The sequence below is a fragment of the Rousettus aegyptiacus genome, unplaced genomic scaffold (genome assembly GCF_014176215.1).
Source record: "Rousettus aegyptiacus isolate mRouAeg1 unplaced genomic scaffold, mRouAeg1.p scaffold_m13_p_12, whole genome shotgun sequence".
NCBI classification, from domain to species: Eukaryota; Metazoa; Chordata; class Mammalia; order Chiroptera; family Pteropodidae; genus Rousettus; species Rousettus aegyptiacus.
The window spans coordinates 5,411,906-5,472,853 of NW_023416287.1; the positions used below are offsets into that span (position 1 = coordinate 5,411,906).

Sequence of the window (60,948 nt, forward strand, 5' to 3'; positions counted from 1 at the left end):
TCGCCGACGCCTTACTCACCTTTGTTAGCAAGTGTGAGTCAGAGCTGGCTCCGGACCTGGGGGATCAAGGCTGTGTGTCAGACCAAGTGCTGGGAAAGGCAAGGCCCAGAGGCTGCGACTTGCCACCCGAGTTGTTCCAAGATGCTCAATAACTCGAAACGTTGGCTCATGCCACTGGCTGCAGATGCGCCCGCGCTGGGTTTGTCCTAACTACTCCGCTTGCTTTCCCTACCCAACATAGAGACATGTGTTTTAAACGAGGTCATGCTCCCAGCTTGGTCCAGGTGGAGAAGGTAGTAGACAGGCGGAGGGGAGGCAAGGCAGCCGTCATCATGTGACCATTCGGCACGTTTTTATTGAGCACCTACGGTAAGCTAAGCACACTGGTACGCAACCAAGGACAATCTCTGCGCTTCTAGAACTTACACGGTAGTCCCTGGAGACGGCTGATAAACGGACTGACATCTAAGATATAGGGTGATAACCCTTATGAGAAAAATAAAGAGAAGTGGAGGACTGGAGAGGGACAGAAGTGGGACTCTTTTAAACAGAGGGGACAGGAAAGACCTTCAGGAGAAAGGAGGTTTTAAGATGTACCAGAACACATACCCTCAAAGTTCGGGGTGAGAATGGAGCCCAGGACTCCCACTTTGAAAAGGGGAGGTAGCTCAGACAGATATCAGTCCGTGTAACAGAGTGATAAATACTCGGGCCTCCCAGACTCCTCCCTGTCGTCCAAGCCTGCTCCGTTCTTGCTGCGTAGACATACTAATCAGAGGAATTCTGCTTTGTGGCTGGAGTTTTTACAAAAAAAAAACAGCCCCTTGCTGTAAGGTGTCTCTCTCTAGGAGAGGAAATGGAGGAAATGTGTACAAAAATAATGATTGTTTATCAAAGTTTTGAGTCTCAAGACCAGACTCAGATCAGCTGGAATCCACAGAGGGGGAACAAAGACATTGAGAGATCACAGAGGGCGTCCTCAGCCCCCTGCTGGCATCCAGGTGTCTGCAGGTGATCAATCACCTCTTGCCCCTCCCACTTCCCCTTCCCTTGACATAAAAAAAAGCCTGAACTCTGTACTTTCAGAAGATGGACTTGAGAAACTGCTAGGGCTTCCTTCTTCTCCATCAGTAAACCTTTTCTTACTCCAAACTCTGACATTTTGAATTTCGGCCTTTTGAAGCATTAGGCAAACACCATGTTCCCAGGAGAATTATCCATGTAGCCAAAAGGCATAAAAAACCCAAAAGTCCATCAAGAGATGGACGATAAAATGTGGTACGCACACACAGTAGAACGTTATCCAGCCTTAAAAAAGAATAAAGTTCTGACCCATACTACGTAGAGGAAACTTGAAAACATACTAAGTGAAGTAAACCAGGCATGAAAGGACAAGCATTGCATGGTTTTCCTTGTGTGAGGCGCCTAGAATAATCACATTCGCAGCGACGCATAGAATGGCAATCGCCGAGGGCTGCAGGGAGGATGGGAGTTCGTGTCTAGCGGGTGCGGAGTTTAATTTTAGGAGATGAAGAAGCTCCGGATACGGGTGATGGTGGCGGCTCACACCCGTGTCGATGTTCTTCCTGGCGCTGAACTGCACACGCGAAACGGCTAACAGGGTGAGTTTTACGTTATGTGATTCTTCCACGATTCAAAAAAAAAAAATTAGCTTAAAAAAAAAAAAAAGGTAGGTGGAGGAGTAAAGAGAAAGAAGGGCGGAGGCAGACTCACTTTTATTAAGTGACGCTCACTCCGGATCATTATTAGCCTGTGAAAGCTCCTACATATATTATCAAATATAATATGTACGACATCTTCAAATGTTAGCTACGGTCCCAATTTACAGATGAACAAACCAACACTGAGAACTAGGACGCGCCTTTCTCAGTGGTGACAAAACTGTGATTCAACCCTACATTCCTCCCTCTCTGCCCACATTTTTTTTTTTTTGCCCACACTGTTAACCTACCACCTTAACCCACACGACAGTTCATTTGCTTAAGCCATTTAAAGAAACCACCAACTCTTATGCAACTTTCAACAGAGTCAATTGCTAAATAAATCCGTAATGATAGTCGTCGGCACAATGGTGCAGGACGATGAACTCGTGAGAAAAGATGAGTCCGTTCGAATTTTGAAAGCCCAAGGGTGACCATTTCGGCTTTGAAAATAAGTCACCTCACTCATTCCGGAAACAAATCCAGGTGCTTTTCTAGGCATTGTAGACTGTTAAAGAGATAAGAAGCCAGCTACTTGTTAAAAGGCCCCACCAAATAGAATAATAAGGACAGAAATGAATACCACCAATTCTGTGTTGAAAACGCTGCATAAATGTTGCACAGAGGTTTGCCCAGAATGCCGCAAAAGCCCAGAGAACCCCAGAGGACAGGTCTTTTGTTTTTATTTTTGTTTCGTTTTGCTTTGCCCTAAGAAATCAGAAAGCTCTTTCTTAAACTCAAACTAGAAGAGTGAACAAGACCTTAACTTTCAGTTTCTGACACGCTCACTTCCCCACCCACCTTCCTTCCCAAATTGGTCAGTGTTTTTGGGGAAACATTCACATTTTGAGAAGAAAAACACCAATGACATGTCATTGGAATGACATCAACATGACAAGAACATTTTGTTAAAATAACTCCTAGTCCAAAAGGACATGTGACAATTATTTTTAAATGCGATTAATTCCACAGCAGGGAGGCACTAATAAGGCACTTTTCCGTTGACATGAAAAATGTCTGATTTCTCGGGATGCCGATCCAAATCAGAACAGGGGTTGGGCTTTAATATTAACTTTGGAACAATCTGAGTAAATTCTGTTACTCAGGCAGAGTTAGCGGAGCCTCTGGGATTTTGTGATAGACACGAAGATAATGGGTATAGTAAAAACTCATTTTTAACTTCCTCCGAGAAAGAAGAATGGGATGTTCCTGCCCCCGGAGATTTAGGTTCTCATGTCTTGAGTCAAAAAAGAGTTTGAGGGTTTGGTGTCCTGGACCCCTGTGTCCTGGCTCTGAAAAGCTGATCTGCACACACGTCCCAATTCTACCTTCGCGATTTCACATTGGAACTCAGAAACCAGGCATGGTGGGCATATTTACAGCACGGAAAACTGGCAAACACAAGTAAGGGCTCCCCCGCGCCAACCCCCAGAGCCATCTACCAGCCAGCCTCTGGGCTGACAGCTAAATGGATGTTCTAGTAGCAAGCTTCTGTTTATCCCTGAGATCTTGAACTCGACTGTTTCAACTCCTATGAACTGCACGCCCGTGGTCAGAAACATTACTGTAATTTATAATACAAGGTGGAGCCCTTTTCTCCAATTTGAAAGTACATGGATAGGGTGCTACTGTCCCCAGATAGCTGGCTGTGGAAGGGGAATTTACAAAAGCAGCAATTTCTAGTTCTGGCAAGCAACCCTGTCTGGGCTCCCAGTAAAAGATTAAATATCACGCAAGCACATTCTTGGAGCAGACCGGTTCAACTGGGAAGAAAGTCTCACCACAGCTGAGGGGTTTAGAGGAAAATCCAAAATTGCTTCTCAGAACTGGGAGAGGGTGTGCTTTCAGTTTGAGAACACACCTACAGCAGAATGAGTGCAGAGGCAGGGTGGACGTTTTTCTTTTTCAAGGAATTGTGCTTACCACACGCTCTGGTTGCACGGACTGAGAAAACGTTTTACCTTATCTGTAAATAGAATATTTAAGATTCCTGGAATATTTCAGATTTCCTAAAGAATTTTATCCTCAGCTAATTACGTCTCGGTGGCTGAGTTTCAATCTTAGGAAAGTCACACATGTGGTGAAATCAAATGTTGCGTATTTAAGATAGTCAAGGCCTTACTTACTTATAGAGTGAGGTCTCGTGAGGAAAATTGACTTACTAATGGTGACCTGGCCAGGAAGTTTGAAATTCAAGGAAACACATCCTTGAGGAAAGAGATGTATCAATGAGGCTTGCCTAATGTTAATCTAGGTACAATTACGTGCAATTATTCATATATGTTTCCCCAAACATTAAAACAAAGATATACTTGGGAAAAACAAACAAATAAACAGAAACAAACAAAAAAATTTTTTTGCTTGAGTATCTAGCGTGGTTTAAAAATACCATTTCCAGTTCTAGAAAAATTGTATTTTATCAGGACTTCTGAAGAAAAGACATTTCTTAAAAGAAAACCCATAGCTGTATTATTTAAGTCCCTCTTTCTGAGTGCTAACTAGTAGAATTGCAGATAGAATGCTTGACAGGAAGTGGGATATTATGGCCAGTGTAAAACGCCTCTGCCGAGCTGGACTGTGAGCGTCGGGCGCAGTTTCCCTGTCTTCGTCTATTCCTTCTCTTCCTTACTGGAAAAATTCTTTTCTGACATGAATCGAGCGGTTCCTCAAACAGTTAAACAGAGAATTACCATATGACCCAGCAATTTCACTGCCAAGCGGAACCCCCAAAATGAGCTCAAACAGGAACTCAAGCAGAAGCTTATACACCCATGTTCTTCGCAGGGCTACTCACAATAGCCAGGAAAAGGTGAAAATAACCCATTTCCACTAACGCGCAGGTCCGGATCAGCACAATGTAATCTATACATACAATGGAATGTTATTCGGCCTTAAAAAGGAATGAAGTGGAGAGGTTAAGGGGGGACAGGTGGAAAAGGGGAAGGAATTAAGAAGTACAAATTGGTAGTTGTGAAATAGTTATGGGGATGTAAAGTATAGCATAAGGAATATAGCCAATAATATTATAATAACTACGTATAGTATCTAGCAGATGGACTCTAGATTTATTGAAGGATCACTCTGTAAGTTATATAAATGTATCATTGTTGTACACCTGAAATAATATAATATCTCATGCCAACTGTAATCGAAAAAGAAAAATATATATTAAAAATGTAATCTAAGTTATTTCATACACGCAAGAAAAGCAATGAAGTATCGATACCTGCTATGACATGGGTGAACCTTGAAGGCATTATATTATGTTAAAGAAACAAGACATAAAAGGACAAATATGGTATCATTCCACTTATAGGAAATACTGTGAAATTCCCAGAAACAGATGCAGAATAGAGGTTCATGGGAGCTGTGGGAATGAGGAGTCATTGCTTAATAGGAAGTTTGTTCGGGGTGATGAAAAATTTTGGAAATAGATTAGTGGCATGGTTACACAACATTATGAATGGAATTAATGTAACTAGTTTGTACATTTAAAAATGGTTAAAATGTCTAATTTTATGTTATACATATTTTACCATAATAAAAAATGGATTTTTTTCAGAAGGCGCTATAAAAAGAATCAAATCTGCTATAATTCTATGTAAAAACACAGGTGGTACCCATCAGATGGACATATTTCATCTTGCTCCCACTCACCTTTGGTTCTGTGAATTTCAAACTCTAACGAAAATGTTATTATTTAGTGTCTGCTGTGCCCTCCACGGACATGCGCTTTAGCCAAGACACTAAGCCTGAGGAATCTGACTCCCAGGGCTGAGTTCGACTGTGTTGAATCACATCCGCTTAGAAAGTCGTGGCCCTAGTGGTCCCCCGGAAGAGCCAGTCCCGCGGGGCGTGCTCGGGGGACATGGGAGTGACGTTGCAGGTGTACGGCGGGGCAGGTGGTTAGGGGTTGTGGTTGAGAACCTGGTCTCTGGGCCAGACTGTCTGGCTCTGTGACCGTAGACAAATGTCTTAGCCTCACTCTCCTAATCTATAAAAGGAGATAGATAAATAATAGCCACCGGCCCACAGAGCGATTTTGAGGATCGAATGAGCAGTACGTGAACACAGCCTGGTACTCAGGTGGCTTTTTTGATAACATATTCTAGCCATAATTCACCTTTACCTTAGAATGTTTGGGAGGATGATTTAAATAATATAATGATAATATAATATCTATACCATGTATTGTATTTATATAATAATAGCATGTGGAATACTACTCAGCAATGAAAAGGGATAACCTATTGATCCGCAAAACGACTTGGGTGGATCTCGAGAACATTATGTTGAGTGAAAAAAGCCAGTCTCCAAAGATCTCACATGGTATGTTTTCATTTACACAACTTTCTCGAAACGACGAAATTATCAAGAGGGAGACTAGCTTAGTGGTGGCCAGGGGGTCGGGCTGGCGATGAGTGGGTATGACAGAGATCTTCGTGGCGATGGCCACTCCCGTGCCGTGATTGCGGTGGCGGTCGCACGAGAGACAGAGGGGCACAGAACTCCACACACACGCGGCCTGGCTTCGATGTATGCTGTCCTATAGTCACAGAAGGTGTTACTACTGGGGAGAAATGGGAAAAGGGTACAGGGGACCTCGCTCTGCCAACCCCCTGCGAAACTACAGTTATTTCAAAATAAAAAGTTTTTTTTTTAAAAAAAAGCAGTATTATGGATGCAGCAAGAACGACCGAGTCCATTAAAAGGAGGACTCATATAAACGCGCTTACTCGAGAGTTGCTTTTTAAACGATTACATTTTCAGCGTTTGAAAGAGCCACACCATAAGGAGAAGAAATCTGGAAGGAAACACAACAAATTCTTGGGGGGCTGGTTTTTTTTTTTTTTTACTTGGGGTCATAATGGGAAAATATTCTGAAGAACAGTTTCTACATAGGCTTTAATGCCCATTTCTTGTGATTCTCAACGTTTAAGGAAGGGGATCTACAATTTATCAGGTGTTTATTTACTAGATGCCAGGAGTTTGCATATATGATATCTTTTAATTACCGCCACTGATGACATAAGAACACAGAAGCTTGAGGAGTTTGTTTGTTACCCAGAAACTACTGGGAAGTCGAGTGCCTGCTGAATTTCAAAGCTCACTTCTCCCCACTCCCTTCTTTTTACCACGTAAAAGTGGCTGTTACCATGATCTTCATCATGGACCTAAAGTCTAAAGTTTGAGAAGCTCGGTTCCCCAAACTTAAGTGTACGTTAAAACTCCCTGGGGAGAATGCAAATTCTTGGGCCATGTCCCAGAAAATTCCTCATTGTCAGTCTGAAAGGGGACCAGATAGCCTCACCCGCAATAGGTCCTTTGGGTCCTCCGATGTAGTGCATTCTGAGCCCACCCTTGAGGACTGCTGGCCCAGACTCTCCGACGCTACCACCAGAATGTCCTGGAATTCCCGAACACTGAGGGCAATCTGCTAAGGTGACCAACCATCCGAGGTTGCTCAGGACTGAGGGATTTCCCGGGACCTGGAAATGTCAGTGCTAAAACTGGGAAAGTCCCGGTTTTATTAGAAGAAGCAGAACCCCACTCTAGCTAGCTTAGAGAAGAGGCGGATTTGCCCCGCCTGGGTCACGTCTCGCTCCTGCTTGATTCAGTGGTAGTTGGAAGAGCAGAGTTTCTAGTTCCAGCCGGGTGGCTGGGGACCCCTCCGTGGAAGGAGGAGGGGCCAAGGCAGTTAAGCAGTCATTGTGAGCTGTGGCATTTCACTCACAGATATATCGTTAACCCTGGGCTTTCCAAATCTGTCACTCACATTGCCACCTTCTTAACAAGAGGGGCTGTGCTAACTGCCTAGGTACATGTCACAGTTCTGCTAACTTCCTCCCTGTGTGACCCTGAGCAAGTTACTTAGCCTTTCTGCGCCTCAATTTCCTCATCTGTAGAATGAGTGTAGTGAGTCCTGAACAAAGTTAGTATAAAAGTCTTAAAACTATGATTGTCACATAATGAAGGGATCAAAAACCACTTAGCTATTATTCTGCTATGAGCCTGTTGTTTTTAAATTCCCTTAGGGACCACATAAGATTATTAGCATTGCTTATTTTAAAAATATTTTTTCATTTTAAATAAAAATGGTAAAGGAAACTCATAAACAGAAAGTAACCATTTTAAAAAGTATAGCCAAAAAAAAAAAAAAAAATGCTAGACTGTAGCCATACAGCACTGCCTGCTGAAGGCTCTGAGGAGCCGCTGGGTGACCTGGGAAGGGAGATTTGCAAGTATTAGAGAGATCTTAAAGACATATTAGCGTCACGCTGAGACCTTCTTTTTTGAGTAAACGTAAGTATGGACCGGACAATGAAAAGGGTATTCATTATGTTCTCACTTTAGGATTCTCTATGATCAGCGCCTTGTCCCTGGACCACTAAAATCCTCTCCCAGACCCCAAACAGGGAAACACTTTGTTATATCATCAAATATCCATTCACATCACAACAATCAGGGTTTTGTCTGGGAGGGATCACCATTTCCTTTACCGGCCCTCGCCAGCCTTCTCTCCCAGCCTGGTGTCTCTCTGCCTCTTGGACATGCATGCTGCGTTCCTGGCAGAGCTGACCGCCTCTCGAGAGCTAAGGCACCGCTGTAAAACGCTGCAGCTACTTTGGAAAGCAGTCTGGCAATTTCTCAAAAGGATAGACACAGAGTCACCCTCTGACCGAGCAATTCCACTCCTGGATATATATATACCCATGATAATTGAAAGCAAATATTCATAATCGCCAAAAAAAGAAAAGAAAAGAATCTTAGTGTTCTTCGGTGGATGACTGGATAAACGAAATGGAATATTTGACAATTAAAAAAGATAGAGTATGCATACATGCTCCAATTAGGATGAATGAACTCGGAGGACACTATGCTAAGTAAAAGAAGCCAGTCACAAAGGAACACATATTATATAATTTGTCTACGTGAAATGTGCGGCATAGGTAAATCCATAGAGACAGAGACTAGGTTAGGGTTTCCTGGGATTGGAGGGAGCTGAGATTCAGGAGAATGAGGGCTAACGAGTAAGGGGTTTATTTGGGGGATGATGAAAATGTTCTGGAAAGTGGTGATGGTCGCATAACTCTGTGGGGAAACTAAAAACCACCGAACTGGGTACTTGAAGGAGGTGAGTGGAAAGGTATGTGAATTATACCTCAGTAAAGCTGTTTCAAAAGCAGCTCTCTCTCGCCTTGGGAGGAGCAGGCTGGCCAGCACTGTGCCTCACTAGGATGAGTAATTGCTCCCTGCCAAGCCCCTTGACTCACGACCAGGTTGCCAGTGACCACGTGGTTGTTTGTATTGCGTGGATTCTGCCTGTAGCAACAAATTTGAATACATTAAAAGATTGCTAGGAGAGTGACCAGGAGGGTGCCCTCGAACTAGCCTGCAGCAGTCGGAGTGGCTCACGCCAACCCCTGCAGCAAATGCCTTTCCAACAGACAGTGCCAAGCAGTGTCCTAGACTCTGGAGGGCCAGCGGTGAACGGGCCTTCCCGTGGAGGTGGCGCCCGAGTGAGAGTGACAACAAAAATGGGGGAACTCATACAGCTGTTCAGACAATTTCAGAAGAAGACGAAACCGTTGCTATGACGAGAAAATGGCATCAAGGGGGAGAAGGCCCGAGAAACAGGGCAAAGGTGTCAGAGGAGATTTCCTCGGACCCTAGACTTGAGTGAGGAGACGCCGTGGCAAACTCGAGGGAAAGCATTTTTCTGGCAGAGGGAACAGCAATTGCAAAGGTCCCGTGGCAGGGACAGGCTTGACGTGGGAAAGGTCTAGAGCCGGAGCTGGTGGGGTTTGACCAGGAGCCAGGGAGAGAGAGAGGAGGCCGGCGGGGCCGCTGCATCGCGCCAGATTGCGAAGCCGCCGCGTAGAGGGTTTGAGGACACAGTGGCGGAATCTGCTTTACTTTCCTAAGGGTCTCCGACCGCCGCCGGCCGGAGAGCGGGTTGTCAGAGGCTACAGTGGGGCAGAGAGATCGCGTAGGAGATGATCACAGTCGCCTGTCCTGTCCTGTGTTGTCCTCTCAGCTCCAAGACAGAGCGAAGGGCCTGTATTTGCTGTTAAAATCATCCGGCTACTTACAAGCCCGGGTTGTTTGGGTAATCATGGAGACGGGCCAGTTGAAACGCAATGGGCCTCTATGCTCGAATTCACCTGTGCATGTAAGTAGGTTCTTAATCTTGGCCGCGTTGAATGCTTTTGTGGGCGGGTGGTGTCATTCACTAGACCGTAATGTCCTACAGTATGACCAATCTGCTCGCGGATGCCCAACGGGTTGAATAATTACTAAAGAGTTGAAGACTACAAATTAAGGATGTAGGTATACATATTTACCTCTATTACATCTTTATCTATAAATACGTTAACATATAAATTAAAATTCTATTGTGTTCCCTATTTTTAAGTTAAAATAAATTTATAAATTAATGTAATGTATTTATAATATTATATATTCTCCTTAACTTTTTTGTATGTTATATAGCATAATAATTGTATGTTATATTAGATATTGATATATTACATATTAAATATATATACTTGTGTATAAATACTCCGTGATCCCCTACGTATAGAAACATATCCAGTTCACGATTGCTGCAAATGGGTCCTCCTAAATCAATATCGTTTACTTCCATTCAACGCCATTTGGACTAACAGTTCCAACGTGAGAGTTGGCCCAGCCCCATTCAAGCAGGAATGTGGTTTCCCATCATGTTACTCATCCAGGTCTGTTTCTATGGCTGCACTAAATCCCAAAGCGTATCTAACGGGTTCATTAAAACAGTATTTTTTCCCCTTTGGCTTTAATAGCAGCGCCTTGTTCATGTCGAACAGCTCTGTTATTTTCTCCTTGTGCTACTCACCTCCGGCCAGTCACAAACGAGCTCGTTTCTGTAGAAATGGACAGATTCGAGGGTGTATCATGTGATACGTAGTCACCGTCGCACTCAACGTAGTCAAGACAGAGGCAGCAGAAACGCTTGGGACCGATGTCCTTCTAAATTCCTTCTTGTCCCCGAAGGCCTTCGCGCAGCCAGTCAACTACCGCATCCTGTCGATTTTTTTCTGCAGTGCCCCGGAGGTTCCCCTGCCGGTCCCATACTGCACATCGTTGACCTGGCAGCTTCATGACCTCTTACCCAGATAACTGAACAGCTTCTTCTCTTCCAGTCTCCCCTGCTTCCCCAGCTGATAACGTTATGAGTCAGTCTTGACACCTCCTTCCTCCTCGCCCTCCTCGTCACACCATCAACAAGTGTCACCAATTTTGGCTCTCAGGAATCCCTAGGGACTGTCCCCAAGCCTTCGCTTCCCCAATGACACCCGTTCCATCTACCTTCTTAGACTGGATACTTGTAGGAGCCTCCGAACCGGTCCCCTGCTTCCATTCTCCCCATCCCACGGCCCGAGTAGGCTTTGAAACCTGAGTCTCTGAGTGTGCCGCCTCCCTGCAAGCACCCTTCTCATGGGGCTGAGACTAAAGACCGAAGTCTTCAGCATGGCCTGCGACATGTTCTGGGACCTGGCTCCCTGCCACTCCAGACTCACTTGTGCGTCCTCCTTTTGTGACCTTCGCACACGCTGTTCCTGCCAGAAATGCTTTTCCCATCCCAGATTACCGCATTAATGCGATATGCTCTTCAGACCCCAGTTTAACCATCATTTATCATAAAAGCCTGGCCCCTCAGATGCGAAATCGAGCTACCCCATGGTGTGGTGTGTTAGTTTCACACCTGTCTTCCCCTCTGCACCTGGCACAGCTGTAATGTCACGGCAATTGGTATCATATTTAATTAACGTCTTTCACCCTCACTAAGCTATAAGTTCCACGAGGACAAAGACTGTATTCATTATCCATTGCTGAGTAACAGGTTATTTCCAAACATAGCTTAAAACCACAAACGGTTATTATCGAGGTTAGCACGGCAGGAGGTTGGGGACCTGGCTGTGCTGTAAGTGGACGCCTCGAGGTCAGGGTGCAATGGCAGCATTGGCCGGGGCTGTAGCCTCATCTGCAGGCACAACTGGGGAAGGGTCCACTCCCAGCTCACTCTCGTGCTTAGTTGACAGGGCTCGGTCCTTTGCGGGCTGTTGGGCTGAGAGGCATGGCTCTCCCCCGACTGCAGGCTGCAGGCTTTGCTCAGTTCCTGCCAAGCGAGCCAGCCGCTCCACAGGGCATCTCACAACACGGCGTCGGTGCCCCTGTGGTCCAGCGAGCCCGTGAGAAAAAGCCACAGGGGGGACGAGCAAGACGAAAGTCACAGTCTTTGTGTGTCCTAACCTTCGAAATGACACCCCCCCCCCCATTTTTGTCGTGTTCCAGTCTTTAGAACTGAGTCACTGGGTTCAGCTCACACCCAAGGCTATGACTACCAGGAGGCGAAGGTCACTGGAGCCCTGTTAGAGGCTGCCTACCGCAGACACCATGTCTGCTTTGACTCATCATTATTTCCCCAAATTATTTTACAGCGCGGCCAGCACAGAATAAATAGGTAAACAGTAATAGTAAATTGCTAAGTGATTCTGCTTAAAATCCCAATCGAATCCACCACATCTGTATTTAAAACCTACAATGGATTTCTACTTCCCAAGCCGCAGTATTGATTTAAGCTCGTCCACAACCTGTTTATAAACTACCTTTTCATTTCAGGAGCTGCTTGCCACTATGCGAAGACGTCTCCCCAAGCGCATCTCCGTGACTTTCCTCGTCTACTTTTCACTCACGTTCACCTCTTCCACCTTATCTAGTCCCTCCAAATTTCGCATTCCAATTACTTCTTTTTCTTCTTCAATTTATTTTTTATGGTGACATTGGTTAATGAAATCCAATAAGTTTCAGCTGTATACTTTAACAGTAAGGGATATGTGTGTGTGTGTGTGTGTGTGTGTGTGTGTGTGTGTGTGTAACAGTATATGTATATGCCATATATCTGTATATATACCTATACATACACACATATATATTTATACTGCGCGTTCACCTCCTATAGTTAGATTTCTGTCTGTCACAACATATTTGACCCCCTTTACCCTGTCTACCTCTGGTGACCACTAGTCCATTGTCCATGTCCACGAGTCTCCGTCTGTGTGTCCTTTTCATTTGTTGCTTTTTTGTTTATCTCCTACATATAAGTGATAACATGTGATTTTCAACTTTTTCCAATTACTTCTTGAAAGTCCATATCTGTGTCTCAATTTCAGTGAGTATAATATTTTAGAACCCAGAAACTAGGGATTTTATTTTGATCTATTTTTTTTTTCTAAGTAGATGTAATATGGAGGGAGAGGGATGAATCAGCAGAGCATAGAGAATTTTTAGGGCAGTGAACATACTCCGCATGACCCTTATCATGGTGAATCTATGTCATGATACGTTTGTCCAAACCCACGGCAAAAATGAACCCAAATGTACAACGCCAAGCGTGAATCCTAATGTCGGCTATGGATGTTGGGTAGAAAAATGATGTGTTCACGTAGGTTCATCAGTTGTGACGCATTTACCCCTCTGGTGAAGAATGCTCACAGCAAGGGAGGCTATGCGTGCATGTACCTGGATGGGAGTCGGTAACGGAGAGTAGGGGTTGTGTAGGAGCTCTCTGTACCTTCCACTCAATTTGGCTGTGGACCTGAAACTTCTCTAAAAAAAAAAACATTTTTTTTAAAGTAAAAGATCAATAAAAGCGACTTCCTAATTATCGTTTGTCAACTTCTAAAAGGTATTTCAATCAAGCAGGGCGCGTGAGCTTCATGAGGCAGCCTCAGTGTCTACCTGTGTTTTCCATGGGTCTTCTCAGTGAACCCTGATAGGATCGTTAAGGAGGTCACTAGCATTATTCCCATTTTCAGGATCAGGTTACTGGGCCTCAGGAAAGTGAAGTGACCTATACACACCACGTGGTTTGTCATGGGTAGGGCTGAAACCCAAATGATTTAACGCCTGGGCTTAAATGCTTATGAGCAAGTGAAGCTTCTTTCTTTGGAGACCAAAAGAAACAAAATCAAATCAAAAGACGTCACACTTTTAGTTTTATTTTCAAGGAAGGAAGAGAGAGAAGTCTGCTAAGACACTAGGCCCTGTCAAGGACTTAACCCGTTTAGTTTTCCTTCTCAACGGCACTCCTAGAATGCAAGTTAAGCTACAAGTGATCTTCTTTGCAGACAGATAGACCTGGTTTTTTATCTAGCGCTGTCATTTAATAGCTGTGTGTCCTCATGCAAGTTATTTAATTTCTCTGGGCTTTCGTCATGGCTAAAACAAGGATAATAATATTATCTCCTTAAACAGCTGTGAGAACTTAAATGAAACTATCCATTTAAAGTTCTTAGCACAGGACCTCAACAAGTGTTAAGAATCAAGCAATAATTTTCAAATTGGGTTTTCATCAGCTCAATGTTTGCGGTGCCTGTCACAGAGCCTAGCACTTGGATGTTTAAAAACACACACGTGGGAATTTATTTCAGTTTCCAGGCTACAAGTTATATTTAACGCAATCAAGCTCAATTATAATATTTAGATATATATTTTTAAATGCGGTGTGTTACTATTATTAATAATTACTCATGAGAGGATGTCGGCTCGTACTCAAAACCATGTAGTAAACAACACAATATCATACAAAAATAAGAAACCAGTTGATTGTTTTTAGAAGGATAGAAAGGAGGGAGGGACGGAGGAAGAGAGAGGGAGGGAGGGAGGAAGGAAGGAAGGAAGGAAGGAAGGAAGGAAGGAAGGAAGGAAGGAAGGACCACAAGGTTTTCCCACAGAAAATAAAAAAACCTCACAAACCGATATAATGAGAAAGGTCAAAAGCTCCACAGGTAATGGTATAAAATGACAGATATAATTTCAGTTCTAATATTACAATACTATGATTTTCAAAAGCTTTCCTTTTTAATCAAATAATTATGGAAACAATATACCATTTGGCACAGAGAACTATAAAACGTATTTTATTAGAGGAGACTAGTTAGGAAATGTAGTGTCTCTTTTAACATTTCAAGGTACCACAGATTTTTTTTTTTCAGTACAAAAATAGAAAACTTTCGGTTCTCTTTTGAGCTAACGATCCATATTGTTTTTAAATAAACACAATTCAGCAATGCACGAATATCCAGGCAGTGAACTGACTTGGGATAAACAGCTTGTAAAGGTGAAATCTGAATTTCTAAATTCTGGCCTGATAGGCCAGCTTCCTCACAGAACTTGTCATGAATACGCGGTGTCCCCAAATGCTATTAAACTGACAGCCTCCTCACGTACGGGCCACCTGCTTCCAGCTGTGAGGAGCCACAGGCCACACTGTACCAGATACACCAGAGCCATTTTTAGTCGCTGAGAGAACAGCATCCAGACACAGTCTGGCTCAATTTGGGGAGTTCTAGTCACATTCATTATTATTGGGAGCTGGATTCCGATGCGATCAGTAGGTGAGTCAAAATCGAAATGACTCCTGAATTAGCACAGGACATTTAAGATAACAACTCAGTGCTTTCAGAATAAAAATATCTGCACAGCTGGGCAAGGTCCCCAGAGGTTCAACTTTTTTTTTTTTTTTTTATGTTTAAAATAGATGGGGAATTTATACAAACAGGCAAAATTCTAGACTCATTACTCACTAATAAAGCTCACTAATCACTACACACTAGATATTTCAAGGATTGACTGTGTTTGCAAAATGCTTTCCTTATTTGTAAGATGGGGGTAAAACTAGAACCGATCACTGGGTCATCACGAGGGTGAAGGGAATTAATAGCTGCCCAGTTAACTAAAACATTTTCAAATGTTCAGTCCTCTCAGGGTCTCTCTCGGGTGACACGATGTCTAATAAGCACCAGCTACATAATTTAGATAGACCATGCAAAATGAAAACAGGAAGCCCCTTGTTCAGAGATTATTAAGAATTTCAAGATGGCGAGGGCAGAGCCAAGTGTGGGCTCATTCTGAGGGCAAGGCTCTGTAGGACTAACCAGGATGCACACCCATGAAGCTAGCCCTGTGTCTAATGATTCCAGATATTAGAAATTAGAATACTGGGGTCGAGATGGTCACTCGAATAGTATAAGACACTAAACAAATAATGTAAGACTCATGCACAAGTCATGAGCCCAAGGGATATGTAATTTGGAGCCTTGTTACACGATCGAGTGTCCTTCCCTAGCTTTCGAGGCTAGAAGATTCATGAATAAACTTGGGGAAGGTCTACGAAACCTCTGAAATTGCGCATCTAATGTCTTGTTCGTGTGCCTTCTCCTGGTAAAAGGGTCCACAGAGGATGCATGACCACAAAACCAGGGGTTTGGAACCACTCTCAGGCTTTACATCCCTGAGATCTTCACATTCCCCAGTGCTTAGCACTGGTGTCTGGCATCTAATGGACCATCAGTAAATGCAACCATAGCTAGACGGAGGGAGGGAGGGAGGGAGGGAGTAGGTAGGGGAGCAAATAGCATTATTATGACGGCTGCTCACGTTCAAATCTTAGCTCCACTGTTACTCGCTATGCAGCCTTAGGTGAGTCACCTAACATTCCTCAGCCTCTATTTCATCGTCCGTAAAAGGAGAATAACTAGCCCCTCCCACTCGGAGCTGCTCGGGGGATTAAATGAGCTAATCACCGAGCATCAGGTGAGCCGTCAGTGTGTGTCAGTCTCCCCGGCTCTGCATGCATTTCCTCTGTCTCATTTGTGATTACTTCAAACCAATCCAGAAAAGAAAACTGCAACGTCACAGTTCTTAAATCCTACGGTATGGTCTTTATCACATCAGTTTATGAAAAACAAACGATGATTTTTGTAATTAACTTTCCCCCTCTCCTAATTCTTCTTAAATGGTAGAAATAAAACTATTGACTATAATTACCTAGTAGGAAAACTATAGATTTTCACTTTTTTTAAATACCTTTGTGCATTGTCTGCATTTTATTTTAAGGTAAGCAAATATAACTTTTACAAATAAAGCCAAATAAACATGTATGTATATATACACATATGTATGTATATATATGTGTGGGTGTACATATATGTATATATTTATAGATATACACAAAGCAAATATTAGTTTTGCAAATAAAGCCAAATAAAATTTTTTTTTCTTTTTCTTCCTATACAGGTTCCTGGCTCTCAACGCGTGGACCCCAGACCAGGAGTATCAGCATCACCGGGAGACTCAATAGAAATGCAAATATCAGTCCCGCCCCTCCGCCCCCGCCCTCTTCAGCCTATAGCCCCACCCCCACCCCATCCCCGGCACCCTGCACGTTAACGAGCCCTCCGGGGAATTCTGACACATACTAGAGTTTGAAGACCATTGCTCTGAGTCCTACAAGACACTGAAGAGGAATCCCCAGGTCGCCCCAAAATGTGTTTCTAGTAATGCCAGAAATTCCACCATTGGCATCCTCTGTGTTAACACAATCACCTTAAATGCACTTATTATGAAAAGAGGTTAACCCAAGAGTCTCAGACTCAAATGCAAAAAGAATCAGGGAAGGTCCAGAAGGACAGAGGGATTCCAGCGAGCGAAGTTCATGCCCATTGAGTAAAGTCATCGTTACTTAGCTATTGTTGCCACGTGAGGGAATGTGGACTCAAAGTTGCCTGATTTTCCTATTTTTCTAGGGCATTTCCGAATGTGCACGTGAATAATCTACCTCAATGCAAAAGTGTTTAAATGCTCAGTGAACCAAGCACAACGTGTCTGCAAAAGCGACTCGGCCTCCTGACTCGCCAGTTTGCAGCCTTCCATTCTAAGATGGCAACGTCGATATTCTTCCCGCTCTACCCAATCCATTCTTCAAAACTGTCAAGTAACAACAATACTATAAGTAACGGTGGCCTTTCCTCGATGGTACTATGCCCTGATTTTCTCATTTAATTCTCGTGGCACCTATTAGGCAGATCCCATTATCTTTCCGTCTCACGGATCAGAAAGCCGAGGCTTCCAAACCCTAACTAGTGGGCTTACGGTCACACAGCTTGCAAATCACGGTGGTCAGGACTCCTTCTTAGGGCTGGTGACTAACGCTCACACCCTGGGCTGCGACACTGGCTGATAACATCATTGGTCAGTTCTTCTGGCGCTTAGGATCTTTCAAGTCTCCTTTCACAATCAGCCCTGTGCCTTAACAGTCCCAGCTAGGCCTTACCTGTCCCTCTCAGCGCGGCAGGCACCCTTTCGTACCATCTGACATTTCAGTTGCTTCGAGTACAGTTGGCTGCTTGTGCAGAGATGAGCACACAGTACGGAAAGGGACACATTGCCACTTCCACCCTCAAATGACACTGAAGTGCACCAGCAAGCAGATAAGTAGATGTTCAGGAAACTCATTAGTCGGTTGGTTACAACCAACGGCTAAAAAATATTGACACTTCTGGGTAGAAGATTATGGAGAATTTTTCCTGTTCTTCTTTACATTGTCAGTTATAGAACTTTTCCAGTTTTCAACGCTAAACACCTCTGGTCGAAAAAAAGAAGGCAAAAAGTCATGGCTGAAATTAAACTTGGAATATTTTCATTATCTCACAGAGTTCTTTTCTCCTTCTCAGCGTCCCAAGAGCATTAATGGTAGAAACTTAGTTGAAATGGTAAAATTGACAAAATTTGCAGAACTTCCCCTCCAGAAGCATCAGAGAAGGGAGTTAGGAACCTGCACATGTTGTTCGTGCTTTTAATACTGTTACCTGGTGTCTATTTTTAAACAAATTTTCTTTTTCTTCTTACACACACAAAAATCAGCAACTACTCATTTTATCAATACATCTCTGTTCTTCCAAGCCCACGCCTATTATGCTTTTTTATAAAATATTTTTCCACAAGGAAAGAACATAACCTCCATGTAACTATCAAGGTGTTTATCTTGGTAAGAATAAGCCCATCTTCCAACTGCTATGTTTTCTAAAGCACGTGAATATTTTCCAGGTAATCCGCTTTTAAAAGGATTTACAAGCAAGCAATTCTATTTTAACTTATTACCAAACACAGGAAAACCAACTCATCAAAATGGGAGCTATAGAAATAATTTTAAGCATAACCGTGACTCCATACTAGACAACTCCTGATACCTGCCTTGAGCCAGACGTCAGCTGAATGCTCTATGGATATCGTCTCTTTTAATCCTTGACCGACTAAATGCGATGAAATAGTATTAAATTCATTTTACAACTGGGCGGATAGAGGTGCACGGGAAGTGCTTAATTAATTTGCCCTGGATGTTAACAGTACAGCGGGTCGGCCCAACAATTAAATAGCTCACTTGTCAGTCCAGAAGTATTATCTTGCATGAAATCATAGTAGCTTTTTGTCATAAACAATTCCTGGAAATACGGCGATAAGCAAAAGTTAACTCTCTTCCCACGTTCCCAATTTTTTTTTTTGTTTGCCCTTTATAATATGTATTTTTTTGTTTAAAGGAAACAGTCTCAATTATCAAAGTCATGAAATTCACATTGATACGGTACCATTATTTAGTCTACGAACCTGATTCAAACTTTGCCTGTTGTCCAATTAATGTCCTTAACAGGGACATTTTAAAAGTCCGATCCAGGGTCCGCTTCACCTGTCGGCTCATTTTTTTAAAGCATCATTTATTATCTGTGCGGCTGTTTTCGACACATTAAACGAGAAAGCCGCCCTGGGCGCTGTGATTCTCGTGTCTTTTCTTTCCTTCCCCCAGAGGTACTGCCATTCGTCTATGTGTATAGTCACACAGAACCTGAGCGATAGGTGATTTATAGAGAAAAATTCCACACACATTCCATAAATAAGCCACCGCTTGGGTTCAGCATTCCACCACTTTCAAGTCGGAATGGCGTTCTTTCTTTTTTAACGTCGTCCTCCTATTTTTTCTGCTTTCTGCATTATCATGTGCTAAATATATTAGCTCACGGCGCCAAAACCCTCATACACCCCTCTGCTCCCACCTCAGGAATTGACGTGAAGGGCCAGCCAATCCCTAGAATGTGGAAAGAAGTCACCTACGAAAACATTTGCTTCCATGTGCCCTGTTTTCTCTTCCCATCCTAATCCCATAATTTTCTCCTTATGGGAAGCACACAGCACTTAAGGAAAGCACCTGGTGAAACCCCGGTTTATTTTGGGGTAGGAGTTAGCTCTCGGACGTTCTCAGGATTGCTCTGTTCCTGGCCGGTAGTCAGCCTTACCTCAGCCAGCCTTTTCCTCAAAGATCCTCCTTCCCCCTCTTCAAAACCCTCTCTCCCTATTTCATCGAGGAAGCCTTCAGCCAGAAAGGGCCCTCGTTTGTGGGCAGGAAGGTCTCAGCTGCTCCTTCCCTTTCTGAGAAGACATTAAAAGCAGCAGCGTGCAGATCGGTGGGATATGACAGCTACAGCCCCCAGGACTGCTGACGCATCCCGTACACATGCTATGTGTATGGAAGCATGGCCGGTATTTAAGAATCTCAAAGTAAACAATTCTTTGAAGTTCAGTCTTCATATTGGCCTTCAGGGAGCGAGTCGGAGTGACTGTACCGTTTTTTGAGCTTGGCATCTGATTTTTTTGTTCCTTCTTCGAAATGACTATTTAAATCACCTCCTCTGCCATTGTATTGTAAGCACTATAATTAGCACTATCTAAACAATGTAACCATAACTAAACCAGATTATTTATCTGGACTTAATCTAGTGAGAACAAAGAAATCCATTCGGTTGGCCCTGAAATCAGATTTAATATATAAACATGAAGAGGTAAAGTCAACATTTTGGGTAACTTTAACGCAATCATATGATTTTTAAAATGTAACGTGCCAGAGAAAAGGAAATGTCTTAAAGGAAAAAAAAATAATAATGAAAAGGCCGTAAACGCGCACTCACACCCTTATTTCTCACTGAGGGGCCTTCCTAATTCAGGACTAGCCATTCAAGCTTCCCGGTGGAAGGTATTCAGCGGAAAGGAAATCGCTTTGTGTGTGTCACGGCTGCTTGTGTATTCACACACCCTCCCAGAAGCAATCCCCTCTTCACGGGTTCCTTCAGTCACGATATAATATAAAGCTGTGTTCGATCGAAGTACAGCCTGGCACTCAAAACACCAAACTTCTGATAGCCAAGGCATGTTAGAAGCAAAATCAGAGGGCATGGTGAGAAAGGACATCATGAGTGTTCATAGCTCTTAAAGACACCAGCAACGAGACTCCAAGAAAGCCAGTCTGTTCAAAAGACACACACTTCTCTCTCTTCTCCCATCTTTTTTGTTTTGTTTGGATAAGGCCAGGCATGTACTTTTCCTTTAAAAAAAAAAAAAAAAACAAAAAGAAAACAAAAAACATTGCATCGCAAACTGTAGATTTGTTTTAGTATTTTCAATGTCCAAGATGTTGGAACTTTCTGTGGAACCCTGGCTTGCTGTTCCATGCTATGATTGTGGTCTTGTTCAGTCTGCTATAAGCTGCCCCTATCGGCAGAGATGCAAGGGAGATGAGAAAAAAAACGAGCATATTTATCAAAGGAGAAAAAAAAAAAATGAAGAAAATAAAGACAGCACGAGCGCTATTGGATACATAAACTGTTCTTTCTAAAAAGATAAACGATTTGGTAATGAATAGATCCTTTAGGCCATAAAAAATCCATTTATTTTCGTTTGAATTTGAATGGAAGAGATTTGCATTTTTTCTTGAACAGTTACACTTAAATTAAAATGCAGAGCGTGAGGCTAGCATACAATCAAACTAAATAATAACCAGGGCACACTGTATTATTCATAAAAATAGAATTAATAGTTTGGGGAAAGGAAGCATTGTGGCAGGAAAAAAAAAAAGTACATTGACACCAAACACCTACTGTCGGAAGAGAAAATAAAGGCGATTAGACTAGTGAAGAATTGGTAAGAGAAGTTTGGCATTTATTCTTGTCACTCCGGGAGGAGGGGGGAATGGCCGTGTGTGATCTTCATGTAATCTGCAGCGTCTGAAATGTCTGCGTTTCTGATAGCAGGTTGCTCGGGACGTTTCTCTGTGTTTTGAAGTCTAATTATACGTACAAAGAGAGTCAACAGTTATTTTCTCAAAGCAAAGTAGAATCAAGATCCCTCCCCCTTCCAAAATATGAAATACATATACATACATATATATATGCATTTCAGGTAAATGTCTTGCTGGGGTTCGTCTGACAGCCAGGAATGGCCGAGAAGAGGAAGGTTGGGCAATGACCCCCGTCGGCTTTGTTTCTCCCCACCTCCCCTCCCCCAGCCCACATGCATGGGGGGGCGGGGGAGCAGAACAATGTCTGTGCCATCGACCTACGGCAGAGTTTGCTGAGAGACCGTCTCTGGGATGTTGTCCCCGCCAGTCTGGTGAAGACACAGAACAAAATACAGGCCCTCGAGAAAGGTCTGAAGAAAAGGGAAGAGAGAGAGCAAACGCGCTTTGAATGGGAGAAATAAGCTAAGATGAGCAGATCTCCAAGACAGGTATTCCAAACGTAAGAAAATAATAATAAAAAAAAAAGGTGTGGCAAATCCAGATGCCTACAGGAGCTGGGCAGGTAGGCTGGTGAGCCAAGCAGGAGGTAGGGGCGATGGCAGCCGGGGGGAAGAGCTCGTCTGTCCCTCACCCTCAGCCCTCTATTGTTCTGTGGCCGGGAGCTGGTCAGAGCTTGGCGTGTGACTTGGTGTGGTCAAGAAAAGCCAAAAATCCAGATTTTTATGTAAAAGCTAAGTTTTCACAGAAATGTAGAAATGTTGGTGACTGGTCCAAAATGTGTTAAAAAAGGAAAGACCGGGAGGGGAGAGGGACTGTGGGTTGACGTGACCCTGTCCTGCCCACCGGTGTGCGGTGACTACTTCGGAAAACGAACGTCCAGGAAACAGTTGTTCAGAGCGTATACTTACACCCACTGGTGACCTATTAGTCGTGCCTGAATAGCTTCAGCTGATTAGATAGTCTCTCACTGATATGACGAACGCTTTATTTTTTAACTTTGTCAGATGTTATTCATTCAGGTATTTCATATTGAGTACCTACTGTGTGCCAGGAACTGGGCATTTTCTGGAGTGCTCTTGTCTAGAAGGAAACCCAGCATTATAAACCCATTCTTTTGGACACACACATTCAATAATTCCAAGAGAGTTATATGAAGTAGGTTAGGAAGACAGTATTCTCTCCTAAATTAACAAGTTGTTTATTATACGTTAAGTAAATAAACCTTCAATTTCATAGATTCATATCTACTTAAAGAGACCCACTATGTATTGTATTTCCCAAGTGTTGGAAAAGGTAAAACTTTTTCTCATGTGTGTTTGTTACAGTGTTGAGCCCAAATTTTATCTCTATGCTGCTTAAAACATGAATAAACCCCTGAAAGGCACATTCACGGTTATCTTTTGGCATTATCTGGACATAATGGAAAAGTAACTATTTTCTGTACTGTTGGCTTTGTTTCCCCCTCCCCCTTAGAAGTGATCTGCTTCACAACAGAACTCATCTTTTTTTCCTAGAGAATACACTAGAGATTGAGAGTGGTCTTAAAAGTGGCTTTAAAAATGCAGGTATCGGAAGAAGCAACCTCTTACATATTTGGAATGAAGGTAATTTGGCATCATCCTCTAGAAAGCATTTGGGCAACACGAGGCCCAGGTAAGACACACGCAGGTAAGCTTTGATGCAGACTCTCACCTTCCAGGATCTACCTTCAGGAGAACATCTCTTCAGTGTGCAAAGCTAGACACACAAGGGTGTTCGCACAAAGCCCGACTTGGAATAATTATAAACTGCAAACAAACGGAAGATCCCTCGAAAGCTTCAAAAGGTGGCATGAACTTTGACACGGCCACATAATGGAATTATTTTTAGTCATTAACAAAGATAATGTTGACCTATGTTTATTACTGTAGATAAAGGTCTGCATAACGTGCAGCACAGAATTTAGGTAAAATTACTGTGTGTGTACAAGGAGTTGAGAATGATGTCCGCTGAGATGTTAAACATGCCCTTTTCTCATTTGTTTCGATTTTTAAAAAAATTCCACATGTAAGTGAAACCACGGGGTATTTGTCTCCTCCATCAGACTTATTTCACTTAGCATAATACCCTCTGGGTCCATCTATGTTGTCACAAATGGCAGGATTTCATTCTTTTTAATGGCTGAGTAATATTCCATTGTATATGTACACCACATTTTTTTATCTATTGGCATTCATACTATAAGATATATAAATGTCAAATTGAGACATTGTACACTTGAAACTAATACAATATAGTAGGCCGATATTGTATTTTAAATAAAAATTGTGCTTGCTTTGGCAGCACATACACTACAAAAAAGCAAAAAATAAAATAAAATAAAACAAAACAAAACAAAGAGAGCCCTTTTCTATGTTGTAGAGGCTTAATAATTTTTATTCTTTTTGTATTTTTCTGTAAAGCCAAGCACAGGTGGTTTCAACAACAATAAAAATCTTTTTTTCCAAAGAACTAGGAATGCTTGAAGCAGAGAAACAACTTGGGTGCAGAATAGGAAAAAAAAAAAAAAAGCAAAAACGCATAAATAAAGAAGCTGAAAAAAATAACTTTCTCATTTAAATAATAGTGTTGACCCCAAATTGAATAATGGCCACTGTTGTGATTTTCTGAGGTTAGAACAGCTCTCACTATAAACAGGCACCACGTGGTACCCGGTAGCTTGCCCTCTGCACCTCATCCTGGTGCCACATCCTGAACGGGGCACCCCTAAAAGGACGAAGACCCAACACCGCTTTTTTCACATTGTATAAGCAACAAACAGCACCTTTTTCCCCTTCCTAGCTCTAGCTTCTATCCACCAGGTCTTCTGCCATTCGTGATTCAGCCTTAGATTCTGCACACAACCACAAGCATTAGTTGAAAAATGAATGAGCTGCTCATCCGCCCGCCTTGCCTCCTGGATGCTAACCAACGGCTCCCATGAAGTCGCAGTCTGTTTCCGATGGACACAGCCAATGTTTGCTTGGGTTTCCCACCGACACAGCGATCCGCCAGAGGTTTCCAGACGATGTCCCACATCTTAGTGATAAAATGCACTACGACGACAAAAAAGATGTGAGCGGTCGCATCAGCAGAGGAGATGCTGGCCTACGGAAAAGCAGACCATTTTCTTAGTGCCTTTAATATGAAAACGTGTGCTGTGGATTTTCAAAGGAAGGAGATATTTCCTGAATTCACTGACTATGGAGCTAATCTCTCCCCAGCAACTAAGTTCTTCAAAAGGATAATAATGTGCGAGTCATCCTTGCTTTAAAAAAAATCATAATTTTTTTTGTATTCTGATACTGTTTCCTAGAGATTCACAGCTATTCTTTTATTCCTTCATCTCACTGTCCTCTAGGCCAGGGGGTGTGCAAAGATTTTTGCATAACGGACAATTTAGAAAAAATGAAAATGTTTTATATATATATATAAAATTCAAAATGAAAAGTGAAATACTTTTACTGAATTGGGTGATTGGGTGGGATATGTTTTTATGACTTAATTTACCTACCTTAATGGATGGATTCTAAGTGTGGTGATTAGGAGTGAAAAAATGACAGGTATTAAGTGCCAATAAATATTATCCAAATATAACTATTCTTGGAATTGTATGAACTCAGAGAGATAGGTTCTCTGGGCTCACTCAGTTCACGGATGACGATATCCGTGGACACGTTAAGACGCTTACAGAAAGTTACGCAGTCTACACGGTGGGTCAAAATCATCCCGCCCAAGAGTTCAAACTCGACCAGCGCAGCTTTCAATGACTATAGCCCTGGGCCAAGCAGAAAGCAAAAGCTCATCTGGCAGCTATTATCATGCCTCTGCTGTGCTCAATGTTTCATTTCAGGGAGTGGCTCTCTGGGCTAGATTGGACTTCGGTCCCAAGACAAAGGGCACCGAAGAACCAGCTCTGAATCGAGCGCAGGGCTAAGACAACCTGCCGCAGTGAAATGAGACCCATGACCATGGACAGGATCTTGTCCGACATAAAATACACCCGCTTCCTCCGGACGTCCCAAAGCAGTCTTGAATTCATTCATTGACTCGTTCATTCGTTTCCTTCTCTCAGCGACAGCTATATCTGGAGAGCCTGTCAGATGTTAGCTATTGCGTCCATCACGTGATCGCTACATTCAGCTCACAAAGGCAAGTTTCCAGGTCCCTCACTCAAACACTGACTATTATCGAAATGTTGTGAATTTTTAAAGGTTGGAATTTAAGAGTAAGTAAGGTGTTTGATTTTTTCAATCGTAAACTTGAAAATCATTTCAATGTATCATTGTGGGGGTATAAACGTGGATTTATACTATTCGGCCACAAACGAAGCAAGTGCTTCTTAGGTTTAATAATCAATAGTATGTGCATAGCACGTTGGAGCCTAAAATAATGTGCTTGCTCATCCAGTGTTCATGTAAGCGTCTTAAGTGTTGGAGATAAGGTGTGAAAACCAAGGCTTAGGAGGTCACACAGTCCACTATCTTGACCCAGGTCTCGGTATGATGTTATCGTCATTACCATACGCCAGTCCCCGATACCTCGAGTTAGCAGAGCTGTAGCTCTTCCTTCCAAACTTAAAGGGTCTAATACACATCTGAAGACAATGGAAGGCGTGTGCAGAAGCGTATATACATTAAAGTGCTTTAAGGTCTCCGCTTTACTGTTGAATTTGAAATGTACGTGAAGTCCTACTGTCTTGAGAATACCAAATCTACGTACTTCGGGTTGTATTAGATCTCCTTTTTAAAAAGATATCCGGAGTGTCAAAATAATTTTTAAATTCCTTTTTTAAAAACGAGTTAGCTTTTCCTGTAGTTGAATTTGACCAACTATGATTGCCAATAACATCGAGAACAATAATAGTAATACTAATAATAAAGCTGACATGCAATGAGGGCCTACTATGTGTTTGACATTGCACTAAGCATTTTACACATACTATACATAGGATCCTCACGTGGCTTTATGAAGTGGGCACTGTTATTAGTTTCATTTCACAGACGAGGAGACTGAGAGACGATTTTAAACTTTTGCTCTTAATCTGTAAGGAACTCGTAATTAGCCGGTAAGAAGGGATCTCTGCCTTCAGGGGCTCGGAGGGTAGTGTCTTCCGAAGTGGACAGGGCAATCCACTGGGCGGCAAGAGAAAATATTAAAACTTCTATATCGTTCTGCTTCTTATATAAAACTGATAAGGGAGACCTTAAGCTTTACTATCATTGCATGTGCAGTCGACCCTGATGGCCCCACTCTGTCTGTAGTTCATTCGGTCACTTGTCACGTGGCAAGTTCTAGGTATCTTGATAAAACGGGAGAGATGGACAACGTGGTGGGGGAGGGGGACAGTAAGGTTGCCGGAAGAAAGATACAGGACGCCCAGTGAAACCTGACTTGCGGATCAACAACGAGTAAATTTTTAGTACAAGTCCGTACCAACTACTGCATGCAGACGCTGGTTGGCCAAACCTGGCAGCCTTCGCGGTGACTCTCATGCCTGTGTTGACATCCAGTGGTTTGTGTCTGACAGAGCCGTTTCACTGATTACATTACTTAATTTTGCCTGACTCAGTTTTCCGCTCTGGTAGTGCTTTATTAGCATTATGGGCCTGGGCCCAGGCCTCAAAGCACTTTGCGGATTTCACTTATTGTCCTGTGGGGCCCTGAGACCATCAGGTGAAGAAGTTCGGGCTGCTCTGTTGGAGGATAAGTGACCACACAGAACAGAGACAAGCTGTCCCAGCTGAGGACTCCTGGACTATCCAGCTGACCGCCAGCAGACATGGCTGGGGGCCATTCTCCATCATCTAGCACCCGGCCACAAACCTGTGAGAAAACCCAACAGTCACCAGCCTATCTGGCTCAAGCTAGGAGAATATGACCTAGAAAAAAAACTGTTGGGGGCAGGCCGTGTGTGTGTGGAAGAGGAGGGGTGTATGGAAAGCCTCTATACCTTTCTCTCAATTTTGCTGTGAATCTAAAATTGCTCTAAAAAAAAAAATTAGGCCTTAAAATAATTTTTTTAGCAATTGGTTGCTTTAAGCCACTCCATTTGTTTTTTTGCACAGCAAAAAGCTAACCAATACACTGAGGAAACGTATTTAGCTGGCCGGACCTTGCCTTGACCTTGATTTGGTTTTTCTTTTTGCCAGGGCCTGGATCTGCCTTCAGAGGCCTTGTGCTCTTAAGAAGGGGGGTGGGGGTGGGGGGTAAAAAAAAAAGAACATTATCTCATAGCTTTCATTTTTTCTGTTGTTTTTCACTCCTAGAATTCCTTCGATGCTCACCTCTCTTTCACAGGTGTATACACACACACACACACACACACATTCCCTTGTTTCTTCCATTACAAAAAAACCTAGTGCATTTTACACACGTGGTTAATTGCAGGAGTGACACTCACACAAGCAAAACTGTGGTTGGAAACTTTTAATTGGGCATAGAAATGGCCACCTAAATGTTCAAATTACATGGTTAGCCATCCGACCGCGACATTGTAAACGCAGGGGAGATTTCTCCCACAACGTTTCATGGTCTCAGATGGCGCCTAGAGTTCAAGCGACATGACAGTAGCCGAGCTAGACACTACTCATTCATTCATCCTTCCATCCCTCCATCCCTCCATCCATCCATCCAACACAGTTCTTGATCGCCCACTGAGTCCAGGTGCTCTGCCAAGGACCGTGGAATACAGCAGGGAACAGAATCTTGCTGGTCCCTGGCATGAGGGAGCGTGTGCTCTACGCACCAAATGTTGTGACTTTTTAAATTTCCTTGGCTACGGTCAAGTCAAACAAGTTCTGTGAAGTACCTATCCCTTGAAAGAGTCCTACAGGAAAGGTGAGCAAAAGATGTATGTTAGAACTTTGTTTCGGCCATTCTTCGTGACACCAAAGAATGCATCTTTCTCATCATTTTTTCATGGGAATCGCCCGATGATTTGAACGGATAAAGAATGTATATTGTTTTGAGCATCGGAGAAGCTTCGACCACATGATAAATGATTTGGATCCAACGCTAAGCCTGTCACATTCAATGCAGCCGAAGCATCGCAACCTCCACCCACGTAACTGAGCCCTGAGGCCCCACGAATGCTGATAACGCAAAAGGCCGTGGTCCTCCTCGGTTTGAATTATTCGAATGACTGTCTCAGTTTTCTCTCATCGGCAGCTCTGGAAGGTGGGAAAATAGTGCCTAGATTGCTTTGTTCATTCAACAAATAATTTTTAAGCGACTGCCCTGTCTTTGGCGTTTTCGTGAATGCCGGGGGTACGGCAGTGAAGAAAACGAGATAAAAAAATCCCGCTCTCACGGAGAGGACATTTTAAGCTAAAGAGACAGATCAATTAACGCAGTAACTGAGAAAAACGCACCTCTCTGGAGATCATCATAAGCACTGTGTAGGAGGATCCACATAGCCTATCGTTTACTGTGTGACTGCCAGGTACTCCCAGTATGACCGTCATCATCGTTCTCACAGCGAAGCCAGTACGGAGAACATTTCTGTCTTTGTTCAGTTCATAGCGACACATAGATGTTGAACTCCAACGAGCTCGGGGAGAAGGACAGAGGCAAAGATCACGTTCCCTGCCCCAAAGACTGAGAGCAAGCAGGGCCACCACATTAACACGGAATGTCAGTTACCACGTGGGAGCCCTTGACAGAGGTAACTATGGGTTTGCTATGGGAACACGAATGCTTTCTGGAAGCTTCTGGGTTTCCTTTTGAAGTATAGGGAGGGGTTTGTCCCACAAGGAGGCATGGAAAGGACATTTCAGGTGGGCAGGACAGCCTGAGCAGAGGCCAGCATCTCTATAGTAAAGACGGGAGTGGGGACAGATTTGGAAGAACTACTGGCTCTTGGATATCCCCAGGTCACAAATGTGTAGTGGATGTTTCCAGAATATGTCTATCTAGCTAAGACTGCAAAAAGTCCTTCCACAGTGAATCCAAAGTCTAGAATGCCAAATTATTACTTCCACAAAACTCTTTGACAGATAAATGCAACGCGAAAATAAAAACATCTCTTCTTCATTCCCACTGAAATCTTTTCCCCTTTTCAAAAGCTTTCAAATAAAATGCCTCTTTACTGTGGAATCCAGTCTATTGATTTGTTTTAAGAAGAGCTCTCCCTTAAAGAGAGAAAAATCCATCTTTGATCTGACTTGACCAAAAAAAAAAAAAAAAAAGATCTAATCAGACAATAAAATCTGTGAAGGGGGAAAAAAAAAGGCAAGCTTCTTTGAGCCACATCAAATATATGAAAGAGAAAATGCTTCATTTAAATGCTGAAAACTAACACAAAACAGCTTGAAATGTAATAACCTCTGCTGAATAAGTGAAACCACATGGTGATCTGACAGGAGTTTCTAAGACACAATTAAAGGTCAGTTCGTGTACAAACATCTCATTCCTCACTGAGAGGCTGGGATTGTTGTCGGCACTCTGGGCTGCCGTGGGGCAGGTGCTCCAACCTGTCACAGACCTCGGAGGTGCTTTAAGAGAGGGTTAAGGAATACTCCCCTAACCAAAAGCTTGAAATCAAAACACCCCAGGACATGGACAACCCTGAATTTTACGTATTCCTGCCTTGTTGAAGTCGTAGGAGTCAGGATGAAATGTTTTAGAATCCTTGCTAATTCAAAGCCGATATTCCCGCCCCCGCCCCTCACCCCCCCCACACACACGGAAGCAGCGTTACTCAGAAACAAAAACACAGTTTCTTTTTTCTGTTCTTCCCATCCCGACCTCACCAAGCCCCCTCTGGAGTCCAAAGAGAGAAGCTGGGGTGCTTCTCCTGGAAGCAAGGGTGTTCCAGCCACAGATGCAGTTGCAAATGCCTTTGGAGCAGCTGGGAGATTTCAGTTGGAGACTCTGAGTAAGAAGACAGGGCATTTGGAAAATGGACTTTTAAACTGTTCTCAGCCCCGAGGCCTGTCTCCTTTGCCCACATCCCTTCAAGAAAGGATGTGCTGGAGAACGACTTCATCGAAAGGGAAATCACATCTAGAAAGCTTTTCTCAGAATGAGAAGCGACTTATTTGATTTGCAAGAGAAGTAAATCTCAAGAGCAATGAGGGAGGATCAAAGAATAAGTTCATGTGAACTTAAGAAGAGACCCTTTCCAGGGGAACGTGACCTCACTCTCTCCGATTAAGGTGACACATTTTGGAGATGTAGTATAGTTTACTTGAGAAGCAAAATACAGAAGCAGCCGGCGTTCCCGAAAATCACGTGATCTCTCTCTCTCTCTCTCTCTCTCTCTCTCTCTCTCTCTCTCTCGACTTATAACTCTCCCCTGCCAAACTGCATGCACCAACTTTCACACTGTCATCGTGGGCTGGCCCTTGCACACTTTGGGGAAATCCGTGGGTGGGGGAGACAGAAAAGGGCTGAGAACGAGGCGACCCAAGGAAACAGCCTGAGTCGCCCCCATTTCTTCCTGCCCGGTCCGCCCCCTTACACACCCTCCCCGCCCACTCGTCTCCACTTCCTGTCCTTTGGGCCTGGCAGGTGAGCCTAGTGGGCAGCAGATTAAGGAATCTTGGGGTGTTGTCTTTGTACTTTTAGTTATTCGAGTAGTATCTGAATACATTCTACTTGTAAAAAAAAAAAAAAGTTATAATCTCAGAGCAAAACAAGACAAAAAAGCCGTGTCTGTGAGGGGGTGACATCAATCTGTACATGCATTTTCCCATCCTAGCTGCCTGGCTTCCGGGCCGGCACGCCAGGTGCTTGTCTCAAGCTGGCATGTACCTTCCAGACCACAGAGATGTGGACATGATCTATAAATATAACTAGAAGAACGGGATTAGTAAACTTAAAAGCAGAAAATGGTGACATGAATCAAAAAAACAACTAATACGCAAAGTCCAGTAAAATGAAGACAGATCGTTGGTAAAAATGAGTAAGAAAAACAAGGAACGCACTTAAAAACACCAAGAATAAAAACATACGTGATTACGCCGAGAGATGAAACTCTTAAGATTTTTAGGCACCATTATACCATTTGACCTGAAAATCTACTTTTCTCTAGTGAGAGAAAAAAAAAAAAAGAATTACTGAAATTAGCCCATGCAGGTGTTCTATTAACACCTGACAGTATTACTTTTCCTTACCTGATCGCTTAGTACGGTACAAATGCCCACTGTAGAAAATTGTGGGGGGATTCCGTTCCTTTCCTCATGGAATTACTATGTTCTTAAGAAACAAATTGGGCTCAAGGGTCTGGAATTTCGTATCTAAAAATGGGCTCATTTAAAGTTAATTTAGCTTTTAGAAGTTTCCATAGTGGGTAAGTCATGTCGGTGAGATAAATTTTTTCAAGAATCACTGATTTTTAATATTTTCTTTAGATGCTTATCAGTCCAATTTCAGGCTGAAAAAAGTCATGGCATCTTCACCATTAGTAGCTTGTTAACGGACAATCCCTGAAAAAAACGACCACGAAAACAGTGGCCAGCCTTATCTGAAGCTTCCTCTGGGCCAGACAGACACATCGGCATGCTTGGTCCTCATAATGATGCTTAGCGGGCAATGACATTATTTTATACCCATTTTACAGGTGGCAAAACTGAGGTATGGAGCGGTCGCCCAAGGTCCTCCGGCTCCAAGGGAGGAAGGGTATGTGCGAATGTGTGGGGCATCAAAGTTGATACCTTACACCATAGGAGAACCCTTCCCTTATTACATGATAACTGAAAAACGTCATAATTTCACCCTGAATGGTGTATCTTTCTTGCGTAGATGGCCCTTAGCAAGAGTGGGAGTGTAAGGTAGGAAAAACAAAGATGCCCTCGGGACAGATGACGAAAGGATTTTAGGAAACCGAGGTGTGTCTGTCAGCTAGGGTGAGGTTTACCCAACCAGAGGTTCAGGGAATAAGAACCGAAAGCCCTTAGCCCAAACCTAGTATTTCAGAAACATCCATCCAAATCGGCTATCCTAATTATCACCGTGATTGTTATTATTACTGTCTCTCCCTCTTTTTAATTAAAAAAAAAAAACAATTCCTTTTCTTCTTCTTCCTTCTCCTCAGCCCCTACCTTACCCCACCCCCCAATCAAAACGACTGAATGACTAAATGCAAATCCACTCAGTAGACCTGATTGGCTGTGAATGCCATATTTGCATTTCAAAGGAGAAGAATTATATGCAACAGCTATTAAGGGTATTTGGGGAGAAATGTGCTTCAAAACTTTCCCCTCCCAAACCCTCTTCACCCTCCCATCCAGAGAAACCTGACAAGGAAGAAATGTGGAGAGTCCTGGGCCCACAGTCACTGAGGTCTACTTCAGTGAATATTCTAGAAGGACAAAACTGTGGCTCTCCAAGTGTTCTATGCGGTTGTAAACCCCTCCAGCGCTGTGAGCGGGGCTCAGCCTTCTTTTGAATAAAGACATTCACTAGATAAATACCCATTTCTTCATGGAGACATTTAAAAAATACCCTAGTAACAGAAAACAGAAAATAAACTTTGAGAAAGTCATTTTAGGTTTAATTTACACAAGAATTGGATTAACTTTTGTTTTTCTTTTTTTGTTCTAGAAAGTTCCAGGTGAGTGTTTATCACCTGGCTCAGGTCCCACCGCCATTAACTGCAGGGAGATCCTTTGAATGACCTCTTACTGCTTTCTGTCAAAGGGTGTGTGTGTGTGTGTGTGTGTGTGTGTGTGTGTGTGTCCCTTTCAATGCGATAAGAAAAACACAAACCATTTTCCCTTCTTGAAACCATATCTCCAGTACTTTTTTAAATAGCTAAACTCTTCTGTGTTCAGAAGACAAAATTTTACCTGCATTTATTTCATAAGCTTTATGTAGAGTTTCAGAGCCAGATGTATTATAACATCTCAGAGAAGTTTTTCTCTTTATCTGTTTGTTTGAAGTGAATTTGGTGCTTTCAGCTGACCTTTCTTGATCCTTTATAATAATGAGAACTTTGTTGTAAATGTGAAATCAGTCAAGAGCAGAAATACAACAGTATACTGCCTGTGTTTTATCGTTTCTCTGTCTCAGCCTTGTTATTTTCAGAGGACATTCATTGAGCAACTTGTTTCTGAATTAAAGTATTGCTCAATCTGCTTGCTTTCTTAAGAAGAGTTACATTAAACCTCTAAACTAGGTATCTCTGAGATCCTGCTTTTGAACAAGGAATGATCTTAAGAAGTTAAGCCTGCGGAGATGTATCAACATGATGGATTTATTAATTAGTAAAAGCCATCCTCTGAAATTACCTAGCATTAATCACAATTCATGCAAAATATATCCAATTAGTCTGGAGATGTAGGTTTGACAAACTATCCTTTCTTCGGAGACCACAGTCAATTTTAATAACTTTTGCTGGATAAATCATTAATGCTCAGCCTGAAATTATGAGTAGTTGAGGAAATTCTGGCAAAGCTGAAAACTATGTGTAATGGAGACAGGAAGGCTGGGCGAAGCAGGAAACGAGATTCTGACAATTCTGGATATTCTAGTATCTGCTGCTACTTGCACTAAAGGAGTCAGTCGACTCTAATTGGATTCTTCTGAGTCAAAGGCTGGTGAAAACGCACAGACCCAAATGGGCAGGAACCCCCAGCTGCCAGAGCCCAAGTTTTCCTTAAGGATGGCTAATGCCTCTCCAGAGCCAAAGTAAACCAACCAGTTGATGGACAGGTGGGGCTGACCAGTCACCCGGAGTCTTGGATGTCCTCCTCTGCATGATCCAAATCCAATGCTTCCCGAATCACAGACATTCAAATAACTTAAAATCATGTCTCCCAATGGACCCATTTTACAGATGAGGAAACAGAAACCAGCACCATTAACCAAAGACCCAGCTTTTCTCAGCCTAAATTTACTTTTATTTAATCAAAGACCTGCAATAAACAAAATTATATGATTTTCAATTCTCAGCTGCTGTAGTTTTAAGATCTTGATTCCAGGCCTACTTTCTCAATAAGTTCACTGAGCCTAAGTATTTATGTGCATAAAAACATGTAAATATACATATAGGTGTGAAAATATTATATACTTCGGTGAAAATTCTACAGGACCAAAGTTTTGAGGAGTCAAGTTTAAGTGATTTGTACATGACAGAATTTTAAAAACATATTTAATGTGTTCATTTCCTGTTACTACATGTGGGTTTTTTGACCTACGGACTATATAAGAAAAAAAAAAAAAAAAGGGAAGCCGGATATTTCTGGAGATCTTAAATTCTCTCTTCTTGAGATGAAATGAAAATGATTAGGGAATTATGGGAAAATAGTGTTGTTGTTGTTGTTGTTTTTGTTGTTTTTTAATCCAACTCATTCTTTTATTGTAATGATTGGACTTTGTCTAGATTTTCTTAGAAAAGGAAAATTCTGCATCATGGGCCAACTCAAGTCATAAAACACAGTGAATTTTAATGAATTTGTCTCCCAAAGAAAGCTCACTGCCGGTGGAGTGTAGTTCCCGAATAACCTTGTGAGCCAAGTAAGTAATCAATCAGAAAAGAAGCCAGGAATAAGACTCAGGATGGTTTTGAAAAGAGGCAGAAAATGTCCGTAGATCCTGCTGTTAGAGGAAGTCTTCCTTCTTACCACGCTCACCACTGTACAAAGTAAACTACAAAACCCATTTGAGTATTAATGAATGCTCAAGTACTTTGGATTATTAAAAGAGGGCAGGGAAGAGAATGAGGGAGCGTCCTGCCGTAGGAAAACGCTCTGTGCACAGGCTCTGAAACACAAAGGAAGCTTCCATTTTTAGAAGCAGGGGTAATTTGGTAGGCGACTCTTGGAAATGAGTTTACTGCTTCCTTAACTTTGAAACTCTCAACTCTTGATCACTCAACACGTAGCAGCCCTTCAGTTCTGCCGTTAACAAAGTTAAACCTGAGGCTGGGGCAGTCGAGTCGAGCTGAGTTTTCTCTGGTTTCCTTCTGAGCCCGAGTCCTCACTCAGCATCAAAAAGGAAAGCCTGTTTACACAGCTAATTGTTTAAATCCCGCACGGTGAACAAAATACAGAGCAGGGAATACTATTACCTTTTAGGATGAATTTGCAGAGCCTTTGAACGTAGCTGAATGTTTTTCTTTTGTTCTGGAGGCCTCTGGGGAAGTTGATAAAGCTATGATTTATCGTTTTGCTAGGGACATTCCACCAAAGCAGTTTGTTTAATTTTTAATTTTTTAAAAACAAGTAAAGGTCATAGAGACCAACTCAACGTTTAATCTAACTTCTCAAGGGTTGTTTTGAAAAGAGGAATATTGAAAGACACTTGGAGTCTTTTGTTTTGTCAAGAATACATCATTTAAAAAAATTGTTTTATTATTTTTTCAAGTGCCCAACAATAGATTATTTATTTATTTTTTTATTATGGTGACATTGGTTAACGAAATCCAGTAAGTTTCAGGTGTACAGTTTAGCAATAAGGTATACCCACACACAAATACACATTGCATTGTGTAAAGGTATAGAGATATATATATATATGGCATTGTGTAAAAAATAATTTTAACTATACCATAATATCGAAATGCATGCCAGTTATTTTTTAAAAGTCACTATGTAGGAAAAGGTTTATGAAAAACATGGATTTCATAAGGAACATCAGAAACTAATCAATGGGTATTATTATTGAATATATTTAAGAGGACCAATGTGATAAGTTTCCAGGTAAAAACACCAGAATCCTAAAACCAAATTCTCCATTCTGGTCCACAACTTGCTATATGTCTGAGCTACATTTTTTTTTTTTTAATTGAATTTTTAGAAACCAGCTGAGGCTTCTACTTCCTTCAAGTGTGGGACAATCCTAGCTACTTCCTCCTAACCCTTCCCTCCCTTGAGCCCGGAGGCAAATACGTAAAAATTTCCCCTTTGATAGCTGATAAATGCTGATAGCAGTGTGAGAACCACTGCTTTTTCCCAAAGCTGGGTAGGCTTTCTCTCAATTTTAATGTCTATTGTTCCCCTATTCACCGCCCCCCTCCCCACGCTAAAGCAAGTCTTCAGCTCCTAACCTCGGCTTGCTTTTGCAAACTCTTGCTTAAGGGCTAAAAAAAAATTTACCTCCTGCAAAATAAAAAGGGCATTTAAAAGTTTTTAGTTTGCAGATACACATACCTAAATGAAGTGATAGCTCTTAATCTTCTCATTCCCAACTTAATCTTTAAGTGAAAGTTCCAGAAAAGCAGTAAACCTGAAATGCTCTTTAAAAAGAAAAATAAGAAGGAAAACCCTAAAGGTTTTAAGGATATATGTCCAAATTACCCTATAAAGAGTTCTTTAAAAATAAAACAAACGAAACACCACAGTCAGAGATGAATTACAAGAGATCTAAATTGAGAATGTATGATGTTGGCATGAATGGTCATGATAACTGACAAAATTGAATTAGCCTCAGTGTGAGGCCTCACAGTTAAAGAAGAAAACGGAAAAAAAAAAAAAAAAAAAAAAAAAAAAAAAAAAAAACCCTACCGTGTGAAGTGTTTAAATATCGGCTGCTGTGAAAGGGGTATAAAAATAAAACCCAAGAGATGGAAGAACTGTTTTCTGTGTGCAGTGGGAAAGTTTACCCAAATGACAAACTGTCACGTGGGGACGGCCCAACAACATTTGAAAGTTTATTTCCTTAGATCAAAAAGAACAGACAGAAGCCCAACATTTATATCTGTGCTGGTTGGTCATGCTCCCTTTTTCCTAGAGTAATTACATGCTACGTCCATGAAGCAATGTGTCTAATACCTTAAAGCTGTGACTACAAAGACGATGGGGTCATATGACATTGCTATATTTAGAAAAGGGCTCTGTTTTCTGTTTTGCTCAACCTTACAATTTTCTGCCCTGAAGAAAAAGGAGTTTCAAATGTACATTGATCTTTCTCATATCGTGAATGAACTGAATTAGCACCTGTTTTCAACTGTCAAAATACATTTTTAAAAAAAGGGGGGAGGAGAAAGAGAAGCCTGCGTACTCCGAATTCAACATGGGAGGTATACTTTTGTCCCTGCTTTCTTTAAAGGAATATAACCTAAAAGGTACAGTAATAATATTTACCAAATTCTATAAAATGCTAAGGTATGTACTTAACTGAACAAAGAAACAATATGAAATGGTGATATTATCAGAAGGCAATTTAGATGAAAGTCTTCTAAAATATATATATATGTGTGTATATATATATAAAAAATATGTGTGGATATATATGTGTATGTGTGTGTGTCTATACACACACACATATACATATACACTGCAAATCTTGGAAAACAACTACTTTGTGTAACTAAACAAAGTGACTATAAAAAATTATCTCTGAAAAAGCAGGAAAATAATTTATTAGTTTCAGGAATGTGTATTGACTTCCTTTCTTGTAAAATGTCTGAAAATAATAATGGTCTAGAAAATGGACAGTTTTTCAAAGTAAATGTCAGAGACCTCAACTGCCTACAACAAACCCAATCCCTTGGAAAGGAGGTTTGCTGTTTATAAATACTCTCTCTGTGGGGGTAATCCAAATATTTTCCTGAAGTTCAAATTGGACTGATTCAATCAGTGATTAAATTAGCAGATTATATCATGTTCAGTCAGAGATTTGTGTTCAGAGACCCATAGGTACAGAATTCATTTATTCATTTACACAATGTTTATTAAAATTTATCTCCTAAAAATGATGACTACAAATTTACAGGTCAGGTGCTCACTATGTAAGTAGATTTTAACATAGTGTTAATTTGTTAAGAGGATGTAGAGCTCTAAAAACTTCCTAGGTTAACCCGGGCAGTATGGCATCAACACTACTATTTTAATGAAAAAAATGTCTACCCAAGTCTCCCTTATTTGTGCATCATTATAGTTTTCCATCTGCCTTCCTCCAGGGCATGTGTGGTTGTTTTACATAATTCCTATTGCTGTTTATGAGCAGAGATTTTTATTACAGCTTTAACTAATATTTCATTTCTTATTCATCCATTCATTTATTTATATATATATATATTTTTTTATTTAACAATCATCATTATACAAAACGGGTCTTGATGCCCAGGGGTTCTAGAATTTTGATTTTATAAACTAGTCAAAATTTCCAAAAATGGTTTTTATTTAAATACTCAGTTGTTTGGAAATAGGTCATTTTTAATATACACATTTGTGTTTCAATGTCACGGAATTGGGGTAATCTAGTACTTTATTGATTCTAAGGTACACTTTAGTTTTTACATTTTTAACACCACTGAAATTAGGATGCATTTTGCAATCGATGGCATTTTGCAATTATACTTAAAAGCATTTCTCTCTTTCTTAATAGTCCATAAAACAATGGAGCATCTCGTAAGCGGTGATGTTTTAGGTTTGACAAAATTCAGTAACCAGCCCCTTTAGTTTTCCGAATTATTTGGATATTATTGCTTAAGTATTTCTTCCATGATGGACTTCAAAAGGATTCTTAACATTGATGGAAATAATAAGATAATAACAACTACCATTTATTGAGCTTTTCCTGTGTGTGAGCAATTGTGCGAGTTCCCCAACATTTAATCCTGAAAGTTGATACTATTGCCCCATTTTGTAAATGGAGAAACGAATGACTCACCTCACTCACGGCACCCTAATCTCAATCCTGTATTTATTTGAAAGTTTGGTACATCTGTGACCATGCTACCCTGAACAAGCCCGATCCCATCTGATCTCGGAAGCTAAGGAGGGTTGGGCCTGGTTAGTACTTGGATGGGAGACCACCCAGGAAGACCAGGTGCTGTAGGCATGAAAAATAAGGGATTGTATTGTAAAGTGACAAGGGAGGTCCTTGCAATCTGTTGCAAGGCAAGGGTTGCCTTGCCTAAAAATAATAAATAAATAAATAAATAAAAGTTCAATGTTTTGTTTATTGTGGATTTTTTTTTTCGGCATTAATTTGATTACCTAAAACATCATCTTAAAATGATATTCATCTCAATCACTGAGTTTTGGGGCTGCTGAGATTTTGTGCCTGAGGCCAGTGCCTCACTGGTCTCACCCTAGTACCTGCCCTGGGGCAAACACCAAAATTCAGACCCAGGCAGTCTGACATTAGACACTGTGCTCTTAATGGCACTCTGTTTCTCTCTGGGCATTTGTCACGATTAGTAATAATGAACTCCTTTGTCCTCTTGATCATTGTCAGTTTCCCTCGAGTGAAATATAAGCTCCAGAAAGACAGAGGAAATGTTCATCTCGCTCATCATTGTACCACCATCCAATATATTATATTATATTGGAATAGAAGCATCTTACTTCCTTTCGGCAAATAGCCCTGAACGATGCTACCTGTCGGGTGTTGTTTTAACGCTGGGCATACAGCAATGAGCTGGTTTCTGTGTTCACGGATTACTGTCTTCGCATAAACAAGTTTAAAAAAATTAAATAAAGCGAGGTCATGTTGCTTGAATTGAGCATTATTAACACCGTTTTCTGCTCTAATTGCAGAAAAAGTAGCTAATGCAAAACAACTGGCGAGTTCCCAAACTTCCTTATATTTGGCTTTTGAAGTATTTTAGGGTAAGAGTTGGGTTTTCTTCGTTCCTTTTTGTCTTATAGCAATAGTAAAAATGGGTGTAAAGACGCAGTGACCGACAGCAAGATGGTGCATCCCGCGAGGGACCTGCAGGCGGCCGGGGGACGTGGGACGGCCATGCCAATCACACCGCCACACCAGACGCGTTGTGGAGAAGCCACAAAGCACTCAGTTCTCAGGGGAATCCTTGAGTGTTGCCTCTGGTTAAGTTCTGCGTGGAAGTTAACATTCCTTGCTGGGAAACAAAATGCCCATCCAGTGTGCTTAGGGCCAAGCATGCGGCGTACTGGGGTGGGACTCGCGACTCCGCATCCGGGCCGTGCTGGGCTGGGATGGCGAGCGGCTGACATTCCTCCCGTTCCTTTCCTGCCCTTTCCCGCTGTCTGCACCTTGTCGCTCTGTCAGCCAGTGTCCAGCACCCGCTTCTCCTGTGTCTGCTCCGGAAGATCACCGTCCCAGGGGACCGAGTCATTAAAACGCGTCATTTAAAGCTTACGAAATGAACGTGTATTTTGTCTTATGATCAATATAGCTTCAAAAATAATAAAAGACAACAAAGTTGGTCTCCTTCCACATCAACCCACCCCTCCCATACACATTCCTCCCACCCGGCCCATGTAAGGGCAAGCCAGCTGAATGACATTCCAATATTCTATAATTACTTGCATTTTAACTGAAATCGCAGAATACCGAAACAGCAACTTGGGGGCGTTTGATATTTGAAATGTGCCTAAAGGTGTATTATTAACCGGTTTCTTCTGAATGCTTTGTCATAATTATTATTATATTATCACTGATTGTGCTAACATTATAATAATAATAATAATAATAATTATTATTATTATTATTATTACAAAACACCTAATGTGTGCAAGGCTTTTGCTGGACCCAGGGAAAGAATGATAAACAGGACCCGATGTCTCTTCTTCAGTTTATATAAAATATAAATATCGGCTGTCTCCCAGGTGTAAGGGACCCTGCTGAGTGCTTTAGCCCAGGGGTCGGCAACCCTATTCTGTAACGAGTCAGCGAGCACATATTTTAGGTTTCGAGAGTCGTATAGTGTGTCTCAACCACCAACTAGTCATGAGAAGACAGCCATAGACCACCCATAAATGAATGGGCACAACTGCCTTCCAATAAAACTTTATAAAAACAGGCAGTTGCCGGGACTGGCCTGGGGCAGTAGATCCCTGAGACCCGCTTTAGGTGCTTTGTCATTTAACTGTTATAACCCATCCTTGAGGCCAGTATGATTCTCATTATCTTTATCCCATTTTAGGAGGGAGCAAACTGAGGCTTGAGAGAAGGTAAGTAACTTACCCCCAGGTACGTGCACACACACAGCCAGGGACTATCAAAACTGGGATTGGAACACCCTATTTCCCTGTTATGGAAATGAGAGTTATCTCCATACTGTGGGGCCAGAGTGGCAGATCCAAACCCTGGCTCCCTCGTTAGCGACCTATGAGACCTTGGACAGGTGACATGAATTCCCCCCGCCTCACCCCTGTGTCCATCCGTGTGATGGGATCGTATAGCATCTGATTATAGTAAGGTTTAAATGAGCTTATATGCACAAGAGTTCTTGGAAAGGCCCCCGGCGCCAAGTGATCAAAGAGTAAATGTCACCTATTATTATTACAAGGTGTCTAGGGAGGCTTGAGTAGGTGTGGTTGTGGTGGCCTCCCGCTCAGAGGCAAGGAAGAAGAGAACTGAGAAACGATGGTGGGTTGGGCGCCGGTGTTCCCCACGGGTGAGGAGTGCCCCTCGCCCACCCTGGCCCCTCTCCACCTTTACGGGTCTCCTGCCATCACAGGCAAGGGACGCGGATGCATCTGGCGGGAGGAAAACCCGGCTGGGTTAGCTCAGCCCTTAATGTTTGGACTGAGACGCTTCCAGTCACCACCCTGCCCTGGAGGCGACGTCCGGTGCTGTCCTGGGCTGCCCGTCACCGGAGGGGGAGCCTGTCCCTCTCGAAGTCCAGAGCCAAGAAACTCCCCACTTCACTAGTGCTATTTCTCTTGGTCTCCATTTGTTTTCACCTTTCTTCTTTTTCTTTTTCTTGTTTCTTATGTATTTGTCAGTTGGGTCAAGACATAGGCGGAGAGTACTGTTGAGTTCCTGGGTGCTTCTGAACATCCCGGGGTACAAAAGGGCACTCACTGCAGTCCCTGCCATGCGACCTCACCCATTCCCTTGGCTTTGCAACCCATCTGCCTGCTGAAGGCTCACCTGCCGCCCCTCGAGCTCGGCCCTCCAGCCCGGATCTCATTCTCGTTCACTCAGCTGCCCACGTAGCCGAAGCCGCTCCCCTCACCAGCCCGTTTCTTCCGTTGTATTCCCACCTGAAACATGTTAAACAGCTATTTGTTTGATCACGATTTGTTCACCCTCATGAGACTCTAAGTTACACAAAGGTAGAGACTTAATTACATTCACTGGGTCCAGAACAGTGCGGGGAACAAGGGAGCCCTCAAAAATATCTGTTGAATGAATGAGTGAATGAATGAATGAATGAATGAATGACTAGAACAAGCAAGCAGGCCAGATGGGATGGTTCTGAACTGGAGTCCACGCCTCATCCAAAGGGGGCACCTCACCCTTTGCTCCCCCCTGATTGAGCTCAGAGGAAATCGAGGAACGTCTTGCAATTTTTCAAGATAAGCCAAAAACCTGGATTTTATAATGTAAACTTTCCAGGTTATTTTACTTTAATTAAAAATAACGTTTCGTCTTCGCAAGTGCAATATATGTGTATTTGGTAGAAAATTAGAAAATCGTGTCAAACAATAATGAAAAATAAAAGCATCAGACTCTAACCTCTGTTAACACCTTAGGCTTCCCGATCTTCTTCTCTGTGCATTAGATAAGCATCCACGTATTTTTTTTCCCAAAAGGCGATCATGCCTGATTTCGCGAGTTAACGAACCCCACCTTTTCATTTCTGTACGTTGTTTTCTTATCTAGTACCACTTCGCATTCCGATCTCCCCACTGACCCTCCCCCCCCACCCCCCCAAATGTCCTTTGCAGCTGGTTTATCCAAACCAAGCAGCAGCCCAGGCCCGGCCATGGCACTGGGTTGTCCGTCAGTCCAGTCTCTTCTGGTCCGGCACAGCCCCTTTTCTCTTTCTTTCTCCCTTGTTAGGGAGGCCAGGTCAGTCGTCCTACAGAATGTCCTTTCTTGGGGTTTTGTGTGGCTATTTTCTCATTCTCCAGGACTTTAGAGGCTAACAAGGAATTTTTAAGACGTTAAACCATTGCGCACGACAAACCGCACCTGTCTGAAGGCTGAGCTTGGCCCCCCAGGGGCGGAGGGGGCACGACACGCCTTGCCCTGCTGTGGTCCCCAGGCTTGAACGTTCGGTTCTCCGCAGCATGAACGTGAAATTACTGAGAGATTCCAAGAGGGTGAGTGACAGGAACTGCACTTTGGAAAAATGACTCTCGTGGCGAGAAAGGGAAGGGATGGACCGATGGGCGCCAAGACCCTGGGGAGGTGACAAATTAGGAGGCCAGTGTAGTAGCCGGGCATGACCTGACGATACAGGGGCCCCGAGCGTGAATTCTGGGCCCAGAACTCCTGACTTCAAACCCTCAACTCGCCACTCAGCGCTGTGACCGTAGGGGAGGAGCCGGGGCTCTGTGTGCACCTGTCTGAGACGGGGTCACAGGGACATCTGCCCCTCACAGCAGCTGTGAGGACTCAGGGAGCAGATGGCTGTGAAGTTCATAGAACAGTGTCCAGCACACAGTAGGTTCTACTTTCCCCCAGCTTTATTGATGTATAATTGGTGAATAAAATTGTAATATATTTAAATTGTACCAAGTGATGTTTTGATAATATATATATATATTATCAAATGATTAGCATAATCAAGTTAGCTGACATATCCAACATCTCAGATTTACCTTATTTTGTGTGTAAGAATGCTTAGAATTTACTCTTTTAGGAAATGTCAAGTGTATAATATGGTATTATTCACTATAGTCATCATGCTGTATATTAGGTACTCAGAACTTACTCATGTTATATCCAAAAGTTTGTACTTTTGACCAACATTTCCCCACTTCCCCCAGCCCCCAACCCCTGGCAACGACCCATTTACATTCTATTTCTATAATTTTCCCTTTTTTTTTTTTAAAGGAAAAAAGTCTATGTGTAAGTGATATTATATAGTATTTATCTCTCTGTATCTGGCTTATTTCCTTGATGTTTATCCACATTGTCTCAAATGGCAAAATCTCCTCTTTTTTACGGCTGAATAATATTCCATGTGTATACACACATACACACATGTACACTTTCCATTAGATAGAGAAGTCTATGTATACCTCTACATACATTCTGTAGCCATTTATCCCTTGATGGATGCTCAGGTCGTTTGTATATCTTGGCCATTGTGAACAATACTGCAGGAGTGCGGGTCTCTCTCTGAGACAGCGATTTCCTTTCCTTTGGGTACTATTGTTATTATGATAGATGAACAACTGGCCCAGTTTCTCGTGCCTAACAGACTGTGTTCTAGAAGCCAGACTTTCTAACTTCCACTTCGATCCCCATTCCATTCAATGCCGTGCATGGAAAATAAGGGTATTCAAAACAGATAAGCGACCTGAGCATTTGTAGATCATTCTAACTCAGTTTCAGCTGTAATCTAGGAAGTCAAACTTTTGTCCGAAATGTCAGATTTAGTCAGGTTTCACAGACATGTCCACTCCAGTTTTGAAACTTCATCAATTGACTTTAGAAAATAGTAGTATAGTGCAAAAAAGAAAAAGAAAAAAACACCTCAGGAACTATATTCTTGCCAGATTTATACCAAAATTTTACTAAAATTGTTTTTTTTTTCTGACAGTAAACGTAAGACATGATCATTACAGAAAAATTTAAAACTATGAAATGGTGCAAAAATAAAAATAAAAATCCCTCACAGATCTGTTCCTCCCCAGTTAATCACTCCAACAGTTTAGGGCATACCCTTTCAATCTTTTACATACATATGAAAATATTATTTGTTTTTATATTGTTCTCTCTCAATTTTTAAGTAGACTCTATTTTTTTGGTATGCGACAGACACTCCTGGCTGCGTACACAGCATGACAACCATCCCATTCTTCCTCGTTCACAGACTCCTAACTCTCCTCAGATGTGCTGCTGCAGAGGGGAGGCGGGACTCTCTCTTGTGGCAGAAGGTGGGACAATTAAATCCAACACAAAGATCTCTATGTTCCTTTGTCTTTATCTGTGAGCAGTTTAGAACAGAATTTCTGGACCTCAGAACTTTTGCCATTGGGGGCCGGATTAATTCTAGGCTCTGTGTGTGTGTGTGAGTGTGAGTGTGAGTGTGTGTGTGTGTGTGTGTGTGTGTCAGGGGGCTGTCCTGTGCACTGTAGGATGTTTAGCAGTATCCCTGGCCTCTAGACACCAGTAGCAACACCCCACTCTGCCCTAGCTGTGACAACCACAAATATCTCGAGACATTGCCAAACGTCCCCTGTAGAGCAGAAACACACCTGGTTGAGAACCACTGGTCTAGGAATAAGCAGGTGATACGATTTTGGCCAGTGAGCCACGATGTCCCATGTCTGCGTTATTCTTCTCAAGGACCGCAGACTATTTCATAGCGGAACTAGATCACCGTTTCTATAACCATTCCGTCATGATGAACATTGATTCCTTTTTCAATTTTCTGCTGTTATAACGCTGCTGTGAATATCTGTGCTTTTATGTATCTGCATACTTTAGGAATGAATTTTATAGGACGGATGCAAAGAAGCGGAATTTGCGAATTAAAGAGAATGCAGGTTACATGTTGCCCGCCTGCCTTCACAGAACTTCCAAAAAGTCGGTGGTAGTTTTTTCGCTAAATATGTGAGTATCCATTTCCCCCGACCTTCACTAACTCCAGGGAGAAAATCCATTTAAAAATGTGTTTTGGATTTCAAACATGAAAAATGGTCATTTGTTCCTTGAAAACTCTGATTTTCTTAGTGATGGAAGAACCTTCCATTAACTAGAGGTGCCACACTTAGTTCTATTCCCCTGATTTGAACACTCAGGTGGTTTTTATTTTGTATTGAAGTGTTTTTTTTTTAATGAGTATAAATATTTTTTTATGATGGCGACGATTCGCTGACAGAATTTTTTAATGTTAAAAAATTTCTGTCTCCTGTCATCATTTTATGATGATTTAATTGGCGTCTCTACACCATGACTTTCTCCAGGAAAAACTTCCCCATTCAACATAGTGGGCCCATGAAAAAGTTTTAATATCTTTTAAAATCAGAAGGAAAAAAAGTGACCTTATAGGTTGAAGAAATTATTTTAATATTTCATATTAACATATTCATTTTTATGCCAATGCAGTTACGAAATATAATTTATTTTGTTTTACTTTTTGATGGAGGAAGGGACTCACGAAAATCATATTGCAGCCCTGCCTAGTTTTAGCAAATTTGTTCAAAGTGCACAGATCAAATCTGGTTTCTTCCATACAGAATACACATGATAAAAGTAGCAACTCGAATCTCAATGTGTAACACTCAGATAATTTCTCATCAATAGTGATCAGTTTTCAATTTTGCAATGTAACTAAATAAAGGAAAATGAGGAATATTTCATACCGCTTTTCATAAAGATCCATGAACCCCTGGACGTGTCTGTGATCTGCCGTCCTCAAAACATTGAGAGGGAAATTCAAGTACACATTTTTCATTTTTTAGTGTCTCCATGGTTTTGCTTTTCCTATTTGACATCTTTTTATTAGTAAAAAGTGTGCTCAGTTTTCATGTCTCTCTCACACACTGCTTTAGTGTATGTTTTTTATTTAAATAGAATTTTATTTTATCTTTTTATTGTTTAAAGATATATTATGTTTTTATAATGTTGGACTTATTCTGAACATTTTTGGCTTTGTTCATTTATTTATCCAACAAATTAAAATTGTTTAAGTGCAAAAAAAAAATTAAGTGCCAAATTAAAAAATAGTGGCTTGGGAAGGACCATTTTATTTGGAAGCAGACAGACCTAAGTGGATGATTTTAAAAAATCACAAATTCATAGGTTTATTTTAGAAATGAAAAATGGAGGGTGAGCTTCCTGCATCAGTTATTTGCTTCTGGACAGAGGAAACAGACCAGGGACACAGCCGAAGGGAGCAGGCCCCGCTGGACGTAGGGGACCTCTGGAGGCGATAGCTAAGCCAAGCCTTTGGTGCTCCCAGTAAGCTGCCTTGTGCAGGTAAGGCGGTTAATGACCTGCCTTCCTCCCTGGTGTTAGAACACTTTCGGTTACAGTATTGCGGTGAATCATTTCCTTCTATGGTTCTGGGTGATCTATCACACGGGCGCCTTATCTAGATTTTAACAATATGAGCTCAAAAGTTTCCTCATTCCAGAAATGTAAAACAAATTACAAAAATACAGAAGAACCGTGTTGTTTAGAAAAAAAAAAATCCACCTATATAGATGTAAGGACTGGGAAGAAAAAAACATGCATGGAAAAACAAATCTCAAAAAAAAAAAAAAAAAAAAGAAAGAAAGAAAGAAAAAACAAGCTCGTCTAAGAAAAGGAGGTTTCTCTTCCCTACTCTAATTTGTAACAGTGAAATTCTTTTCTGAAGGCAGGAACTGGACTGGGGGGTGGGGGGCCTGGGTGGATTTGCCTTTGCTTTTCTGAGTCTTGCAGGAATTCTCTAAGGACAGAGTGAGTAAGGGATGGAGATGATGTGGAAACACTGGCCCTTGTATATTACTACGCACGCCACAGGAGTTTTTGGTTGCCAAATCAATACCTCGGTTGTCCTTGAAAAAACCCTGTAGGTCTGTTTTTAATAGCTTGCTACACGGGTGAAATTACACTGATTACTTAGCAAAGCCTCACCTTTGATCTACTGATCTAGTTAGGGATGTGTGACAGGGAGAGCCTGCAGCCCCAGAGATCATTAACAAATTAAAAGAAGGAGGAAGGGAAAACTACAAGTTACGGAAACACAGGAAGTCTGAGGTTTGTCAGTTGTTGAAACATTTGATATTGTCTTTTTAAGAGTCACAGTTCTCTGAGGGCTTTCTTTGGATGACAAAATACTGACATTTAAAAGCAACAACAACAACAACAACAACAACAAAAGCAAAGCCACACACTTCAAACTCAAGAACAGTGGATCAATTCCAAATTCATTAATGGTGGCTGGATTGTTTTCCACCTCAGGCTATATCAGGAGATACATATGTTTAAAAAATGTTTCTATTTCCCACTTGTACGATAGTGAAATGAAGGGTCATCTTCACAAGTTTCACACTCATTAAAAAGTGTGGCTTTTAAACTATTTTTTAATTAATAGACTTTATTTTTCAGAGTGGTCACAGGTATACGGAAAAACTGAACACATAGTGCAGAAAATTGCCATGTCCCCTCCTCCCTTCCCCCATACAGTTTTCCTATTATTGATGTCTTGCATTGTGTGGTATATTTGATACAATCGGTGGATGAACCAATATTGTTACAGGATTATTAACTAAAGTCCGTAGTCTACATTAAGGTCCATCCTTTACATTGTACATTCTATGGGTTTTGAAAATGTATAATGATATATATCCACCATTACAGTATCATATAGAAGCTTTATTCTCCTAAAAACAAAACAAAACAAAACGAAAAAACCCTTTTTGTTCCAGCAAGAGTCATTCTAAATTCTGTACTCTCAACAGAACTGCTATATTTTTCCCTTTTCGTCCTTCTTCGAGGGGCTTTCATGTTAGGAACAAATGAGTGCTGACTCTCCTTTTTGGCAGACACTCACAGAAAGTCACATTGCTTGGCTGCAACTTGAATATCCCTGGAAAATCTCTCTTGGTGCTTCTGTTCTTGCCCAGGCAGGAAAATACCCAGACTCGCTTTGCCAAACCTCAGAGAGGACGCCCCTCTCCCTGAAATCAGAGCAAACAGGGAACTGGAAGGGGCGTGTCCAATGGCGGCCAGCGCCGCCCTCGGCTCACCGTATTTCATAACTGCATATGCTGGTCACCTTACTAAGATGTGACCTCTTGCTCACAGATCCTCTTCTTTCCCGCATGCCTGTCTGGTGTTGAGCTCTTCAGCTTACAATTGGGACCAATGACTTCTACCCTGAGGGTCCAGGTGGCAGATTGCTAGGCTTTTGGGGAGAGAATACAGAATATAAAAAGGAGAAAATCATCACGCCTTATCCATTTTTTTTTTTAATTTAAATCACTCGACAAATATTTGAGCCCCTACTTCTTCTTGTCAGGCTCTGCCCAAGAATAAGAAAGAAAATAAAACGGTCATGGGATCGAGATGGATGGGGGGCTATTTGGTTTGCAGAGCGATGCAAAAATCTGCAAGTGGAGCGTCCCAGGCAGAAGCGGGAGCAGACAGAGGCCTGGGACCCCGTGGTCTGCGTCCGTGGAGGGAAAGACGGGAGCAGTGCAGTCAGGAGACAGGACAAGGGAGTGGTCAGGAAGGCGTGACGGACCTGACGGGAGCTTCGGATTTTATTATGAAAAAGACGAGAGGCCACTGGAGAGGCTGCCTGTGGGATGCGGCTGGGGAGCGTTCGACGAGAAGAGTTCTATTTCATTTTGTCTGTCTTTCCTCATTGCCTCGATGAACTCATGCGGCCATACAACAATGACAGGCAAATACATATCTCAGAGCTGAGCCTTCCCCGAGACTCCCGCCACCCGGGTCCGGCTACTTACCCAACATCTCCCCTCGAGTGTCTAAAACCATCTCAGATTTAGGATAAATCTGACCGCCTCATCTTCCCTTACCCAACCTACTTACTCCTCCCACAATCTTCCTTAGTTCTGCTAAAGAAAATTCCAGTCTTCTGTGGGTTCAGGCCCAAAACCTTAGCGTCATCCTTGACGGCTCGTTTCACTCAGCGAAATTTATTAAGAATCCCACGAGAGAAATCCAAGGATTCTCCCACTGCTCCGGTTCGACCCTTCACCACCCCTCGTCTGGGGGATCAGAATGCCCGCACAGCGGCTTTCACCGCCGCCATTCTCGCCCTACCCTCCCGCGTCCATCTGCTCTTAAATTGGGAAATACGGTCAAAGAAGCCAGACCCCATCACCCCTCCCCACAAAGCTCCCATCTCATCACTCAAGCGGGGAGCCAAAGCGCTTACAATGGACCGCGTGCGGCCCGGTCCCCCGTGCTTTCTGAACTCATCTGGCCTGTTCCACTCACAATGAGTTCCTTGTGGGGCCAACAACGTCCTGGACGTGATTCTGCCTCAGAGCCTTTGCATGAACTGCGACATCTGTTGCATCTTTCCTCCGACCAGCGCACGCCTTGCTCCCTCATTCATTTCGGGTCCTTCTTCCAATGACCCCCTTAGGGCAGGTGTTGCCAGCCTTCTTCTGGAAAAGGCCAGGAAGTAAGTATTTTTGGCATTGTGTGCCACACGGTCTCCTTGGCAACCGTGCACGCAACGCTGCCATTCTCGTGCAAAAACGCTACCGACAATAAACGAACTGTTTCAATAAAACTTTATTTATAGACATGAAATGGGATTTCCTATCATTTTCATGTGTTACAAAATGGTCTTCTGATTTTTATTCCAACAAGTTAAAAGCAGAAAAATCGTTCTTAGCTCACAGTTCTATAAAAACAGTCAGTGGGCCAGATGGAGCTCTCAGCGCCCAGTGTGCCCAGCCCCGCCTTCGAGAGTACTTCCTTGGCCATCCTCTCAAAACACACACACACACCATGCACACACACACACACACACACCACGCACACACACACACACACACACACGCACACGCACACGCGCACAAACCAAAACAAACTCTTTTTCATAGCTTATCGAACTCTGGCTTTCGCTATACTTAGCTTGTTTATTTATTTACTTTTCTCTCCTCTTAAACCTCCAACTACGAGGTCCACGAGGGCAGGGATTTTTTTTCGTCTGGTTTTGGCACATTCACGTGTCTGCTGGCCTTAACGTGCCTGGCACACAGTGGGAGCTCAGCGCGCAGTGGGGAGTGAAGGGCGCCTGGGAGGAGGGGCAGCAGGGCAGCCTGCCGGGGTGGTAGTGACCTTTGCCCGTCGCATCCAAGGCGCGAGGCAGGGGAGGGCGAGAGGCAGCTGCATTTGTGGAGCTCGCCGTCTATGCAGGCATCAGGCTTCACATGTGCCGGACCTAGAATCTGGAGAGTGGGGTTTGGCCCGGGGAGATGCCATGTTGGTGGAGGACAATGCGGCATGGTAAGCCTTTCGGGCCCACATCTGTGTCTGCCTCACGATGACCTGAAAGAGTTTTCCAGAAATGAAGTCTTTCGGGCCATCTGCCACGCTTGCCAAAATCAGAATCCCTTGAGAGTCAGGCAGTTGAGAGATTAAATCCAGACTCCACCAAATGGTGACCATATGACGACCTTGGACAAGTTACTTAAACTTCTTGAGTGTTTGCTGCAAAACGGAGATAATAATTACCTCATAGAGGGCCACGCGGACACAATGAGCTAATAAGTGAATCTCCCAGCACGGAGCTTGGCACCCCGTCTGCAGTAAATACCAGCTATGACGGACTTTTCATTAGAAAGGCATGCTCCCTGCATGTAGAATAAGTAACGAAATATAGATCCGCAAAAAATAAGGTCATTCTCCTTCCACAAAACAACCACTGGTACTATTCCGGGGCACAGCCCTGAAGATTTTGATGTCTCTGTGTGCTTTTTAACACAACAGTGGGGCGCCTGTCATATTATTGACTGTATCCCCCATGCTGCACTTTACATCTTTGTGACTCTCTTGTTCTAGTAGAGAGAAGGGTTGATGTGGGGGGTTGGAATCAGCAGGGTTCCAAACGCGGGATGTCTACGGGACAAACACCCCAGTTTTTCCAACAAATAAACTGCAAAGAAAAGAAAAGGGCCCAGGGCACCTCACAGAGCAGTGCCGTCCTGTAGAACTTTCTGGAAATGTTTTGTATCTGCACTGGTGGGCACTAGGCACATGTGGCTATTGAACACTCGAAATGTGGCTTATGTGGCTGAAGGGCTAAATTTTTTATTTCATAAATATTTATTGAAATAGTAATATGGGGCTAGCGGCTATCGTGTTGAACCGTGTGGCTATAGATTAAAAGAGACACATCGAACAATCGCACTGAAGAGAGCTCGTTTAGATTCTTAGTCACGCGAATTTAACTTAAAAAAAAAAAATCTATGAGACAGGGAAATTTCAACACCGGCAAAGATCTTCGATGACATTAAAGGCTAACTGCTTATTTTGTAAAGCGTGATAACGATATTACCGTTTTGCTTTTTTAAGGACGTCCTTATCTTTTAGAGGCACCAAAATATCAATACGGTAGTCCCGCCTTAGCCGAGATTTCCCTTTCCTTGGTGCCAGCTACCACCTGGTCAACTGCAGTCTGAAGATATTAAACCGAAAATTCCAGAAACCAGCGGTCTGTAAGTTTTACACGCGGGGCAGTCTCGAGATAGCCCCTCCTTCCCGCCGGGGACGGGCATCTCCGTCTCGTGCCCTGTGTGCTCCCCGGCCGCCGGTCCCGGAGAAGCCATCTGCTCGCAGATCGGCTGTCGAGGGATCGAAGCTCGGACGTTCAGTCGCCCTGACCGTGGGCCGAGGCCACTCGCGACGCCTACATTCCCCTCGCTGCATCTCGTCGCGCGGGCATCGCACCGCCTCGCATCCGCACCAGAAGGCGCAGCAGGGTATTTCGAAAGAGAGAGAGAGAGACCACGTTCACATCACTCGCGTTACAGTTCATGGTTATAATTGTTCTGGTTTATTATTAGTTAGTGACTGTCGTCTTACTGCGCCTAATTCGTAAATGGAACTTTATCATGGGCATGCAAGTATTGGAAAAAACACAGTACACGTGGGGTTCAGTACTATCTGTGGTTTCAGGCATCGGCTGGGGGGTCTTGGAGTGTGTCCCCGCAGATAAGGGGGGGCTACTGAAGATAAAACAAAATGGCTTCTCCTTCTTCTTCTTCCTCTTCTTCCTCCTCCTCTTCCTCCTCCTCCCTCCTCCTCCTCCTCCTCCTCCTCCTCTTCCTCCTCCTCCTCCTCCTCCTCCTTCTTCCTCTTCTTCCTCTTCTTCTTCAATAAAAACCCCTTAATCAGCGGGTTTTATGTGTATGTCTTTCTTCCTTAGGGAGTTCCATTATAAGTGAACATTGACACTTATACATGAAAAGCCGTCAATCCTAAAAGTAGTCGAATTTTGAGAGGGAGACAGAGCAGGGTGTTCGCAGAGCTCATAGCCGGGCCTGTGTTAACAGCTTCCTTTGGTAGGGCTGGAATCATTCCATCCTGTGGGGTAGCCGCACAGCAAACTCAGCTGCCAGGACAGAGACCACTAGTTTCTCCAATATCTCATAAAATCCCCAACTTTTAGCTGGCACATGGCCACCCAGATAAAAGAGGATGTTTCCCAGCCTGCTTTGCACCTGAGGGTAGTAGCTTTGTGACTACATTCTGATCAGTGGTTTGTAAAGGAAAGGGGTGTATATCAGCGGCCCCCAACCTTTGTGGCACCGGGGACCGGTGCTCCTGCGAGCATCTAATGCCTGATGAACTGCGGTGGAGCTGAGGCGGTGATGCTAGTGCTGGGGAGCGGCCGCAGATACAGATGGAGCTTTGCTTACTAGCCCACCACTTACCTCCTGCTGCGCAGCCCGGTTCCTAATATAGGCCCGGTACCAGTCCATGGCCCGGGGGATTGGGGACCCATAAACTACATATGATTTCCTGGAAGTGCTCTTCGACAGACGTGTCTCCTTTTCAAACTTCCCTTCGTTCTTCCTGCTTGCTGGAATGTGGTCTGATGGCTGGAGCTGGAGCAGCTGTTTTGGGTCACGTGGCAGAAGATGCATGAAAGGAGGCTAGAACAGCGAGACTGAAAAAGCCACGTTCCTGACATGATGACTGCCACATGGCCTGAGGCTGACTACTCCCAAGTCGATTCCTCACGCAGGACAAATAAACTCCTATCGCGTGGGTTTTGGGATTGTTGTTGTTGTTCACAACTGATTGAGATCCTAATTCATATAGTTGCTAAAATTTATCTCTAGCCGTTCTGTATTAGTTATTAAGCGTTTACGCCGCAGGTTGTATCACGCTAATTGCTATAAGAGAAACAAGGTAAAAGTCATAGAATCAGCACAGAAAAGGTTTTTCAGTTGAGAGAGGTACACACAATATAAGATGATTAATTAAGATACAATTAAATAATAATACCAGCTAGCATGTATTGAGTGCTTATGACGTGCCAGACACTGTTCTAAGCACTTTACGCGTATTAACTAATGAGTTCTCATGAGACTCAGAATTATTATCATTGCATTTACGGGTGAAAAAGCAGAAGCAAGAGAGGTTAAGTAACTTGTCCAAGGTCAGACAGTTCATAAGGTGTGGAGATAGGATGGATAGATGGTATCGATCAGGAAGGTTCCAGAAGGAGAGAAAGAATTAGGGTCAGCTGTCACATCTTTGTGGAAACGACAAGATGTCGATCCACTCAACAAATATTTGTTGAGCGTTTGGGGTGGGTCCGCCGCCGCTCGAGCTGAGAATGGAACGCACACGGGCCTGATTCCCCCGGGCGTGAAGAAGGGGTAAGCCGTGACGCCGCCCCACTCCGAGGCGCTGCTCTCTGAATGGTGCCCCCCGGAGTTGTGGAAAGCCACTCAGTGACCCTGAATTTGAAGTCCACCAGCGGATGGGGGCCACAGATGCATTTGGGCTGGCCCTTGATATTTGGAAAGTTGAGAGACTTCGCACAAACACCCAGGTCTTAAAAGGCGAAATACACATCAGTATTAGACCAGCGCTTCTACGCCTCAACATCTGGCTAACGCTGAATATGGCTGCCTCCTTGGGACTGTGTATTTCCTCTGTTCGTCACAATTCCCAACCCCCCCTGGTGTTATAAGTGGGGTACGGTTACAGGAGTGCCCCTGTGTGCCATGATAGGACCATCGGTTTCATGGGCCTCATGCTGCCAATGTGGAGTGTGATGATAAACGAAATCACAGTATTCATGGCTTTATTTCTCCCCTCACCTACCGGAACGGAGTAAATATTTTGACGCTAAAACCTTCCCAAGTTTTCTTACAATCAGACATAAAACTTTTGAGACACTTCCAGCCTGTAGCAATAGTGATGACAACTTGATTACCCTGTCTACCTATCAAATCTCAGCATCAAAGAAACCAAGAAAACTTCTGGGAGACAAAGAAATTTCTTTATTCTGCATGTTTTCTTCCTTCTTTTTTTTTTTTTCTTCACAGATACCCTCAGACCCTAACAAACAAAAATCTAGACAGTTATTAGCATTAAAAAGATAACTAAAAGTAGATAGTCATGCATGCTTTGCAAATCAATAAGACAAAAATCAATAGATCTGAGAGATTTATCTCCTCTTGGAAGCAAACTACTCCTTGCTTATTCCTTCCTATCCTGCCTTTAGGGGAGTTGATTTCTACTTTCCTTGCAGGTCTCAGTTCAACTGCTCCTTCTACCTGGAAACCTTATCCACCACCAGAGCCATGTCCCTTGTATAGATGATGTAGCCCCATAGCATCAGGGCCAAATTAGGGCTGTTGTGGGACCAACGTAGTTTTGCCTTCGTGGGCTTCATCTTCCTTAAAAATTATATTTTGCAAATGCATTGGCACAAAGGCAAATATAATCCATGCTGTGTTTATTATTATATATTCCATTATTATCATATTCGTTTTTTTCTTTTGGCTTTAAAAGGCATCAGAATAAACACTTTTCTGGGCCCCTAAAAGCATCCTGGGTCCCGGGTGTCGTGTGTCTTATTCCTCTCGGAGGAGCTTGCCTTCAGAGTGCTGTGTAAATTTTCTGCTGAGCACTTATTCCAATTGAAGATAAGTACTTTCTGCAAGGTGCCAGCTAGAACACCTGCCTTTACATCCCCTGGGGTGACACTCAGAGGGCAAGAGACCTCGGGGCACCCCGGAAGTCCCCACCCATCTGCATTTTTAATCAAGCCGGTCATTAATTCTAATGCTTACAAATGGTCGGGATCCACTAGAATGAGCTATTTAAAAATGTCTGTTTACCCGGCTAAAACTTTGACTCCTGTTAGGGCCATCTTTTTTTTTGTTTGTTTGATTCTGTATTTCTGTGCCAACACAGGTTCTGGTACACGGTAGGTGCTCAATAAATTTTCAGTGAATAAGCAAAAGAAAAAGAATGTCCCTGGCTATGTTTTATGAGGCTACAATTTCATCATGGCTGCAAGAAAGTAACTATATTTTCAAGAAACTTGTGAGTACATTATATATTATTATATGGATAATATATATCATATATATTATATTGATATTACATATCGATGTAGCCCATCCCCTAAAATATGGCCCGGTGGAGTAGGTCCACCATAGACGTATGTTATTGAAGGGATCTCTGGGTGTAAGATTTTCACTTAACACTCTATCACAGCTTCACTCAGACTGCACAACAATCGGGTAATAAATCTCTTCCTATATCCATTTGAATTCAAGATCTGTAATGCCAGAGACATAAGAAATTCACAGTTTTTACATAGATGGTACATTTGGCTGCATTTGCTTGCTAAATTTTCCTTTCGTCAAGGTTTGGGTAAACGGGGACCATCATGGCTGCAGGCGGCAGAGGCCACCTCTCCATGGAGAAAGGACCAGCATAGACTTATGCAGTCGTGGTATCTGGCTTAATCAGTATAAATCTATTTTATGCGGTAAGAATAGAAAGTTCCTCGAACTCCTTCATACAGTGAAATCATTTCGACTTTCTCAGATGGGATTTACGTGGAGTTCACGTTAATGTAAATGAGAGCCTTCAGGTCTTTTCGTCATACCTAGAATGTAAAGCTTAATTAAATTACACTTCAGTCAGAGCGCTTGCCTGCCTTCCTCAGCGTCTAGCAACCTGATAATAAAGACAAGTTTTAATGACCCATGTAAGTTCTGCGCACTGAAGTTGTGAACCAGACATAGCTTTTCTTGCTCTTGTTAAAATTGCGCTGGAACGTCCACATAGCGTGTGCTGCGTTTAAGAATGTGTGTGTAAAAAAACTGAGCCCTTTTAGTTTTTCACTTCCCTCTTAGAAAGAGGAAGAGATAAATCATGAGAACAGAACCAATATTAGGAATTCGGTCCAAAAGAAAAAGAAGCTTCCAGGGAATGTTATGAAGTCCACGCAGGTGAAGCTTAACTTAATGTTTTTTTTTTTTTCTATTTCATCATGAATGATTATTTGATTCAGAATGAAGACACTGAAGAATTGTGAATTATTCGAGAAAAATATATTTTTTTCTACTCGTGGTTTAGTTTACTGCTACCTAAACTTGTTTCATAAAAGATGACATGTTTACCATCTTGCAATGTTTAAAGATTGAGGAATATTTCTTGCACATTTAAAAATGTACGAGAAAGATGTATACAGACAAAAACATATTTTACAATATGTATTTAAGTATAGAAAAGAAGGAACTAAATTTTTATTTGTGGACATCTGAACAAGTAGAAAATATAATTAAGCAAAATATCTGTTTCTTAAGCATTATGAAGTAGGTCTAGCTTGTTGGTTTGCTTGGTCATGTTTGCTTTATTCGTTTTTGTTGGTTTCTAGTTGGCTCGTCGATTGTTTTTTAAGATAGCAACTATGAGTCCTTCGGCTAGTGAATAAACTGCAAGTTTTAACAGTTTATGACTTAAGATTTATAAGGATTTAAAATGAACCGAAATGAATCTGCTCGTTCAAAGCTAAAGCGTCTAGAACTTACTCTTAAAATGCCATGCTTTCTAGCTGCCCTGACCCAGCTCGGGAATCACTACATGTTTTTGCGTTGCGACAGCCTGCTGGCTCAAAGATTTATAGGAAACAGTAATGGGCAGAAGTAAAATGTTGACCCAGATCAATGTCACATGCATTTTCTTTCTCAGTGGCTTCCTGCTGTCTATTCAATCCAAGTCTTCTTCCTGAGACGCCCCTTACTTTCACTTACAGTCCTGTGACATTCAGGAAAAAAAAAAAAAAAAAAATCCTGCCTCTGGGACAGAGGTCAGTGAGCTACCTTCATCGAAGGTTTGCAGGCTGCATTGACGCCTGGAGGGAGCAAAAAATAATGAGTCAGAGCCTGGCCACTGAGCTGTGTGGTCATGGGCAGGGTAGTTAACGCTTCCGTGCCTCGGTTTACCCCTCCGCGCGGTGGGCCCCGCCCCACAGGGCGGTGGCAAGGCTTCACCCAGCCAGCGCACATAAAACACTTAGAACAGCACTTGAGACTTTAGACGTGGTGAGAAAGGTATTAAAATGATGCCCTTATTGCGCTGTGAGCTGGGGACAAGTCCCCCTCCCCCAACGGCGACTGCTTTGCACGTAAGAGTCCACACGAGGGGGAGGGATCTGTAACCAAGGGGGTGGGGGCGGGGGGGGGTCATTTACTAAAAGAACAACGTTTTCTTTCACATATTTTGAAAATGGAATCGTTCACAGGAGGCGGCTCTTCTGCATAGTGAGCATGCCAGGGAGGGAGAGAAAACGCTGACTTCCCACAGCCTGCAGCTAACAGCGAGGAGGGACTTTTAGTGCCAAAGGGACTTTTAGCTGAGTAATAAAGCAATATTCCTCCTGAACACCACCCTCTGCCCTTCTTCCCGCGATTATAAACTCTAACAGAATGTTCAAGGTCTCCTAGGTATCTCACAAAAATCACTTGAGGAGGACTGTGCTGGAATCGCCAATTTTTAACCAGCGCTCACCAGGCATATTCTAAATGAGTGAGACATGAACAACTAACTGTCTAAGGGTTCGTCATGAAACGCTGCAATATATATATATTTTTACTGGTGTTAGTAATAACCACCCCTCGTGTGGATTACATAAGGCGAATTACACAAAAATAAGATAAGTTTTTGAAAAAAAAAAAAAAATTGTCCTAAATAGACTGGGGGTGGTGGGGAAGATCACTGTTTAAAAAAAATGTGAAAAATATACACACACACGGAAAATTAAAGATCTCTGGGGATTATTCGTAACATCTCAGTGGATGAGAAAGGGTGTTTTTAAAAAGTCCCTCATACGTGGTGCAGAATCTGGGATTTTTTTAGGTGTTGGGATAAAATAACACCAAAATAAATTCAAGGAGAAAAAGAGGAAGCCGCTCTACACTAATAACCAGAATCTAGACCACTTCCTTCTCTAAGGAGTGCATCCCCATTGTGAAAAAAAGGACCAAGGTCTTCAGGTAGGGAGTAGAAAGGAAACTTGAATGTTATTCCTTGGGAATTTTAGGACTGAAGAGCACTAGCTTACTATAGCAACAGGCCTAGATGCTCAGGGACATTCAGACCCAGCTTACAAGGGGACAAGGCCAAGTACTCTGCCAGGAGTCCTGGACCTCCGCCATCCATTAACTCTGTGACCTTGGAAAGGTGACAGCGTCTCTGAGCCACTGTTTCCTCATCTGTGAAATGGGCCAGTATGCAGGTCTCCTCTCTACCTGGCGGAGTGATATTAAGGTATAATCTGTGAGTAAAATCCTTCTGATAGTACAACGCAGACACGAGGCGGTATGTTAAGGAGGCACAATTCCAACCTTTTCTGTATTGTTTGGATCAAAACATTGTTTCCTTGTCTCCACTATTTATCTACACCGATTTACAGTTGTTTGCAAAGATGAAATAGGCTGCTTCCACTGGGCTTGGTCAGAAACATCAATGGTTTAACTCTTAGTGAATTTCTCCCGAGTCATGCTTAGAAATACCCTTCCTCAGCAAGAAAGGGACAAAGTGAAGCTGTGCCGAGGTTCAAACCACCTCACTCACAGTGTATTGCTGATCCAAACGTCTGTCGACTGTCTTTGGACGCTGTTTAATGATGTAAGCGTAAGCCCTCTTGATAAATGGATCTAGAAGTCACTATTTCCTCGCCAAACGCATTCTCATCTGTATCCACCTCTGGCCAAATTCTGTAGGGCTCTGGCCATAAATATGTAATGGCTTCTAAAAACACGGGCCTGCCTATCTGCGGGCCCACGCCCATTTGCTGTTACACATGAAACTTGGAGGCGGGCCAAGGGTATGGCCGAATAATTGCTGTGCCAGAACTAGTTAATCACAGGCCCCCCCAGAGGGAGGGGACGGGGGCCTCTCCCCGCCACGGAGGCACTTCTGAGCCTGCCATCCTGGTGGGACAGTCACCCTTTAGGGCATCTGGAGTCTTTGTTAAATTACTCCAGTCTTGGGCTAATTTGGGGCAGGCTTGGCTTTTCTGAGCCTGCTTTTGGCACAGGTAGGAAAGGAGGAAAAAAAAAAAAATGGTGTAAGCAAGTTTCGAAATCTTAGATCATTTCATGAATGACTCAGTGTTTCCTTTTGGAAAAGTGCAATAATTGGCTTTCATTAATAACTCAGCTTTGAAAAAATGATCTAAATATCGAGGAGCCTGTGTGCCATCTGCACACAGCCATCCTCCAGTCTCCATGTTTATAGCTTCCAGAGGAATTTCATTCACTTGATAATGGGGACTTGTTGAAAAATAAACTGTCACATACTTCCTCTTTCAGGCTTCCTGTTCTTTCTGAGAAAAGTATTGAGGTTGTCTCTCTTTCTCGCCTTCTTTCCTTTTTTTTTTCTTTCCATTTAAAAATTGTCAAAATATCATCAACACAGTGTACACCTTAAACTTACACAATGTTACAAGTTGATGCTATCTCAGTA

The 60,948-nt window shown here is 42.7% G+C and overlaps 1 long non-coding RNA gene and 1 pseudogene across 1 annotated transcript; one reads left to right on the forward strand and one right to left on the reverse strand.

The window, feature by feature from the left end:
* Positions 1 to 24,056: 24,056 nt before the first annotated feature.
* On the reverse strand, positions 24,057 to 35,786 carry LOC107498134. Its single transcript, XR_001593949.2, has 3 exons — positions 35,699 to 35,786; positions 29,058 to 29,236; positions 24,057 to 24,740 (listed from the first exon to the last, which is right to left on the reverse strand). It is a non-coding gene; the product is annotated as an uncharacterized LOC107498134 (long non-coding RNA).
* Positions 35,787 to 39,295: 3,509 nt separating this feature from the next.
* On the forward strand, positions 39,296 to 39,414 carry LOC118610205 (annotated as a pseudogene).
* The last annotated feature ends 21,534 nt before the right edge of the window (positions 39,415 to 60,948 follow it).